The sequence below is a fragment of the Triticum aestivum genome, chromosome 5D (assembly GCF_018294505.1).
Source record: "Triticum aestivum cultivar Chinese Spring chromosome 5D, IWGSC CS RefSeq v2.1, whole genome shotgun sequence".
NCBI lineage: Eukaryota > Viridiplantae > Streptophyta > Magnoliopsida > Poales > Poaceae > Triticum > Triticum aestivum.
This window is the reverse complement of record NC_057808.1, coordinates 440,388,876-440,460,964: the sequence shown is the minus strand read 5'-3', so window position 1 is coordinate 440,460,964 and position 72,089 is coordinate 440,388,876. Positions and strand designations below refer to the sequence as shown.

The 72,089-nt window shown below is 45.9% G+C and overlaps 1 long non-coding RNA gene and 1 pseudogene across 2 annotated transcripts; both read left to right on the top strand.

The window, feature by feature from the left end:
* Window positions 1-32,125: 32,125 nt before the first annotated feature.
* LOC123125371 (uncharacterized) lies at window positions 32,126-34,357 on the top strand. Of its 2 annotated transcripts, none has more exons than XR_006461391.1 (6): window positions 32,126-32,212; window positions 32,389-32,687; window positions 32,863-32,923; window positions 33,024-33,107; window positions 33,438-33,553; window positions 33,922-34,357. It is a non-coding gene; the product is annotated as an uncharacterized lncRNA (long non-coding RNA). The 2 variants fall into 2 exon arrangements; XR_006461390.1 differs by having other exon boundaries at window positions 32,160-32,297.
* Window positions 34,358-37,213: 2,856 nt separating this feature from the next.
* Window positions 37,214-55,935, top strand: LOC123120854 (uncharacterized; annotated as a pseudogene).
* Window positions 55,936-72,089: the final 16,154 nt, after the last annotated feature.

Genomic DNA, 72,089 nt, shown 5'->3' with positions numbered 1-72,089 from the left:
AGGGTCATTTAGCTGAAAAAATCAGTAAATGCATGAAAGAATTTGTTTGCACATCAAATTTCTTCGCGTTTCAAATGCCAAAACACATAACTACCCTAACTATTACAGAGATTCCCTCCTGGGTGTGAAACACAGAAGAAAATGATGATAGTGAAGCCGATCACATCCCAGATCTTTGGGTGTGAAACTTTTTCTTCGCGTATGTCCCTTTGCGCCGTAGCCATGGAAAATCTTCATCATTTAACTGGATGCTCGGGTCAATATTCACTGTGAATGGAGCAATTTCATCAAACTTTTCATAATCTTCTGACATGTCTGTCTTGTCATCCACTCCCATGATGTTTCTCTTCCCAGAAAGAACTATGTCGCGCTTTGGCTCATCGTATGATGCATTCGCTTCCTTATCTTTTCTTTTTCTCGGCAAAGATTCTTCGTCACGTGCATCACGTCGATTGCAGAGTGGACCTCTAGATCTTTCCAATAGGTCAGGTCCCAAAATATAGATTTCTTCTTCCACATGGGTGCGCGTCCGTCAGCGTCATTCGGTACAGGTTGTCCGCCAGGACCCTTTCCAAAGACTACCTTCAAATCCTTGACCATATCATGTACATCAGCACCATTACGGTGGCGAGGCTTCGTCCGGTGATCCGCCTCACCTTTGAAATGCTTGCCTTTCTTTCTTACGGGATGCCTGCTCGGAAGAAATCGACGATGTCCCAGGTACACATTCTTCCTACAATTGTCCAAATATATGCTGTCGGTATCATCCAAACAGTGCGTGCATGCGCGGTATCCCTTGTTTGTCTGACCTGAAAGGTTACTGAGAGCAGGCCAATCATTGATGGTCACGAACAGCAAGGCCTTTAGGTCAAATTCTTCCGCCATGTGCTCATCCCACGCACGTACACCTGTTCCATTCCACAGCTGTAAGAGTTCTTCAACTAATGGCCTTAGGTACACATCAATGTCGTTGCCAGGTTGCTTAGGGCCTTGGATGAGCACTGACATCATAATGAACTTCCGCTTCATGCACAACCAAGGAGGAAGGTTATACAAACATAGAGTCACAGGCCAGGTGCTATGGTTGCTGCTCTGCTCCCCAAAAGGATTAATGCCATCTGCGCTTAGACCAAACCATACATTCCTTGCGTCATCTGCAAACTCCTTCCCGTAATTTCTCTCAATTTTTCTCCACTGCGACCCGTCAGCGGGTACTCTCAACTTTCCGTCTTTCTTACGGTCTTCTCTGTGCCATCGCATTGCCTTGTCATGCTCTTTGTTTTGGAACAAATGTTTCAACCGTGGTATTATAGGAGCATACCACATCACCTTGGCAGGAATCTTCTTCCTGGGGCGCTCGCCCTCGACATCACCAGGGTCATCACGCCTGATCTTATAGCGCAATGCACCACATACCGGGCAAGCGTTCAAATCCTCGTACTCACCGCGGTAGAGGATGCAGTCATTAGGGCATGCATGTATCTTCTGCACCTCTAACCCTAGAGGGCAGACAGCCTTCTTTGCTTCGTACGTACTCTCGGGCAATTCGTTGTCCTTTGGAAGCATATTCTTTATCATTACCAACAACTTTCCAAATCCCTTGTCAGATACACCATTCTCTGCCTTCCATTGCAGCAATTCCAATGTGGTGCCCAACTTTTTCTTGTCAGCTTCGCAATTCGGGTACAACAATTTCTTGTGATCCTCTAACATGCGCTGCAACTTCTTCTTCTTCAAATCACTTGCGCAGTTTCTCTTTGCATCGGCAATGGCCCAACCTAGATCATCAGCGGGCTCATCTGATGCCTCTTCTTCAACTTCTTCCCGCATTGCCAGCTCAGCTTCTTCCCCCATTGTTGTATCATCGTATTCAGGGAACCCATGGTCAGGATAGCTGTCGTCGTCCTCTTCTTCTTCATTGTCTTCCATCATAACCCCTCTTTCTCCGTGCTTGGTCCAAACATTATAGTGGGGCATGAAACCGGACTTAAACAGGTGGACGTGAATGGTTCTTGACGTAGAGTAATTGTGATCATTCTTACAGACTAAACATGGACAAGGCATAAAACCATCCGCCCGCTTGTTTGCCTCAGCCGCAAGCAGGAAAGTTTGCACGCCATTAATGAACTCGGGAGAGCATCGGTCATCGTACATCCATTGTCGGCTCATCTTCATTACACAACACAGAATAGACCAAATTAATACAAGTTCATACATAAAGTTCATACAAGAATTAAATGCAACAAACAAATAACTCTCTAACTAAAGAATTTAAATGCAACAACAAATGCGATCAAGATCGCAACTAAGGTAACAATTGATCCAACAGCATAATGATACCAAGCCTCACTATCAATGGCATATTTTCTAATCTTTCTAATCTTCAAGCGCATTTTCTCCATCTTGATCTTGTGATCATCGACGACATCGGAAACATGCAACTCCAATTCCATCTTCTCCCCCTCAATTCTTTTCAATTTTTCTTTCAAATACTCGTTTTCTCTTTCAACTAAACTTAACCTCTCGACAATAGGGTCGGTCGGAATTTCCGGTTCACAAACCTCCTAGAAAAAAATTGTTGGAATATGCCCTAGAGGCAATAATAAAATGGTTATTATTGTATTTCCTTGTTCATGATAATTGTTTGTTGTTCATGCTATAATTGTATTAACTGGAAACCGTAATACATGTGTGAATACATAGACCACAACATGTCCCTAGTAAGCCTCTAGTTGACTAGCTCGTTGATCAGTAGATGGTTCTGGTTTCCTGACCATGGACATTGGATGTCATTGATAACGGGATCACATCATTAGGAGAATGATGTGATGGACAAGACCCAATCCTAAGCATAGCACAAGATCGTGTAGTTCGTTTGCTAGAGCTTTTCTAATGTCAAGTATCATTTCCTTAGACCATGAGATTGTGCAACTCCCGGATACCGTAGGAATGCTTTGGGTGTACCAAACGTCACAACGTAACTGGGTGGCTATAAAGGTGCACTACAGGTATCTCCGAAAGTGTCTGTTGGGTTGGCACGAATCGAGACTGGGATTTGTCACTCCGTATGACGGAGAGGTATCTCTGGGCCCACTCGGTAATGCATCATCATAATGAGCTCAATGTGACCAAGTGTTTGGTCACGGGATCATGCATTACGGTACGAGTAAAGTGACTTGCCGGTAACGAGATTGAACAAGGTATTGGGATACCGATGATCGAATCTCGGGCAAGTAACGTACCGATTGACAAAGGGAATTGTATACGGGATTGATTGAATCCTCGACATCGTGGTTCATCCGATGAGATCATCGTGGAACATGTGGGAGCCAACATGGGTATCCAGATCCCGCTGTTGGTTATTGACCGGAGAGTCGTCTCGGTCATGTCTGCATGTCTCCCGAACCCGTAGGGTCCACACACTTAAGGTTCGGTGACGCTAGGGTTGTAGAGATATTAGTATGCGGAAATCCGAAAGTCGTTCGGAGTCCCGGATGAGATCCCGGACGTCACGAGGAGTTCCGGAATGGTCCGGAGGTAAAGATTTATATATGGGAAGTACTATTTTGGCCACCGGAAAATGTTCGGGATTTTTCGGTATTGTACCGGGAAGGTTCTAGAAGGTTCCGAAGTGGGGCCCACCTGCATGGGGGACCCACATGAACGTGGGTAGTGGGGGCAAGGCCCCACACCCCTGGTCAAGGCGCACCAAGATCCCACCTTAGAAGGAATAAGATCATATCCCGAAGGGATAAGATCAAGATCCCTTAAAAAGGGGGATAACAATCGGTGGGGAAGGGAAATGATGGGATTTCTTTCCCCCACCTTTGCCAACGCCCCAATGGACTTGGAGGGAAAGAAACCATCCCCCTCCACCCCTATATATAGTGGGGAGGCGCATGGGAGCAGCACCCCAAGCCCCTGGCGCCTCCCTCCCTCCCGTGACACCTCTTTCTCCCCGCTTGCGCTTGGCGAAGCCCTGCCGGGATCCCGCTACTTCCACCACCACGCCGTCGTGCTGCTGGATCTCCATCAACCTCTCCCTCCCCTTTCTGGATCATGAAGGAGGAGACGTCTTCCCAACCGTACGTGTGTTGAACGCGGAGGTGCCGTCCGTTCGGCGCTCGGGCATCGGTGATTTGGATCACGACGAGTACGACTCCATCAACCCCGTTCACTTGAACGCTTCCGCTCGCGATCTACAAGGGTATGTAGATGCACTCTTTTCCCTCTCGTTGCTAGAAGACTCCATAGATTGTTCTTGGTGATGCGTAGAATTTTTTTAATTATTGCTACGTTCCCCAACAGTGGCATCATGAGCCAGGTCTATCCGTAGATTCTATGCACGGGTAGAACACAAAGTAGTTGTGGGCGATGATTTGTTCAATTTGCTTACCGTTACTAGTCTTATCTTGATTCGGCGGCATTGTGGGATGAAGCGGCCCGGACCGACCTTACACGTACTCTTACATGAGACAGGTTCCACCGACTGACATGCACTTGATGCATAAGGTGGCTAGCGGGTGTCCGTCTCTCCCACTTTGGTTGGATCAGATTCGATGAAAAGGGTCCTTATGAAGGGTAAATAGCAATTGGCATATCACCGTTGTGGCTTTTGCGTAGGTAAGAAACGTTCTTGCTAGAAACCCATAGCAGCCACGTAAAACATGCAACAACAATTAGAAGACGTCTAACTTGTTTTTGCAGGGTATGCTATGTGATGTGATATGGCCAAAAGGATGTGATGAATTATATATGTGATGTATGAGATTGACATGGTCTTGTAATAGGAATCACGACTTGCATGTCGATGAGTATGACAACCGGCAGGAGCCATAGGAGTTGTCTTAATTTATTGTATGACCTGCGTGTCAATGAAAACGCCATGTAATTACTTTAATTTATTGCTAACCGTTAGCCATAGTAGTAGAAGTAATAGTTGGCGAGACAACTTCATGAAGACACGATGATGGAGATCATGATGATGGAGATCATGGTGTCATGCCGGTGATGAAGGTGATCATGCCACGCCTCGAAGATGGAGATCAAAGGCGCAAGATGATATTGGCCATATCATGTCACTTTATGATTTGCATGTGATGTTTGTCATGTTTACATCTTATTTGCTTAGAACGACGGTAGCATAAATAAGATGATCCCTCACTAAAATTTCAAGAGATGTGTTCCCCCTAACTGTGCACCGTTGCGAAGGTTCGTTGTTTCGAAGCACCACGTGATGATCGGGTGTGATAGATTCTAACGTTCGCATACAACGGGTGTTGACGAGCCTAGCATGTACAGACATGGCCTCGGAACACAAGCAAAACACTTAGGTTGACTTGACGAGCCTAGCATGTACAGACATGGCCTCGGAACACAAGCAAAACACTTAGGTTGACTTGACGAGCCTAGCATGTACAGACATGGCCTCGGAACACAAGAGACCGAAAGGTCGAACATGAGTCGTATAGTAGATACGATCAACATGGAGATGTTCACCGATGATGACTAGTCCGTCTCACGTGATGATCGGACACGGCCTAGTCGATTCGGATCATGTATCACTTAGATGACTAGAGGGATGTCTATCTAAATGGGAGTTCATTAAATAATCAGATGAACTTAATTATCATGAACATAGTCAAAAGGTCTTTGCAAATAATGTCGTAGCTTACGCTTTAGTTCTACTAAGATATGTTCCTAGAGAAAATTTAGTTGAAAGTTGATAGTAGCAATTATGCGGACTGGGTCCGTAAATGAGGATTGTCCTCATTGCTGCACAGAAGGCTTATGTCCTTAATGCACCGCTCGGTGTGCTGAACCTCGAGCGTCATCTGTAGATGTTGCGAAACATCTGAGATACATGTTTTGATGACTACGTGATAGTTCCGTGTGTGATGCTAACGGTTTAAAATTATGGCACCAAAGACGGTTTTGAAACGTCGCAGAACATATGAGATGTTCCAAAGACTGAAATTGGGATTTCAGACTAGTGCCCACGTCAAGAGGTATGATACCTCTGACAAGTTTCTTAAGCCTGCAAACTAAGGGAGAAAAGCTCAATCGTTGAGCATGTGCTCAGATTGTCTGAGTACTACAATCACTTGAATCGAGTGGGAGTTAATCTTCCAGATGAGATAGTGATGGTTCTCCATAGTCACTGCCACCAAGCTATTAGAGCTTCGTGATGAACTATAACATATCAGGGATAGACATGATGATCCTTGAGCAACTCGCGATGTTTGACACCGCGAAAGTAGAAATCAAGTAGGAGCATCAATTGTTGATGGTTAGTAAAACCACTAGTTTCTAGAAGGGCAAGGGCAAGAAGGGATACTTCATGAAACGGCAAATCAGTTGCTGCTCTAGTGAAGAAACCCAAGGTTGAACCCAAACCCGAGACTAAGTGCTTTTGAAATGAGGGGAACGGTCACTGAAGCAGAACTACCCTAGATACTTCGTAGATGAGAAGGCTGGCAAGGTCGACAGAAGTATATTGGATATACATTATATTAATGTGTACTTTACTAGTACTCCTAGTAGCACCAAGGTATTAGATACCGGTTCGGTTGCTAAGTGTTAGTAACTCGAAATAAAAGCTGCGGAATAAACGGAGACTAGCTAAAGGTGAGATGACGATATGTGTTTCCAAGGTTGATGTGATCAAGCATCGCATGCTCCCTCTACCATCGAGATTGGGGTTAACCTGAATAATTGTGATTTGGTGTTTGCGTTAAGCATAGACATGATTGGATTATGTTTATCGCAATACGATTATTCATTAAAGGAGAATAATGGTTACTCTTTCTATTTGAATAATACCTTCAATGGTCTTGCACCTAAAATGAATGGTTTATTGAATCTCGATCGTAGTGATACACATGTTCATGCCAAAAGATATAAGATAGTAATGATAGTACCACATACTTGTGGCACTGCCACTTGAGTCATATTGGTATAAAACGCATGAAGAAGCTCCATGTTGATGGATCTTTGGACTCACTCGTTTTTGAAAAGATTGAGACATGCGAACCATGTCTATTAGTATATATGCGTGAAGAAAGTCCATACAGATGGATCATTTGGACTCACTTGATTTTGAATCACTTGAGACATGCAAATCATACCACATGGGCAAGATGACTGAAAGGCCTCGTTTTCAGTAAGATGGAACAAGAGAGCAACTTGTTGGAAGTAATACATTTGATGTGTGCAGTCCAATGAGTGCTGAGGCACGCAGTGGATATCGTTATGTTCTTACTTCACAGATGATTTGAGTAGATGCTGAGAATATTTACTTGATGAAACACAAGTCTGAATTATTGAAAGGTTCAAGTAATTTCAGAGTGAAGTTGAAGATCGTCGTGACAAGAGGATAAAATGTCTGTGATATGATCATAGAGATGAATATCTGAGTTACAAGTTTGGCACACAATTAAGAAATTGTGGAAATTGTTTCACGACTAATACCGCCTGGAACACCATATTGTGATGGTGTGTCCGAACATCATAACTGCACCCTATTGGATATGGTGCATACCATGATGTCTCTTATCGAATTACAACTATCGTTTATGGGTTAGGCATTAGAGACAACCGCATTCACTTTAAATAGGGCACCACGCAATTCCGTTGAGACGACACCGTATGAACTATGGTTTAGAGAAACCTAAGCTGTCGTCTCTTGAAAGTTTGGGGCTGTGACGCTTATGTGAAAAAGTTTCAGGCTGATAAGCTCGAACCCAAAGCGGATAAATGCATCTTCATATAATACCCAAAACAGTTGGGTATACCTCCTATTTCAGATCTGGAAGCAAAAGTGATTGTTTCTAGAAACGGGTCCTTTCTCGAGGAAAAGTTTCTCTCGAAAGAATTGAGTGGAGGATGGTGGAGACTTGATGAGGTCATTGAACCGTCACTTCAACTAATGTGTAGCAGGGCACAGGAAGTTGTTCCTGTGGCACCTACACCAATTGAAGTGGAAGCTTATGATAGTGATCATGAAACTTCAGATCAAGTCACTACCAAACCTCATAGGACGACTAGGATGCGTACTACTTCAGAGTGGTACATAATCCTGTCTTGGAAGTCATGTTGCAAGAAAATAATGAACCTACGAGCTATGGAGAAGCGATGGTGGGCCCGGATTCCGACGAATGGCTCGAGGCCATAAAATCTGAGAGGATCCATGTATGAAAACAAAGTATAGACTTTGAAAGAACTACTTGATGGTCATAAGGCTGTTGGGTACAGATGGATTTTAAAGGGAAGACAGACAATGATGGTAAGTGTCACCGTTAAGAAAGCTCGACTTGTCGTTAAGATGTTTTCCGGCAAGTTCAAGGAGTTGACTGCGATGAGACTTTCTCACTCGTAGCGATGCTAAGAGTCTGTTAGAATTATATTAGCAGTTACTGCATTATTTATGAAATCTTGCAGATAGGATGTCAAAACATTGTTTCCTCGACGATTTTCTTCAGGAAAGGTTGTATGTGATACAACCAGAAGGTTTTGTCAATCCTGAAAGATGCTAACAAGTATGCAAAGCTCCAGCAATCCTTCTAAGGATTGGAGTAAGCATCTCGGAGTTGGAATGAACGCTTTGATGAGATGATCAAAGATTTTGGGTTTATACAAGGTTCATGAGAAACTTGTATTTCCAAAGAAGTGAGTGGGAGCACTATAGAATTTTTGATGAGTATATGTTGTTAACATATTGTTGATCAGAAATGATGTAGAATTTCTGGAAAGCATCCAGGGTTATTTGAAAAGTGTTTTTTAATGGAAAACCTGGATTAAGCTACTTGAACATTGAGCATCAAGATCTATAAGGATAGATCAAAAACGCTTAATAGTACTTTCAAATGAATACATACCGTGACAAGATTTTGAAGGAGTTCAAAATAGATCAGCAAAGAAGGATTTCTTGGTTGTGTTACAAGGTGTGAGTATTGAGTAAGACTCAAGACCTGACCACGGCAGAAGAGAGAGAAAGGACGAAGGTCGTCCCCTATGCTTTAGACGTAGGCTCTATAGTATGCTATGCTGTGTACCGCACCTGAAGTGTGCCTTGCCATGAGTTAGTCAAGGGGTACAATAGTGATCCGGGAATGGATCACATGACAGCGGTCGAACTTATCCTTAGTATCTAGTGGACTAAGGAATTTTCTCGATTATGGAGGTGGTAAAACAGTTCGTCGTAAAGGGTTACGTCGACGCAAACTTTGACACTAATCCGGATGACTCTGAGTAGTAAACCGGATTCGTATAGTAGAGCAGTTATTTGGAATAGCTCCAAGTAGCGCGTGGTAGCTACATCTACAAGATGACATAGAGATTTGTAAAGCACACACGGATCTGAATGTTGCAGACCCGTTGACTAAAACCTCTCTCGTAAGCATAACATGATCAAACCCTAGAACTCATTGAGTGTTAATCACATGGTGATGTGGACTAGATTATTGACTCTAGTGAACTTTGAGTGTTAATCACATGGTGATGTGAACTAGATTATTGACTCTAGTGCAAGTGGGAGACTGTTGGAAATATGCCCTAGAGGCAATAATAAAATGGTTATTATTGTATTTCCTTGTTCATGATAATTGTCTGTTGTTCATGCTATAATTGTATTAACTGGAAACCGTAATACATGTGTGAATACATAGACCACAACATCCCTAGTAAGCCTCTAGTTGACTAGCTCGTTGATCAGTAGATGGTTCTGGTTTCCTGACCATGCACATTGGATGTCATTGATAACGGGATCACATCATTAGGAGAATGATGTGATGGACAAGACCCAATCCTAAGCATAGCACAAGATCGTGCAGTTCGTTTGCTAGAGCTTTTCTAATGTCAAGTATCATTTCCTTAGACCATGAGATTGTGCAACTCCCGGATACCGTAGGAATGCTTTGGGTGTACCAAATGTCACAACGTAACTGGGTGGCTATAAAGGTGCACTACAGGTATCTCCGAAAGTGTCTGTTGGGTTGGCACGAATCGAGACTGGGATTTGTCACTCCGTATGACGGAGAGGTCACTACTAGAAAAAGGCTTACTAGTGGCGCACCAGTTTTGCCTACTAATGGCGCACTACTGGTGCGCCACTAGCACCACGCCACTAGAATATTTTAGTAATGGCGCACCACAGGTGCGCCATTAGTATCTGGTATACTAATGGCGCACCACGGGTGCGCCATTAGTATCCCACAGGTGCGCCATTAGTAACTGGTATACTAATGGCGCACCAGATGGAAGTGCGCCATTAGTAGCATTTTAAAAAAAAATCGTTTTTTTCTTAATCTCAGGTCACTATTTCACATATGAGATATCCAACACATATATATACAACAAGCATCCATATAACAATCATATCCAACACACAAGTTTCATCATATATACATACATAGCCAACACATAGTTCCATCGTTACATATTACAAAAGTTTCACATTGTTCATCCAACATCGTTATCCATCCAACACCATATTACAAAAGTTTCACATAGTTCAGTTCTCATTGTTCTTCTCCTTCTCCTTCCTCAGCCTGATGCGCCAAGAGCGGCGAGGCGGTGGAGGCAGCTGTGGGATGTAGTCTTCTACCACAATTGGCGTGGTCATGTCGCCCAGCTGTGGGATCGCCGGCGCCACCACCGGTGCGTGGTCATTGTCAGGCACCACCACCATCGCGAGGCCACCTTCAGGCAGGACGGGCACGACCATCACTAGGTCATCCTCAGCCACCACCATCTCTTGCACATGGTCAGCCACCACCATCTCTTGCCCATGGTCAGCCACCACCATCTCTTGCCCTTGGTCAGCCACCACCAGCGCTAGGTCATCCTCAGCCTGATGCCCATCGTCATCCTGCAGTGGCCCACTCTGCTCCTCTTCTCCCCCACTCCAGTCCGGATCATCCTTCTTGCTGTCTTTGCTGCTGCCAGAATCGCTGCTGCTTTCGCTAAAGCCAGAATCGCTGTTGCTTTTGCTACAACCATAATCGCTGCTGCTTTGGCTATAGGCAGTGTCGCTGCTGCTGCTCCCATTGCCTGTCCAAATGCAACAATGGCCGTTAACAATCGATGTGAGACAAAGCCAAATGTAGAGGAATAAGAAGAGGCAGAACGCACTGGCATCTTCGTCGTCAGTGTAGCGCATGCGACACATAGTCGTGTTGAAAACCTTCACGATGAGCATTGTGGCGTCATCGTCGTACCTGAAGAGAAGAAAGTACCTGGTCCGTAGGTCGTAGGCACTGTAGAACTTCTCCCAGCCACGACACAGGTACATGTGGCCCTCCTCGATCACCAACTCCACGTCCCACAGCCTGCGAACCCCGCCGCCGGCCTGTCGGAGCTTCACATTATGTGGCGGATCTTCACCCAGCATGTTCATAAAAGTGTCAGGCAGCCTCTACAATTTGGGACAAGGAGTGATGTAGCAAACAACAGAGTTATCATAATGAGATGGGTGAAGGGGAGATCTCTCGTTTTATATACCTGCCTCGTGGCTGATACTGAAGTCCCAAGTATGATACTGAAGAACTCGAAAGCATCCAACTCGTACTCCGGTGAGGCAGAGCGGCGGTGGCTGCTTCCCCCCATCTCTGATAAGCAGCAGAAGAGACCAATTAGTACCAGGATTATACATCGACTAATTATACATCTGACCCAATTTATAAAACATGCGATGTATTCCACAATACAAAGAACAACTACCATTAATAGGTTGTTGTTTAGAAGGTTTCCCACATGTGTATCAGAGAACAAACATATGATCTAAGGTGAAACATTAGTGCCATGGTTAGTGGTAATTGGTAAATGCTATTTCTTTCTTTAGTCGATTTCATTTGCCTTGGTCTGAGAAAAAAATGCTACAGTTAGGAAATGCAAACATCAGATTAGAAATTATGTAGAATAGATAATCAACTTTGCTGATTCCTAATAATAGACTTATTGATTGACATTTAGGATCAAAATGCAACCAATGAAAAAAGAAAACAGAGGATCAGAGACAAGCCATGTCTTGCATTGTTTCTATTTTTGTGTTTAGGGAAGTACCTAATGGTATTTTTATGATGTTTTGCAGCTAGTGAAAACGTATGAAATTGCATTGTTTTGCAGCTGGTGAAAGAAGCACCTAATTGCATTAACACATGTCCAGTTCCAATAGAAATCTTGGGGTACATTCATGCTTGAGACCCATAACAGGAGCTTACTAGCATTAACACATGCATTAACACATGCATCAAGCACCAGCTGCATTGTTTTGCAGCTGGTGAAAGAAGCACCTAAACTACAATACCTTACATGTAAGCAGTGCAAAAGGAGATGAAGAAGATATCAGTTGCTAAACCCGACAGCAATTGTTACACCGCTTTAATATCTCTCAACACTTTCTAGTAGCAACTAACAACCTGTATCATCACATAAGGTTTGCCCTATTGAAGTTTTGCACGATTTGGAATATATAACAGTTAATGATGTAATATGGCAATGAAGCAATTGCATTAAAAAAACTAAGACATGTGGAAGAGTGGACATTGTACCTGTCAAGGGAGAGGATTGCTCTGCGACACCACCACTTCTCAAACTTGGCCTTCACAACACACTACATAGACAGATGTAAACTAAAATATGAATTCCTTTGCGCTGGGATCATAAAACAAAATATTTAGAACTGAATCATATAGTAATTAATCACAATCTACAGGGCTGCTGCACTCTAATCTTTGCAAAAGAACAAAAAATAACATTGTTTTAACCTAAACAGAAGTGCCAAATACTAAACAATTACCATTGTTGTTATACTAGTGAACTATCTGCTACGAGCTGCCACCTTTTTGGCGCACCAGGGAGCTGGAGTGGCTGGAGGTCGAGCTGGGCTGCTAGACGTCGACGGGGCGGATCTCGACTGCGAGGGAGTCAGTCGATGGTGATGGAGTCAGCGCTGGACAGGTGGGAGGGAATGGGGAATGGTGGAGAGAGGGAGGAAGGAGGAAGGAGGAGAGGTACCTGCTCGCCGGAGGGGTCGGGGTCGGGGTCGGCGAAGGGGTCGCGGTCGGGATCCGAGCTCTTCCGGGTCCTCGCTCGCCGCGGTCGAAGGAGAGCAGGGGCCGGTGGCGGAGGATGGCAGGGGCAGGCGGGATGGGCGCGTCGGGGCGGACGGAGGGGGCGGAGCAAGGGGGCGGCGGCGGCGGCGTGCAGGCGCGGCGGACGGAGGGGGCGGAGCAAGGGGGCGGCGGCGTACGGTTGGGGTCGAGTGGGGGATCTGGCGAGGGAGGGAGGGAGAGGCCACGCACAGTGCGAGGGGAACAAGTGGAGTGGGTTAGCAATGGCGCACCTCCCCCTAGTGCGCCATAAGTACGTCGATTCTAATGGCGCACCGCCCCCTGGTGCGCCATTAGAATTTTGTTTTAATTACTAGCCCGACTGCTCAGGTTATATTTCCACCTAACCCTATCTCCATCAGAACATGCCCACTAGCCCGACTGGTCAGCATGCAGCACACACACTAGGAGGTCCTGGGTTCAATTCCCAGGCCCCCAAATTTTTGTTTTTATGCATTTAAAATGCTGTTTGATATTTATTTGTGTTTAAATATGTTCAAACTTGTTTAAATCATAACAGTAATATTTTTTATAAAAACAGTAATAATTTTTATAAAAAAAATGCATTTAAAATGCTGTTTGATATTTATTTGTGTTTAAATATGTTGAAACTTGTTTAAATCATAACAGTAATATTTTTTTATAAAAACAGTAATAATTTTTATAAAAACAGGGTGCGGGGGAGAGGGTGCGGGGGGTGCTCGGCGGCGGTGGAGCGGGGGAGGGTGCGGTGGGTCGTCGGGGGTTGCGGGGGGTGCTCTGTCCTTGTCGTTACCGGTGTAGGATTCCATCGTTACCCCGGAGTTCTGATAACCATCGCTCTTCATGTCCTTGTACTCGGTGTAGAATGTGTAGCTGTTGAATGCGAGGCGGAGGTTGCGGCGCGCGCGGGCGAGGGCGAGGTTGGTGTCGGCCCTGCGGCGCTGCTCCGGCGAGAATGGGGTGGGGTCGGAGGGGAGGATGGGGAGAGGGAGGCGGCGGGGGCGCGGATTGGGAGCGGACGGAGAGGAACTGGCGCGGGGGAGAGGGACGAAGGGGAACTAGCGAGGGAGAGGGAGGAATTAGCTATAGCATTCATTTGTGACGGTGGAGCAGGCCGGAGAGGGTGCAGGGGGTCGTCGGCGACGGTGGAGCGGGCCGGGGAGGGTGCATGCGGTGGGTCATCGGCGGCGGTGGAGCAGGGGAGCTAGGGTGCGGTGGGTCGTCGGCGGCGGTGGAGCGGGGAAGGGTGCGGTGGGTCGTCGGTGGCGGTGGAGCAGGGAAGGGTGCGGTGGGTCGTCAGCGGCGGTGGAGCGGGGGAGGGTGCGGTGGGTCGTCGGTGGCGGTGGAGCAGGGAAGGGTGCGGTGGGTCGTCGGCGGCGGTGGAGCGGGGGAGGGTGCGGGGGGTCGGCGGCGGCGCCCGGTGGAGCGGGGTAGAGGGTGCGGGGGGTGCTCGGCGGCGAGGGGGGCCGGATCTGGCGAGGTGGGATAGCGATCGAGATGGAGGGGGATCGCTAGTAATGGTGCACTGTTCCCTGGTGTGCCATTAGTAGTTTTGCAAAAAAATAAAAAATAAAAAAATATAGTAGTGGCGCACTATGTCACTAGTGCGCCATTACTAGTTAGAACTAGTAATGGCGCACTGTGTCCTGGTGCGCCATTAGTATGTTTGGAAAAAAAATAAAAATTGTTACTAATGGCGCACCGTTTGTCTGGTGCGCCATTAGTGTCTTTCACACTAATGGCGCACCAGCACATGGTGCGCCATTGCTATATAGCAATGGCGCACCACATGTCTGGTGCGCCATTAGTGGCCATTCTATCTATAGCCCTTTTCCTAGTAGTGGGTATCTCTGGGCCCACTCGGTAATGCATCATCATAATGAGCTCAATGTGACCAAGTGTTTGGTCACGGGATCATGCATTACGGTACGAGTAAAGTGACTTGCCGGTAACGAGATTGAACAAGGTATTGGGATACCGATGATCGAATCTCGGGCAAGTAACGTACTGATTGACAAAGGGAATTGTATACGGGATTGATTGAATCCTCGACATCGTGGTTCATCCGATGAGATCATCGTGGAACATGTGGGAGCCAACATGGGTATCCAGATCCCGCTGTTGGTTATTGACCGGAGAGTCGTCTCGGTCATGTCTGCATGTCTCCCGAACCCGTAGGGTCTACACACTTAAGGTTCGGTGACGTTAGGGTTGTAGAGATATTAGTATGCGGAAATCCGAAAGTCGTTCAGAGTCCCGGATGAGATCCCGGACGTCACGAGGAGTTTCGGAATGGTCCGGAGGTAAAGATTTATATATGGGAAGTCCTATTTTGGCCACCGAAAAATGTTCGGGATTTTTCGGTATTATACCGGGAAGGTTCTAGAAGGTTCCGAAGTGGGGCCCACCTGCATGGGGGACCCACATGAATGTGGGTAGTGGGGGCAAGGCCCCACACCCCTGGTCAAGGCGCACCAAGATCCCACCTTAGAAGGAATAAGATCATATCCCGAAGGGATAAGATCAAGATCCCTAAAAAAGGGGGATAACAATCGGTGGGGAAGGGAAATGATGGGATTTCCTTCCCCCACCTTTGCCAACGCCCCAATGGACTTGGAGGGAAAGAAACCAGCCCCCTCCACCCCTATATATAGTGGGGAGGCGCATGGGAGCAGCACCCCAAGCCCCTGGCGCCTCCCTCCCTCCCGTGACACCTCTTTCTCCCCGCTTGCGCTTGGCGAAGCCCTGCCGGGATCCCGCTACTTCCACCACCACGCCGTCGTGCTGCTGGATCTCCATCAACCTCTCCCTCCCCTTGCTGGATCATGAAGGAGGAGACGTCTTCCCAACCGTACGTGTGTTGAACGCGGAGGTGCCGTCCGTTCGGCGCTCGGTCATCGGTGATTTGGATCACGACGAGTACGACTCCATCAACCCCGTTCACTTGAACGCTTCCGCTCGCGATCTACAAGGGTATGTAGATGCACTCTTTTCCCTCTCGTTGCTAGAAGACTCCATAGATTGTTCTTGGTGATGCGTAGAAATTTTTTAATTATTGCTACGTTCCCCAACAAAAATATCTATGTCAACTTGATGGGCATAATTTGTCATCAACACAAAATGCAACAACTAGTTTTAAAAGAGAATATACCACATCCGAATCATAACAAGGACGAGGGCCGACGGGGACGGATATCAAAACCATGGCACTATGTATAACAAACAACGTACGGGTAAGATAATTATACGAGTAACTATATATCCAAATCACACAAACATCAATTTGGTAATGTAGAACATTCATGAACAAGAGGCTCACCACAAGGTGATGCCGGCGACGGAACGGTGCGGGCGATCGACTGTGGTTACGACGGAGATTTAGAAGGCACTAAGTAAACCACACCTACTTATGCAAACTAAGTGTTAGTTTTGGCCACAAATTGCATATAAATCAAATACTGGCACATATATTTTCTACCAAATTACTAAACTCCTAAATTAATCACTATACAAAGCATTGCAAGAGCTAATCTAGCAATGAGAGATGAAAGGACAAAGTTGCTAACCTTTGTAATCATTTGAATGGATGGGGGCCTTCAAATCTTGACAAATTTTGGGCAAAATGTGTGATGAGCTCGAGAGGAAGAGGGGAAGAACAGAGAGGAGAGGGGAAAGGGGAAGAACAGAGCGAGCGCGGGTGGACGAAGGGTTTATGTAGGACGACCTTTAGCACCGGTTCGTGCCATGAACCGGTACTAAAGGTGCTGGAGGGGCCCCGGACTGACAACATCCTTCCACCACTCACTTTAGTACCGGTCCGTGGCACGAACCGGTGCTAAAGGTCGGCCACGAACCGGTACTAATTAAAGCGGCTGGCTAGCCGTTGGAATCGGCACTAATGCACACATTAGTGCCGGCTCAAAAGCAAACCGGCACTAATGTGCTTGACATTTGACCCTTTTTCTACTAGTGAATGTTTAAGTGAAAATAACTGAACTATGTGAAAACTAGAGATGAATGTTCACAGAGATCCTAACTGACAGGATAACTTCCCTAAAACCTAGAAACTCCTTTATTTAAAAAAGAAGACATACCGTTCTTTATTTAACTTCAACAAGAGGCGGTGAATAACATCCCTCGGCAGGAATGGAGGTTGTTCCTCATCATAGAAATTCATTCCAGCAAAATTCCCATCATTATATGTGGCCAAGTTCCCAGGAAAAATAACAAACTTGTAATACGACAATTATTTTAAAAAAAGTGTTCTCAGAAACGAACTATCACGTGTGGAGATCAATGGCTTTCAAGCCAAATGATCAATCTTATGGCCACATTCACGGCATAGTTTGTTAAAATGATCTCACATTGTGCACAAGGGTGCATATTGGAATGGCAAACAATGTTGCCTAAGGAAGTTTTCATTTTCTTTGGACGAAAAAACCATTTTCCATTTTTCGAGTGCCCAAAAGGAGGTTTTTTTGTGAAGGACCTCCTAAATAATTGATGCAAAATTGGACCAAATCAATTTTCTAAAATACTAGGACATATTTAATGCATAATTGACAAAATGGTTGGGTGTAAAAAGTTTTGATCCACCTCTCATGAAAAAGACAAATTTCCGCCGATTCAGCTGGAAGCGGGTCAAATTTGAACTACAGCTGCCTCATAGTTTGCTATTTATTTTTTCCAAAAATAATTTCTAGGTACATAAGTATATATTTAATCAGAGAAACACCAAAAAAATTCCAAGATTCAACCACTAGCTAGGAACGGTCATTGCCGCCGTTTTGACCGCATTTTGAAACGGGCATAAAAAAATCAAAAAAATCAAAAAAATTGGGAAACTTTAGCATTGTGTCATTATATGTGGCCAAGTTCCCAGGAAAAATAACAAACTTGTAATACGACAATTATTTTAAAAAAGTGTTTTTAGAAACGAGCTATCACGTGTGGAGATCAATGGCTTTCAAGCCAAATGATCAATCTTATGGCCACATTCATGGCATAGTTTGTTCAAATGATCTCATATTGTGCACAAGGGTGCATATTGGAATGGCAAACGATGTTGCCTAAGGAAGTTTTCATTTTCTTTGGACGAAAAAACTATTTTCCATTTTTCGAGTGCCCAAAAGTAGGTTTTTTTGTGAAGGACCTCCCAAATAATTGTTGCAAAATTGGACCAAATCAATTTTCTAAAATACTAGGACAGATTTAATGCACAATTGACAAAATGGTTGGGTGTAAAAAGTTTTGATCCACCTCTCGTGAAAAAGACAAATTTCCGCCAATTCAGTTGGAAGCGGGTCAAATTTGAACTGCAGCTGCCTCATAGTTTGCTATTTTTTTCCAAAAATCATTTCTAGTTACATAATTACCTATTTAATCATAAATACATGGTTTGGTGGTGATACGTCGAGGTTTGGGCGGTGGCCGAGGGCCCCAACTCTAGAGCGCGTAAACTCGCATGCCCGGCGTGGTCACCGCGTGACCGTTGCGTTGCCATGTGTTCTGGGCGGCCTAGGCATGTCTAGTGGGTTGGGCACTCCCCAGATAGTTGCTAGGAAGAAAATTACAACATAAGATTCTCACGAGAAGACCGATCGATGCTCAAACATGAATTAGCAGCCAAGTGTTTGATTAGCGGTACGGGAAATGTACATGGCTAATGGGCGTGAGTTTTGGCTGAGGATGATCAGTTACTAAGAAGACCGTCTTCACAAATTTTCAGCTCAAAAGGAGGAGCCTAGGTGGTACTTGCTTTGCAAAGTACCACACTGGACATAAATACGAATGTTGAAGCTGGGCTCAAAATAATGAATGGATTGAGCTGGCATTTGGTGGAGGATGGTTATTTGGGCATAGGAAAGCACTGTAGAAAATGGATACTATTTGGACATGCCAAAGTGGTACCTCCTTCACAAAGTGTTGCTCTGAACAGAATAGGAAAATGAATATTGTTGAATTATTTTTGAACTAGGCAAGGAAGGTTTTTGACATATTTGATGAATATATGATCCAAACAATTTATGAGAATTTTTTGGAAATTTTTGGAATAACAGAAATATAGGTTGCTTCAGAACTTAGGGCAAAAATTGACACATGGACATGACACATAGGCAAAACTGATGAGATGGCGCCTAGTCATCGCAACCCACCACAATTTACAAGGCTATGACCATCTATATTGGTCGTTAACAACTAGAAATAAGGCAGCGGACTAGCGTTGTTTGCTTTATGACCATTTCGTGTAAGGAAATTACGACCTTTCTGGCCAAAATGGTCGCAATGGTTTAGGGTTTGGAGCCCCCCGAACAGCTTTTGACCAATTGGTCTCAAATGGTCATAGATCTATGACCAATTCTTCCAGGGTCACTGACAGAAGGTCACTAGTTGACATATTTCTTGTAGTGTATAAGAGGGCCCCCAATCCCAGCTTAGCAAAACAAAAGTAACATCATACAAGGTTTACACACAGATGTCGTTTAATAGATGTAGTGATAGCCTTACTATTGCAATGCTAATAATTTTGGCATGTTCAAGGTACTGGGGAACTCCACAAGAAATACCTTGGTGATTTTACAGGTGGAGACGCAAAGTTCTGTACAGTCGAGTTTGCTTTGTTTGCCAATTAACACCTTCCCCTCAACAGCCATTAGTTTGCGATACGCAAAAAGACAACCCACAGCTATCACATCCATAGATGAGGTAACTGGATGCTCACTGATTTGTATTGCATGAGGATCCCAGTATCCGATGATGTCAATAAGAGCAATGTTGTGATGTAAATTATAATAGCTCAATATCCCTACAACTCGAAATTTATTTGGAAGGCAAACTTCAATCTGCAATGAAAAGGTTATGTTAACTAGTATCCAAAATGAGAAGGAAATAATAATAATAATAACAATTAGCAGTAACAACCCTCAAGGTCTCATCAATCCTGTGTGCATCACCCGGAACTCTAACCAAACTTGCTAAAGTCAGAATTGTTGTAGAGCAATCATTGCACTTTATAAATACACCTATGCAAGCAAACTTTTTTGCAAATCCTACAGAGATAGTCATTTCAGTTATCAATCATTGATCAACTAAAACATGAAAAAGTAAGAAATTTATAACAGAGTCGTCGCCATTGAATGAAGCAAGTGAGACAACACTCTTATTCATTTCTGAAGCAAGACTTTTGCTTGATTCTGAAGCAAGTTCGACAGCAGTTTTCTTCAAAAGAGAGCCATCACTTCGCTTCATTTGTGAAGCGACAACTTTGAATGGTTTATGCAAGATATCCTCGTTGAATGTATCTTCGAGACGATTAATGATACGTTTGACTAGCATGAAACACAAGTTAAAAATGCTTGATAAAGTTTTAAGTGTGCATGTGCAACATAAGGAACTACTCAGCAAAATAGGTACAATGTACATTGGCAGCCAAGGGGTCATGGTATGATATTGTAGTTTCAATCTGTAATCCTAGAAAATATTGGAGTAGATGGTGATGATCTATCATCATTCGTCCTCCAAGAAACCTACCCTCCACCAAAAGTACCTTCATGACCTGGGGGGGTCATAAATTCACCATTTCCGCATCTTGTTTTAGGGTTTGCCAAATATGTAATATATGAGTTCATCGCAGTTTTGATGTTACTAAGTTATCTGGTTTTGCTAACTCCAAAAGTCAACTCCTCTGGCCATGGATTTGCAGAGACTGACACTGATGAGCCACTTGCATGATTAGATTTATTTTTGAGTTCCATAGCAGCAAGTGGGAAATCACCTAGTTTATATCGAAAAACATATATGTTGCCTGTTGCAAGAAGGTGAAGACATAAGTGACCATACATGTTAGTACTAGTTTGTCAGTATGTTTTTGCCATGTACGAACAACTAGGTCGTTTATCTCAGAAAATTATGAAGATGTCGTTCATCTTGGCCATGTAGCCAGGTAGAGCTGTGACCTTCGATTGGTTATTTGTTTGGACTGTTAGACCTCTACATAAGGAGGACCCACTATGAGGACCAATGTAAGCTGACTTTGAGACTTGACGTCTGTCAAAGGCACAGCCGCGCCTCTTTGGTCCACGGCTGTGTCACACCCTACGGGGTTCAGGGGTTGGTCGGCGGCTAGCCGAAGCAGAGGTAAGAGATGGAGGGGAATCGGAGATAAGGGGAGCGAGCAAGAGAGATAGCGTGTGGAGGGGATAAGCCAGAAGGAGAGGACAGAATGAGCTCAATTTCAAATTTCATACCTCACAGCGTTCCACGCTCTCGCTTATATACCGCGAGTTACAACCCAACTCCGGCCCAACGGCCCACACCCAACACCTACTCAACAGCCCAACACCTATTCAAACTTCTCGTGCCTTCCTCGCTCCTTGGTCGCCGTGATCGCGTGTGTGGTGGTCTCCTCTGCACTTACAGTTTCCGCCCCTGAAGATCTAGCGTGTCCCCACGCTGGTGCTACCGGAAAACGCTCTTTGATTACCTCGTAATCTTCCCAAGTAGCTGAGGCCGCGGGCATTTTCGACCACTTGACCAAGATTTGAAGGTGGGATGCGTTCCCTTTCTTGACCAGACACCGATCCAGGATTTCTTCAGGTAAAACCCCAGGGACAGATAGATCGATCGGAACTGGCAGAGTGGTGAACACCGGAGTGTGGTCTGGCACATGACTCTTGAGCTGAGATACATGGAAAACCGGATGTACCTGGCTTCCTCTGGGCAGCTCCAGCCTGTATGCAGCATTGCCCACCTTGTCTAATATCTTGTAAGGTCCAAAATACTTCAGAGCTAATTTCCTGCAAGGACGATTTACCACTGTGGACTGAGCATAAGGTTGTAGTCTCAAATACACCATTTCTCCTTGTGTAAACACTCTGTCAGATCGTTTTCTGTCAGCAAAGTGTTTATACTTGCACTGGGCCCGTGCTAAGTGATCTTTCAGAGCTGCTGTATGTTGATTGTGTGTGGACAACCATTCACTGACATCAGGGTGACTCGAAGGTGTGTGTCCCAGAAGCTGGCCCATATTGGGTGTATAACCATAAAGAGCTTTGTATGGAGTACATCCCAGTGATGAATGATAGGTGGAGTTATACCAAAATTCAGCTTGGGGCAGCCAGGATACCCATTTGGTTGGAAATTCGTGTACAGCACACCTCAGGTACATTTCCAAACACTGATTGACCCGTTCTGTTTGCCCATCAGTCTGGGGATGGTAAGGTGTGCTCATTTGCAATTCAGTGCCCCATATCCTGAACAATTCTTTCCAAAAGGAGCTAGTGAAAATCTTATCTCTGTCTGAAACAATTGCCAGGGGTAGTCCATGCAGTTTCACAATGTTTTTGAGAAATATCTTTGCAACAGAGGCTGCTGTGAAAGGATGTTTCAATGGTAGGAAGTGGCTGACCTTTGTGAAACGATCCACTACTACCAGAATTGCTGAATATCCCTCTGACTTGGGCAATCCCTCGATGAAATCCATACTGATGGCTTGCCAAGGACTGTCAGGAATGGGTAGTGGTTGTAACAGTCCTGGTGATTTGCACAACTCATGTTTTGCTTGCTGACATACACCACATTGATTGACGAAATTTTCCACATCTGTTCTCATCCCTCTCCAACTAAACAGCTGTTTAACTCTGTGATATGTTGGTAGAATGCCTGAGTGGCCTCCCACTGGAGTGGAGTGAAATGCCTGAATCAGTTTTGTTTTTAGTCCCTCATTTGCTCCAATCCAAATCTTGCTATCCTGTTTCAGAAGTTCTTCCTGTAGTTGAAAACCAGGACAGGTTGTAGAATCTACAGGTAACTTTTGTAACATTGCAAGGGCCTCTGGGTCCACAGAATATGAGTTGAGAACTTCCTGTACCCACACAGGTTTGCTGGTGGACACACTTTGCACAACAAACAAATGAGCTACTCTGGACAAAGCATCTGCAGCAGTGTTTTCCACCCCCTTTTTGTACTGTATGGAGAATTGCAGTCCTACAATTTTTGTCATTGCCGTTCTTTGCAAATCAGATGTGAGGTTTTGATCTCCCAAGTGACATAGACTTTGATGGTCTGTTTTGATCACAAATGGTGCTCTGCTTAAGTAAGATCTCCATCTATCAATGGCCAACATCATTGCCAGAAACTCCTTCTCATATATTGATTTCTTCTGATTTTGTATGCCTAGTGCCTTGCTATAGTATGCCATAGGGTGCCCTTCTTGAGACAGTACAGCTCCCACCCCAGTGTTACATGCATCAGTTTCCACAGTGAAAGTCTTGTCAAAATTTGGCAAAGCTAACACAGGTGTACTGACCATGGCCTGCTTTAGCAATTCAAAAGCTTGCTATGCTGCCTCAGACCACACAAATGCTTGCTTCTTTAGGAGGGCAGTCAACGGTTTTGCCAGCAAGCCATAGTTCCTCACAAATTTTCTGTAATATTCAGTAAGGCCTAGGAAACCCCTCAATTCAGTGACAAATGTTGGTACTGGCCACTGTAGCATGGCTTCAGTCTTAGCAGGATTAGTAGACACACCTTTGTCAGAAATGATCTGTCCCAAATATTCCAGGAACTGTTGAGCAAAAGCACATTTACTCTCCTTCACAAACAGCTGATTTTCCTTCAGTATATCAAATACCGACTGCAGATGTTCAATGTGCTCCTCCAAAGTTCCACTGAACACCAGTATGTCATCCATAAAGACCAGTACATTTTTTCTGTTGGCCCCTGCAAAAGCAAAGTTCATAACACACTGAAAAGTTCCTGGAGCAGTGGCTAATCCAACTGGCATAACTCTGAATTGGAACTGCCCATGATGAGTTTTGAATGCTGTTTTATACTCATCTTCTTCTTTCATCCTTATCTGGTGATATCCAGCTCTGAGATCCAATTTAGAGAACCACTTTGCTCCTCCTAACTCATCCAAAATCTCATCTATTACTGGCATTGGAAACTTGTTTTTCACAGTAATTGCATTCAGTTTTCTGTAATCCACAAAGAACCTCCATGTCCCATCTTTCTTTTTGACCAACAACACTGGTGCAGCAAAAGGACTGATGCTGGGTGTAATCACACCAGTACCCAACATCTCCTTACCTGTTTCTCAATCTCATCTTTTTGTAAAGGAGAGTATCGGTATGGTCTACAGTTTATAGGAGCAGCATCTGGTACTAGATTTATTTTATGATCAAAAGCCCTATGTGGGGGAAGGGTTGTAGGTTCCTGAAACACCTGCTTGTTTCTGTCCAATACTTGTTTCACTTCTTGAGGAATTTCTATAACAGGAGCCATTACTATGCGATTTAACAGATCAGTAGCCCACACTTCATTCCCTTTCTCCCACTTCAGTAACTGATCAGCAGATATCTCTTTAATATTTTCTTGTTTAACAGGCAGCACACCTTGTAATCTGACTTCCTTGCCCTGATACTGAAATTGTATCCATTTGTCAGCCCAGTGACACTGCATTACACCCCATTGCTCCAGCCAATCCATTCCCAAAATAATGTCATGGCCTCCCAGGGGAAGAACCTGCATAGAATTACTGAAACTGTGCCCTTGCATCCACCAGGTCAGTTGAGATACTTTCTCAGTGCAAGAGATCACACTGCCATTTGCCACTTTCACTTGTAAAGGAGTCAACAGAGGTTCAGCAGTAACTGAGATTTTTTCCAGAAAAGCCTTGTCCACAAAAGTATGTGTGCTACCAGAGTCCACTAATATCAACACCACCTTGTTCTGCACTAGAGCTCTCAATTGGATGGTTTTAGGATTTTGTGCCCAGACAGAGCATTGACTGAAATAGTGGCACATTCTGCTTGTGCTCCTGCTACTAATGCATCCAACACTGTATCTGAAATAATTTCTTGTGTAGTTAGGACTTCAGCTGCTTTCAACTGAGCACCCCCTGCTGCATTCTGGTTACACACATGCCCTGGCACAAATTTCTCTCCACACTTGTAGCATAGTCCATTTGCTCTGCGATATTCCTTCAGTTGCTTTGCCTTCCACAATTCTCCAGCTGCTAGAACAGAACGACTGTCAGACTTGGTGTATAAAGTTTTTGGAGCACTGGGTTTGTGGGTTTTCTGCTGAAGAAGCAATCCTTCTTGAACTGATGCATAGAGAGCTGCCAATTGTACAGTGCCTGGTATCTGAAACTCCACAACAGATCAAAGCTCCTCCTTGAGACCCAACACAAATCTCGTGACCAGAAACGTATCACTGACGGTGGGTTCATACAGCTTCACTGTGTATACCAATTGCAGAAACTGTTGCTTATACTCTTCAACAGTATCCACCTGTTTCAGCAACATCAGTTCCTTCATCTTCTGCCTGTACACATCAACATCAAACTCCAGCAGAATTGCCTGACGAAATTGCTCCCATGTATGAAATTCCCCCGACTGTTTGAACGCCTGGTACCAACGGGCAGCGTTATCTGACAGATACAGAGATGCCGATGTGACTTTGAAACTGTCAGGAATGTGATACAGCCTGAAAAATGCTTCGCACTTGTCCAACCAGATGCGCACCTCTGTGCCATCAAACCTAGGAAAATCCATCTTCGGCATCCACTGTCATTTGCCCAGGTTCTCATCTATTTCAGGCATATGAGGAATGTGCGGACCGTGTTGAACTTCAGGTACCTGAATAGGGGGTGGCGGAGGACGCCCCACCGATCGAGGTCCCGCTCCAAGAATGCCATCAGATACCTCGGACGCCGTCGGCGACGCCATCTCAGGTGCACCCTGCTGTTTGTGCAGCTATACCGCATGCGCCTGACTCTGCTGCACCTGACCGAGCGTGCTGCAGGACAAATCCACCTTGACCTGCACCTGATCGAGCCGCGCGCCTTGCTCGGTCAGCTTGGCGTCGAGGGCTTCGAGCTGTGCGCTGAGGCCGTCGACTGCGAGCAGCTTGCTCTGCGCGGCGCGGATCTCCGCAAACTCCTTCAGCATCCTTTCCTGGAACGCCTCCATCTCGTCGACGATGAAGCGCGACTGCGGACTTGGTTTGAATGTCGTCGTGGTCGCCAATTTCTCTGAATCAACCCACCTCAGGTCAGGGATTACGCGGATCGAACCCTAGGGTGATCCGCTACCGTCACCTCGGATTTGCTGGGTATGAATCGGAAAAAAAAAATCCGGCGAAACACGGCGGAGAGGAGCGACGGCTCTGATACCAGCTGTCACACCCTACGGGGTTCAGGGGTTGGTCGGCAGCTAGCCGGAGCAGAGGTAATAGACGGAGGTAAGAGACGGAGGGGAATCAGAGATAAGGGGAGCGAGCAAGAGAGATAGCGTGTGGAGGGGATAAGCCAGAAGGAGAGGACAAAAGGAGCTCAATTTCAAATTTCATACCTCACAGCGTTCCACGCTCTCGCTTATATACCGCGAGTTACAACCCAACTCCGGCCCAACGGCCCACACCCAACACCTACTCAACGGCCCAACACCTATTCAAACTTCTCGCGCCTTCCTCGCGCCTTGGTCGCCGTGATCGCGTGTGTGGTGGTCTCCTCTGCACTTACAGGCTGCCCCATGCTGTCCTTACACCCAATATCCTGTGAAATAATTTTGCTCACCTCCTTGAATGTTGTAACATGGTTCTCCCGCCAGACTTTTGAGGAATGCTCTTGTAGCATCATCAACCACTTCCTTAACACTGCAGCACAATGTAGAAAACTCACTGTGATAAATCCAAAAGGACAAGATATCGCAAACCATACACAAAATGAGCTAGACAAGGGAGCAAAATAGTTGCAAATATTTCACAGCAGAGAAATTTGAGATAATCCAAAACAATTTCTCCATGGGTCTTCTTAAATGTAAGTTTAGAGTGTAGCAGAAACATGTTTTAGCGCCAGGATTGAAATGACAAGCTTTGATCTAGTAGAGTGCAATGGGACAGTTTTTGGGACAAATTCGTAAACCACGGAAGCTTCTGTTTGGTTTTCAGAATGATACACCCTACACAAACTTCAACAGAAATAGCCAAATAGGGGAGGGAGATGTACATGATGCAGTAAGAGAGAAGCATGGTAAGCCAAACAGAGTGTGTGGTTCATCAATACTTAAAGTGTGCATATTTGACCATCCCATGAACCCCTAAGAATCGAAGAATTGCAGACCACCGTACATAGCGGGTCTTTCTTTCTTTGGTACAAGAGCAGTTCATCCCAATGAAGTTGCCATCAAAATCAACAAGGGGACCTCCAACCGACACCTAGCACAAAAGTGAGGATGAAGTTATGCATGAAAAATGAAAGTTACAATGCCTGAAACTAAGAATACGCATCATTTCATACCATGATAGAATATAGATTAAGCAATTCATGCCATCATATAGTTATTTATTTGAACTGTACAAACTAAAGCAGCTAGCTCACCTTGTGGATCAGGCATGTGCTGAACATTGTCTCATCAGTTCGAGCGCTTGGAGAGGCAAGATCTACTCCGCTTGTGTCCGTTAATAGTCCTGAATTGAAATTGCGACATACAGCTGCTACCTTCCTATAAGGCTCAAACTGCATCTCATGATCAAGACTTACATGTGGGGCATTAACACCAGCGACGTTGATGATGAAAAAATCAACATATATCTCAGGATCAGCTATCCACCCAGTGACAATCTGATCATTTGGAAGGCGTAATTTAATCTGAAATGAGCACAAGGTAATGGCTCTACCGAATTAATGATTACAGGTGCAGTATATATATTACAGGAAAGGAGTAGAGAAGAAGTTACCGTCAAATGTTTAGTGATCTTGCTTGCATGCCAAGTAAGTGGAATCAAATTTATCGATGTAAGGAAACTTGTAGCATTGGGACATGAGCTTTTGATGCACATGCCTGTGCATTCGCGTAACTTAGTATCACCTGGAGAGGTAGAGAGTCATACGTGCAAGCTGAATACTAGCTAATTATAAAGAATAAGGTAAAATGAGGAATTATTAGCAGTATATATAATCACCAATCATGGAATGAGGCCAGCGCCACAACACTCATACTTAATCTGGAAAGTACTTGCTCACTCAAGGCGCCTTCTCTGGATTCACTCAGTTTCGCTATGGAGGTAGCATCCAAACCTAGTTGATTGAGATAAAATCGTGTGTGATGCAGTTAATAGAACGGTCAATTATGAATAGTCAGGAGAAGGGAAGCAAACGTGGACTCACTTGGCATAATTGCTTTCATCTCACTGTTGATTCTTGCTCTTGTAACACCATCAACCCTTTGGTCCTTAACTCCAACACTGCAGCGCAACGTAGAAAACTCACCGTGATAAATCCACAAAGGCAACACATATTGCAGAACACATGCGCAAGATTTTGCAATATTAAACAAGGGAAACATAGAACAAGGGAGCTAAATAGTTACTGATAATTCACAGCATGGAAATTTAAGAAAATCTTACACAATTTCCCCATTGGTCTTCTTCTTAAATGTAAGTTCGAGTGTAGCAGACATATGTATTAGTGCTGGCACTGAAATAACAACCTTAATCTAGTACAGTGCAGATCTAAACAATTTAAGGGAAAAAAACACATGAGAACAAAAATAGCTAATGGGACAGTGTTTGGGATAAGCTCGTAAAGAAGCTGCTGATTAGCATTGAGAATGATACACACCTTGCACACAAACTCAAATAAAAATAGGAGGCATTTGTAGAATAAGATGTAGTAAGAGACGCATGGGTAAGCCAAAGATAGAAGGGCAGTTCATCAATACTGAAAGTGTACATACCTGACCAGCCTGTGAAACACCAAGAATCGAAGAATTCGCTTCCTTCGCTGGTAGGCAGTCCTTTTCATTTTGGTACGAGAGGAGTTCATCCCAACAAAGTTGCCATCAAAATCAACAAGGGGGGCTCCAATCCCAGCCTAGCGCAAAAGTGACAATGAAGGTACACAGAAAAAAATGCAATTCATAATGCCTGAAACTAAGGATACAATGATAGAATATAGGAGTACTATTAAGCCACTGACAGTACCATCATACAGTTATTTAATTTGAACTGTACAAAAGCAGCTAGCTCACCTTCTGGACCCGGCATGTGCTTACGATTGTCTCACTGGTAAGAGGGTTTGAAGGGGCAGGATCCACTCCGCTTGTCACCGTTAAAAATCCTGAACTGAAACAGCGAGATACAGCCGCTACCTTCGTATGAGGCTCAAACTCCATGTCACCATCAAGACTCGCGGCATCGAATCCAGACACGTTCTTGATGATGACAATGCAAGAATCAACACATGAAGCATGTATCCACCCAGTGACAATCCGATCATTAGGAAGGCGCACTTTAATCTGAAATGGGCACAGGTGCAGCATGTATATATTAGCAATTTAGCATGCATAATTGATAATCCAGGAGAGGAGTAGAGAAAAAGTCACCTTCAAACTTGCAGGCCAAGTAGGTGGAACCAACCGTGCCGATGTCAGGATCGTAGCTTCGGAACCAGAACACGAGGTTTCGATGCATATGCCTGTGCATTCACGTAACTTGGTATCACCTACGTACAGAGGGAAAGTCACTCGTGCAGACTGAACAACTGGTCATTTGAAAACAGGCAATATATGAGAAAGTAGTATAATCACCAACCATCGAATGAAGCGAGCGACACGACAGTCCTACGCAATCTTGAAACTGCTTGCTCTCTGAGTTCACTCAAGGCGTCTGGTAATAAGGAGATACCATCCAAAGCTAGTTAATGGGAACAAAATCATATGTGGTATATAACTATATATACAGCTGACCGAATCTTCAGTTTTATTATTATGAGTATGTAATTACATGAAAAGGGAAACAGCATGGACTCACTTGGCCTAGTAGCTCTTTTGCGAGGGCGTTGTTCCTCTTCGTCGCCTCTCATCAGCCGGCGCTTGTTTTTCGTCATCGTTCTTTAATTTCAAGCCAGCCTGAACAGCAAGGAACAAAATTCAGCAAACATTGATCAATCTGATGACACAAAACAACTAGTGGATCGGCATGGTTGCCAAATAGATATACAAATAGATCGGACGAAGAAACTACGATAACAACAACAAAAAACCTAGAAACGGATCTGGATTATTGTGGCGGAGTCGCTCTACGAAACTGCTGGGTTGGTTGAGGAACCCATACACAACCAAGAAAGAATGATTTTCAATAAGATCTAGGACAATCCAAGCAACAAAAAATTCCCCCGTCGGTGGAGAAGGATATATACCTCTGAGAAACAAGCTCAATGGCCGCCGCTGGGTTCGTCGACGGAACGACCTCTAGATCTGCTCCAACTAGTCCAGCCGCCTTCTAAAAAAAAACAATTGTCCAGCCACGAGAGGATGGCTCTCGCCAAAGGGGCGTTTTATCTGGACCGTCCTCAAAAATAAACTTCTATTGGTTTTGGGCGGTTTGTGGAAGCTAAAAAATGGGAAATGTTATTGTTCAGCCCGCCGAAAACAGACTCCGCGTCGGCCGCTTCCTCTTTGCTACACGTGGCATTGTGGGCGCACCAAGGTAATCACTTCCTCTTTCTCAACCTTTTTTCTCCTTCCCCGATCTCCAGCCCCTCCTCAACTCTCTCTCTCTCTCATCCTTTGCAAATTCCATCCACCATCCCTTCTTGAGCAAGAACACAAGCTACGTCTGTCATCCCATGGGAGCACCGGCGTCCGAGTCCGTCGCAGGGAGCCGCGTCCGTTGTCTTCCCGGCTTCTCGTTGTCCCGGCAGCAGCGCTCTCCTCCCTCGTCCATGGCCGCGCTATCCTTCTTGTTGCAGAAAAGATTCCGCAACAAGACCCCTATTGCAGAAGGCTCTCTGCAACAAAGCTCTTGTTACAGAGATCGAACGAAAAAAACGGTTCAGAAAACTTCTACAATAAGGTTGTTGTTGCAGAAGGTTGAGTGCAACAAGGCTCATGTTGCGAGAAAAATCGGTCTAGATTTTTTTTCCAACAAGGTCCTTGTTGCAGAAGCCCAAGCGCAACAAGGCTCCTGTTGCAGAAATAAAAAAAATAGTCCGAGGAAGATCGCAATAAGACTGTTGTTGCAGAAAGATGAGCGTAACATCGAGCTTGTTGCAGAGATCAGATGGCTACTCTGACACTCCATCCAACAGCTGCTGAGGCGGCGGATCTTCTCAGATTATCCGATGGAATAATTTCTTAGATGTATTACCCTATCCCCAGGGGTTGGGACCCCTTTTGACGGGTCAATGGAATCTTTATGTAGAGTAAATGTACAGAAATGGCTATAACAGAGTTTCTGTTATTCGTATTAACAGCTACTGGCTGACGCGTAGCGTTGCCCAAAAAAAACCTAATTCACGAGTGCTCGTTTAGGAGCTTTCCGCCTTCAGCCGCCGCCACAGTGTCGCGCTCTGCGCACTCCCTTCGGATTTTATTTCTTTTTTTCCGCATGCATTTTCGGTTTTTTAGATGATTTTTTCTTTTTTTTCGTTTTTCGCCGGTATTTCTTAGATTTTCAGCCAAAAAAATTCAGAAAAAAAATTGGCGCGAAAAATGGTGTCTTTTTTGCTTTCGTGAGAGACACGGTTTTCCTTGCGCGAGTGTGCCTCTTAGCAATTTTACCAAATGTTTGCTAGAATAGTAAGATAAAAAAAAGAACCGCAATTAGGCATTTTAGAAGATATTCAACTTCCATAACTGCTCCCACTAATTGGACTAACATCTTCACTATGCATTTATTGTTAATCTGCAGATTCTTGATCTTGCATTCGTTATTCTTCTTCTTTGATTCTAAAGTAGATGCTGCTTCCCTTCTAGTTTCTTCTCTAATCTATCATTCTTAAGAAGTTGCTCCCCACTACTCCCTATTCTTTCAACATGCACACTGTCCACGTCACCGATATGCCATGTCATTTTTCAGTTTCCAAAAGCAGCCAATCAATCTTATTCCACTGGAAAAAAACCTGCTTTTTTCCTTCTTCACCTGCAGCCGCTCATCTCGCGTCCCGCACGGCCGCCGGCCCTCCCGCAAGATCGGATCCCACTTAGCCTCTCACCGCTGGAGCGCCGCCCATCCCTCGCCCTTCCTCCTTTCCTTCCTCGGCCCCATGCATGCGTCTTCTTCCCTCACGGGCCGACCCTCACAAATTCTCAGTGGCTCAGATCTACATCGCAAGGGTTGGCCTCTCCAGTGCTCCACACCCTTTCCTGTTGGGTCCTCCTTCCTTGGCTCCTCGCCTCCCAATAATTCTAGCATCGATAGGTTTTCCAACATTTCTACCGTCCTATCATCTCTCCAATTAACTTCCCCACAATTGATTTCCCATTATTCTCTTTATTATCTTCTGCGACAGATGATCTTCATCTTCACTAAGATAAAGGGAACGGATCATGTGTGAGGACATCGGCACCGTCGAGGGGAAAGGTGCTCCCGGACGACACCAAGGTGCGTGCTCGTGGTATGGTGTCGTACCAGCCCAGTCCACACAGGGAAGACGGAGTACAACCCCGCTGTCGCTAGCTTCTGGTTAGATCGATGGATCGGCGGCGACGGCGCTCGGCAAAACATCACTGTTCAAGGAAGGGCTGCGATCTACATGAGCAAATACATGGTGTACCTGCAGATGAAGATGGCGCTAGCCATCCTATTCAGGTTCTAACTTGTGAAGGGCCACCCCGTCAAATACTGCATGTTGACCATCTTCTCCATGGCGCACAATCTCGAGCTCCCGATGCAAATTGGCTATTGACTATTTAAATTTTCTCTAGCATATTGTATCAATATAGTGTTACTTAAGGTAACTCCAGATCCTCAATTTTGTTAGCAGGATTGCACTGATTTTTCTGAAGACATGTGAAGAAATTATCTCGCACCAATCTCCTTTGATGGTATGGCTTCAATAATCTTCTTCGTGTTCAACACATCTTCTATTTGTGATTACTGATGTATTCTGGGTGTATCTCTAGATAATCAAAATCGTTTTTGCAGGTTACTTTTGTTGTTACATTCTTCTTAATGATGGACAACTCTAACCTGCTAGCCACGTTATGGTGATACAAATCTCCTTTGATGGTATGGCTTCCACAGATCTCCTTTTATCGTTCAACGTATAATCTGCCAACCTGTGAAGAAATTAGCTTGCACAAATCTCCTTTGATGGACTGGCTTTCATAATCTTATTGCCGTTCATCACATCATCTATTTGTGACTACTGATGTATGCTGGATGTATCTCTAGATAATCAAAATATCAGTTGTTTGCAGTTTGCTTTTTTTGTTAAATTTCTTAATGACGGGCAATTCTAACCCGCTAGACATGTTATGGTGATAAAACTTATTTTCCATGTCTTTGCATCTCTTTTTGTATTTCTCAACAATTTAATCGAACATTATCTCAATTCAGGCCATGGCTAATACTGCTCGATGGTGACATTTACCACATATCGCGGATGCGTTAGCTAGAGATGGTTGTCACTGTTTCCATGCTCAAGGCGATCAACTTGGAGACTATTTAATTAAGTATCCTTCCTTTGGCTATTTAATCAATTGGGGCATGTTTTTCTCGGTTCATACATTATGATCAAGTTACTGAACCTAATTGTTTTGGCATATAATTCATCTTGGTATCATATCATGCAACTAAATATAGGAAAAAAAAGTTGCCTTAAAATAATTTATTATTATTAGGCACACTATACCAATATAAACATTAAATTACCTACTTCCAGGGGCATAAGTTATGCCGCTATTATGGGACTGTACCACATGATATATGGTTCTACATTGATATGTTAGAAGTCTCTCATTACTTTTCTGAACTCTGCTTAGTTGTACACCAGTATTTTTAGTGATCTATTTTCTTCTCTGTCCTTCTTTAGCAAACAAAGTGATTTATATTTGCAGAAGCTGGATGACACCATACATTACAACCTTTCTCCCATATTTGAAACTTGGAAAAGTCCGAAGTGGTTCCAGAGCGCGGAGATACATTTTAGTCGTCTTGGTATGTTAGAAGAGGTACCATGTTTAGATCAATGTTTTGGTTTATCGCTTACGAGAGATTTTGAAATGCATACACACAAATGATGCAATTTCTAAGCCATGTGCTCATACTGATATGATAATAAGATTCTTCCTTTAGTTATGTTTTTGCTATGTTGTCATTCCTTTTGCTGATTTGAGTAGTTTGGTTGACATGTGATTCTCGGGTGGTGTTGCCTGGGATTATGATGTTAGTTCCTCAACTCAGCATCAAGAGAATTGATTGTAACATGTTGGTTTCAAAGTATGTTCTGACCAAAAATTTGAGTTGCTCTTCCAGAATGGGTGAAGTATAATGCATGAGTCTGCAATTTAGTTGGTTAGCAAAGTGAAGGATTCAAGCAACCATTTATGTTTTTGTTAGTAAACTAATGAATTCAGAGCAACCATTTATGTGTGATCCATCTTTTAGCATGAGAGACAACATGCTTAACAAGTGTTTCAACTTATTTACATTTCCTTTGTCTACTATATCCAGTTTTTTCGGCCACAATTTCCGCAGCAACGCGCGGGGTATCATCTAGTTGCACATACAGCCGCATCATTAGCCTCAATTCTACCAACGAGTGCACAAAATATCTATTAAGTTTTTTTCTATCAATAAATCAATGTATTCTTCTTCCCAAAACCAAAATGAGCATCCATTTTCCTACAAACATGACCATCTCAATAAGCTATCGAAATTGAACCGAATAGGTTGACAAAGCCGAATGAAAACAAGAATATACCCCGTCAATTTTGCATCTGAAGAAGACCCATCCCGGGTGTTTCGGCGTGCTAGATGTTAGCAGCAGCACTGTCTGCGTGCAGTCCTCGCAATGTATGAGCGGCATCGACGGGCCGGCGAGCACCCAGCCCCAGCGACGGTTGGCTGAGTACTTGTCGGCAAACCAATGACGGCGGCTAGAGGACGAACCAGTACCTGCATGAGGCGCTGGCGCTTTGCCGGGGCTATGCAGGGTGCTCCCCGACCAATCCATGGCTTGGCCCAGCCACCGGTGGCCGGAAACGCCAAATCCGGTGGTCGCGACAAACAGCCGCCGATCTGCAACTATCCGGCGGGCAGATCTCGGGCAGGTGGCGGCCCGTCGGCATGATCTCAACGGCTTGTGTATCCGGAATCGTAGGTGGCGGTGTGGGGAAAAGCGCGGGCTGAAATCTCCCCCCCCCCCACCAACCGCTACCGCTATATACAGGGCACCGACGGGGCGAGGAGGAGAACCCGCGTTTTCGCGGGTTGGGGTGGGACTTTTGCCGCGCCCCGTGATAATCCCCAAGTGCAAGGAATCATCGTAGCAATTTCCAAAGGTGGAAGTGATAAGTATGGAGTGTCAAACCCACAAGGAGCTAAAGGTAAGATCAATATTCTCTCAAGCCATATCTGCCACTGATACGACTCTACGTACACCGAATGTTTGCTTTCAACTGGCAATGAGAAATAAAACTATGTTGTGGGTATGAAGTGGATAACTTTGTATGATATCGGAGAGCTAAAATATAAAAGTAGGTGTTGTTATCATGAAGTTAGAATATATTACTAAATATTATAAATAGCGAGTGTGGAATAATGGTGGATCGGTGTGCGGAATTGTCCTAGGCAATCGTTAACAAGACCGGTATTCACTATTGCAGTTTCATATGAGGGAGAGGCATAAGCTAACATATTTTCTCTACTTGGATCATATGCACTTATGATTGGAACTCTAGCAAGCATCCGCAACTACTAAAGATCATTAAGGTAAAACCAACCATAGCATTAAAGCATCAAGTCCTCTTTATTCCCATACGCAACAACCCCCTTACTCGGGTTTGTGCTTCAGTCACTCACCAACCCACTATAAGCGAATCATGAACGTATTGCAACACCCTACAACGGGAATCCCTCATGCTTGCGCGACACGGAGGGCACAATAGGACAGCACCAAATTAAAACATACAACTCATATCAATCTCGATCATCAATCAACCCAAGGACAAAGGATATCTACTCAAAACATCATAGGATGGCAACACATCATTGGATCATAATATGTGGCATAAAGCACCATGTTCAAGTAGGGATTACAGCGGGGTGCGGGAGAGTGGACCGCGTAAAAGAGATGAGGATGGTGATGATGATGGTGATGTTGATGAAGACGATCACCGCGGCGATGATTCCCCTCTCAATGGCACTCTGGTGCCACCGAGAGAGAGGAGGAGAGGTTCTCCCCCTTGTGCTTCCTCCTCCATGGCCTCCCCCCTAGATGGGGAAAGGTTCTCCCTCTGATCCTTGGCCTTCATGGCGATGACAGCCTCTCCGGGATACTCCTCCATGGCCACCGGTGATGATGGCCCCCTCCGGCAGGGTGCCGGAGAGGGCCTAGATTGATTTCTTGTGGGTGCAGAGGCTTGCGGCGGCGGAACTTCCGATCTAGGTTTCTTTCTGGAAGTTTGGGGTTATATAAGAGGTGTCGGAGTCGGGAACAAGTCAGGGGGTCCCCGAGGCGGCCACGAGGCAGGGGGGCGCGCCCAGTGGGTAGGGCGCGCCCCCCACCCTCGTGGTGGCCTCGGGGCTCTTCTGGCCTACTTCCGGTACTCCGTCGGCTTCTTCTGGTCCAAAAATGATCTCCGTCAAATTTCAGCTCAATTGGGCTCCGTTTGATATTCCTTTTCTGCGAAACACTGAAACAAGAGAAAAAATAGAAACTGACACTGGACTCTGGGTTAATAGGTTAGTCCCAAAAATAATATAGAAGTGTTTAATAAAGCCCATAAACATCCAAATCAGACAATATAATAGCATGAATACTTCATAAATTATAGATACGTTGGAGACGTATTACCCCGCACAATTTTTTACGGGTCCAACGCGTTTACGGGTCTGATCGGGCAACATTTTTCATGCTGACCCGTATTTTGACAGTTATTTTGCAGGTTAAGGCATTATACGGGTTCTGCTAGAGATGCTCTTAACAGATGGTCTACAGCCCATAAATATGGCTGCTTATCGATAGCCTTTTGCCGTTGTACGCGGGCGTCGTTAATTTGCGGTTTTCCGCTGAACCATCGTATCACGTTCTCCACCAACCCAATTCAGTGAAAATATCTTCATTGCTCCAGCGAGACCTCCACGGCTGGGCATGGCGTTACCGACGATCCATGGCGTTATCGCCGCTGCCGGGCAAGGGTGACGACCAGCTGCCCGGACGCGTCGGCAACGGCGACTGCACGTTCTACCGCGCCGAGCAGTACGTGCCAGGACCTCGTCCAGAGTGGTGCCCTGGTTACCGGGCGGGTGCTCCTTCCCGCAAATAAAAAAGTTCCTTGCTATGCTATTCAGGCTGGCTTGCAATTAAAGATCGATGCCGAAAAAGAAGCGCCGTCTGATGAGAGGCGATCAAGAGCAAAAATGCCCTTACGAAAGAGCAACTAGGCCAAGTGAGTCCATGTCTGTTCCCCTTTTTCTGCAACGCACACATTCATAATGATAAGTTGCCGCTTCTGTTAACTGTATCGCGCATGATTTTATTTTGAACTATAACTAGGTTTGGATGCTACCTCCGTAGCGACATCCGTCAGCTGGAGTGAATCCGGCCCAGGTGCCTCGAGTGAACTCACTGAGGCAAGCTCCTTAGCGATATCCGGCAGCTCGAGTGAATCCAGTCCAGGGGTCCTGAGTGAACTCAGCGAGCAGGTAGTTTCAAGGTTGCGTAGGAGTGTTGTGTCGCTTGCTTCATTCGATGGTTGGTGATTATACTGTTAATAATTTCTCATATTACCTTGTTTTAAGATCAGCTATTCAGTTTGCACGTATGACTCTCTCTCCCTCTCCAGGTGATACCAAGTTACGTGAATGCACAGGCACATGCATGGGAAGCTCATGTCCTGATGCCACGTGTTTACTGGCATCGATAAATTTGATTCCTTATACCTGGCGTCTAAGGAAGATCACCGAAAGTTTGATGGTAACCTTTTCTGGATTATTAATTATGCTAATGTATATGCTGCACCTGTTATGATTAATTCAGTACAGCGATTGCCCTGTGCTCATTTCAGATTAAAGTACGCCTTCCCGATGATCAGATTGTCACTGGGTGGATAGAGAATCCTGAGTTATATGTTCATTTTTTCATAGTCAAAATCAAGAAAGTTGATGTTATTGATCCCACCCATCTATATCATCTAAGTCTTGATCGTGCCATGCAGTTTGAGCCTTATAGGAAGGTAGTAGCTGTATGGCGCTATTATGATTCAGGAGAATTAAAGACGAGAAGCGGAGTAGATCTTGCCTCTGTATTTTCTCATACCGATGAGAGGATGTTAAGCACATGCCGAATCCATGAGGTGAGCTAGCTGCTTTAGTTCGTATATAGTTCAAATAAATAAGTGTTTGATGGTATGAATGGCTTAATCTATATTCTATCATTGTATGCGCTGATGCATATCCTTAGTTTCAGGCATTATGAATCGCATTTTTCATGCATAACTTCATCCTCGTGTTTGTGGTAGGTGGGGATTGGAGGTCCCCTTGTTGATTTTGATGGCAACTTTGTCGGGATGAACTACTCTGGTACCAAGGAACGAAAGACCCCCTATGTACGAAGGCCTTCAATTCGTGAATTCATGTGGTTTCGCGGGATGGTCAGGTATGCGCACTTTCAGTATTGATGAACCACACTCTGTTTCTTCTCTCTGACTGCATCCTACAGTACATCTCCCTGCCCTATTTCTATTTGAGTTTGTGTAAGGTGTATCATTCTGTGCGCCAAAGAGCAGCTTTCGAGGTTTACAAATTTATCCCCAAAACTGCTCATTAGCATTTCTGTACTTGTGTTTTTTTTTGACATCTCCTGTTGCTCTGCATCTTTGACCATCTCTTTTCCTGTACCCAATAAGCTGCATTTGCAATGTACTAGATTACGGTTGTTATATTAATCTGGCGCTAATAAATATTTCTGCTACACTCTAAACTTGCATTTAAACAGACCCATGGAGAAATTGTTCTAAATTTTATTAAATTTATCTGCTGTAAAATATATGCAACTATTTGGTGCTCCCTTCTTTTTCTATATTTCCCTTGTTTAATACTCTCATTTTGTGCATGGTCTGTGTCTCTTGATATATTATCCTTTTGGATTTATCACAGTGAGTTTTCTACATTGTGCTGCAGTGTTAAGGAAGAGGTTGATGAAGCTGTATGTGCAAGAATTTGTCACGACCGGTTTTTCAATAAAATAATTATTGAGAGACCAATCCCTTTTACGGACCAGCGAGGAAGAATTCCTTCTCACTGGTAGACAATATCTTGGTCACAGAAGGAAATACCAGGAGTACTAAATATAATACAAGGTTGAGCACAGACTGCCCAACAGTTTATTACATGCACGCCGATAGAACAATACGGCGGATAGGGTGGCAAACTACTAACTCACGATGATAACGGTGGTGGAAATATCACCGCGAAGCGAGTGATATGATTCCAGAAGACTACAGCTCTTCGAGCGTCGGGGTGAGGCTCGAGGAGACTTATTGCGGGTGGCGGAAGCGTATACAATACAAGTGACCAATATCCGGGATCGCGTAGGACTGACTGGGACTCCTCTAGGCATCGGACGCGCTATCAAACTCTTCATCCAAGAGATCGCCTTCGTCAACATCTGGCCAAAACAACAAGCCAGGTGAGTACTATGAAAGTACTCGCAAGACAGTTCGGACATAAGGTATAACAAATGTAAACATGAAGCACATGAACAAGTTAACCAGTGCGATCAGACATAGAGGTAATAAATACTGGGTGCCAAGCGAGGGTCCGAATGACGCCTCGAGCGGAAACTGCAGAATAGTAGTACTGGTGCCAAACGAGTGTCTGAATGACTCCTCGAGCGAAAAATGCGGAATAATAATGCTGGTGCCAAACGAGTGTCGGAAAGACTCCTCGAGCGAAAAATGCGGATTAATAATGCTGGTGCCAAACGAGTGTCTGAAAGATTCCTCGAGCGGAAAATGCGGAATAATAATGCTGGTGCCAAACGAGTTTCTGAAAGACTCCTCGAGAGGAAAAAGTAGTATAATATTGCCACAGTCGGGCGTCGGGGCGACACCACATAAAGGGCTTATAACAGAAAATAAAGGCAGTACATGCCACAGTCGGATGTCTGAGCGACATCACATAAAGGGCTTATAATTGAAGTAAGAAAAACAAAGACACGCCACAGTCGGACGTCTGCGCGACGTCACCTAAAGGGCTTATATTACAGCTCAATAATCCAATAGTTCGGAAACATAAATTATCACAAGCATGAGATAATTATAAAGTTAGTCCATCCACAGGAATAACAATAAATCTGAATTTACCACTTGAGCTTGATCACCGGGGGCAAGTTCTCTACACGGATAGATATGGATATAAATGTTTTCACTATTTGATCATGGATACGATGATTTGGAAGGAATTGACTCTGCAGAGTTTGTACTTAACCACAGCCAACGGATTTCAGTAGTCACGGGGACTAGTTCCGTCTACGGTGTTTTGGAAGAAACACGTCTAACCAGTACACACCCAATTCAACCTTCCGGAGCCAGGGATCACCCTCGGCAACGTTCAAGAAAAACCTTGAGACGGGGAGGCTACAACCTCGCATAGCATGGGATCAAATTTCTATACGCGCGCTATAAGGGGGTGCCCCCCCTCTCGGTCCCAACCGGAAACACCCATGCCCCCTGACCGGATGACTGGCTTTAATCCTGGGCCAAGGTACCATCATCCCGGCCTCTCTGTTTGGTGTGTACATGGAAAGAGGTTACCAACTTACTAAACCGCATCCTGGCAAATGAAACATGTGGTAGCACGGAAGGGGGAAAGAACGGTAATGTGACTCCGTCCATGTTAACGTCAGAAATAGTCGGATGACGCAAGACTGGTATGCTACAACAGTACCACCTTGCTGCCCTTCATGTCACCACATGATTAGGCCATCTCTCATCAGAGATCATCGCAACTATGGAACATGCCGGAAAAGAACGATAACGAGGCTCCAACCACGTTAACGTCGGAGAAAGTCGGATGACGCAAGGCTGGTATGCTACAACAGTACCACCTTGCTGCCCTTCATGTCACCACATGATTAGGCCATCCCTCCTCAGAGATCATCGCAACTTTGGGACAACCGGGTCGTTGCCTTACAAGCAACGAGGTATTTACCGACACTCATATGCCACGCACGGACTATCATGCAAACGTGCAAACATCTGTCATATCAAATGTTCGAAACATGCTTGCCTGGTTCGGAGAAGTCGGAGTCTAGCTCGGCAAAGTTTGCAGCTCCTTCTCCTCTCCCGGAACCTACGGCAATCACGAAACGGGTACTAACGTGAAAACCAATACATGCACAGAAACTTCTCCAAATATTTTTCAAATAACTCCCATAAAAACATAGACAAAATTTGAAGATTGTCAGAAAAAGAATCACTCAAAAATACCTTTTTGTTAAAAAGTTATAAAGGTTTCTGTCCAGGGACCTTTCTGTAATGAAACAGAAAAGTTCCAGGGTTTTAACTGAGAAAACAGAAAACGGTTCGATTGGAAATGCGCAAGCGCAAGAGAGAAAACGTATTTGCCCGAAGGCGCCAACAGAAAACGGTTCGAGGTGGAATAAAACAGAGGCTGACATGCGGGGTCCACATGTCAGGTTTGAAAAGGCTCGCCGGCGCCCGAAGACGGCGGTGGACGCCGGCGTCGAACCACGACGAGTTAGGAGAAACGGAGGGTACCAAGAGCTTCAGCGTCTTCTTCCGCGTCGGTGGGTGGTGGACTCGTCCAACGGGGAGCACCACGTCGACGGCGACACTATCTCCGGCGGACGGCGGCTCGGGTGAGGATGGGGAACTCCGGTGGAGGGCTGCAAACTACGAATTGAGGCGCGGGTCAGAACGAGGGATGCAAGGTTAAGCTACTGGCAAGAGAATGGAGGCGGAGGAGCACACACGGGGGCGAATCGGGCTGGATCCCGTGGCGGGTCGCGGCGGCCGGAGTCGAGGAAGGAGACCTCCTCGGGGCTCTTCCAGTGGCTAGGCGTGCTCTAGAGGGAGTGCAGGGGTGGTGGGTGTTCGAGTTGAAGCTCGGGGCCTCTATTTATAGGCAGATCGACGGGGTGGCCGTGAACGGAGAATCTCCGGCGAGCAATTACGGCGGAGCAGTGGATTGGCAGGAGGTTTGAGTGGCCAGGCAGCATCAGTGGAGGTTACTGGAGTCGTTTCACAGCTAAACGGAGTTGGTCTTGGCGTAATGACGTCGGTCCACGGTGAGGTGACCGCACGGGCTCGACGGCGGCAGAGAGCGCGCTCCGCGCCCTGCGGTTCACGACGAGAGCGGCAGCGCATTCGGGGGAGTGGAAGGCCACGCGGCGAGCTCCGGAGGTTTGGGCGGCGCTGGGTGGCGTCGTCGGCGCCGTGTCTCCCGCTGGCGTCCGCAAAGCCGCCGCCGGCGTCGGTCACGGGGCGGCGCACCTTCTGCTGCTCGTCGCCGACGCCCGCAAGATGCCAGGCGTTCGTGCGGTGCAGGAACAATGGGGAGGGGACGAGGGGCAAGGCGACGCAGTGGCACTGGCGAGATCGACGTCCTTCTCTGAAGAAAACGACAGCAGGCCACGGACTGAAACTCTGAATTTTCTGAACTTGACATAGACAGTGCACTGCAGGTGTTCGACAGAAGGTTTTGGCCATGAGATAAATTTTTCTGGAGCTGTAACTTGGTGAGGTGACCACTCAATGCACCCAGAGGCTGCCAGATTTTACTTGGAATTTTTGGAGAAAGTTTTGAATGAATTTCACCAAATTTGACAAATCTGGTCCAAACTTGCAGCAAGTGTAGTTTGAAAAAATTGAACTGAAGACCAGTGGATCTTCATGGTTCTAGGTTGAGGGTCCAAAGGACTAGGAGGGGAAAAAGGTTTGGGGGCAAAAATCAAGACAGAGAGTGGAGTTCCTTTGTAAATCTCCAAGTGCTAGGAAAGGAGGCAGAAATTTGTTTGAATAAGATTTAAATGGAAATGAATACATGGGGAGGTTCAACTTGCTGGATTTGATGCAAATCATGATCCAAAGGTGAGGGAGAGGTTAGGAGAGAGGATTTGTACTAAGGCCATGGCAAGAAGGGATTGTTGAAAGTGGCAAAGGGTTATTCCAAAAGCCATAGTGCATTTGCAAAAGATTTTCAAAAGTTATTTTCCCCAAATGAAAAACATTTTGTCTTGAGTCCAAATGAAAAGCAAGAACCTCCAAGACCAAAGACAGATCTTGGGTGAATCCAAATAGAACTTTTGCCATAAGAAAAATATTTGAGAGGGAGAGTTTTCTAGAATAGAAATTTAAATCACTCTCCTCAAGTCAAATAAAATCTTTTGAAAAATCCAAATAAAAACTTGGGTGTCACAACACCTACCCCCTTAGGAAAAAGCTCGTCCTCGAGATTTCTGCTGATCCTCAAATAGATATGGATACTCTGCCCGGAGGAAATCTTGCCTTTCCCATGTGGCTTCATCCTCAGTGTGGTTGCTCCACTGAACCCTGAAAAATTTTGTCGTTTTCTGACGGGTCCTCCGTTCAGACTCTTCTAAAATCTTTACTGGCCTTTCTCTGTAGGTGAGATCTGGTTGCATATCAATGTTCTCATGAGGTACATGCTTCTCCGGGTTACTCACACATTTCCTCAACTGTGAGACGTGGAATACGTCATGGACGTCTGACAGCTCCTTGGGTAGGTCTAGTTGGTAGGCTACCGTGCCTCTTCGTGCCTTTATACAAAATGGGCCAATAAATCTTGGGGCTAGCTTCCCCTTAATTTTGAACCGCTGTAGACCCCTTATAGGAGATACTCGGAGGTATACGGAATCACCGGGTTCAAAGCTGACCTCACGATGTTTCTGATCATAGTAGCTCTTTTGTCGGCTTTGTGCTGTCTTGAGTCTGTCCCTGATCTGCTTAACTTTCTCCTCGGCCTCTTTAAGCATGTCTGGGCCGAAGATACGGCTGTCACCTGTTTCTGACCAATTCAGTGGGGTACGACACCTTCGTCCGTACAATGCTTCAAAGGGTGCCATTTGCAAGCTGGCTTGGTAACTGTTGTTGTAAGCAAATTCGGCATACGGCAAACTCTCTTCCCAACTGGATCCATAGGTGAGCACACAGGCTCTTAGCATATCCTCTAGGATTTGGTTTACACGTTCCGTTTGTCCATCAGTCTGAGGGTGGTACGCTGTACTGAAAGCTAGTTGCGTGCCCAGAGCTTGTTGTAGGTGATCCCAAAATTTGGAGACGAATTGGGTGCCTCGGTCTGATATTATAGTCTTTGGGACTCCGTGCAAGCAAACTATACGAGAGAGATAAAGTTTTGCCAGTCTTTGTGTGGAGTAGGTAGTCTTCACGGGGGTGAAATGAGCAACCTTGGTTAGTCGGTCTGTGATGACCCATACGGCGTCATTTCCGCGTTGTGATCGGGGTAGTCCGACGATGAAATCCATTCATATTTCATCCCATTTCCACTCTGGTATCCTGTTAGGATGGAGTAGCCCTACTGGCTTTTGATGCTCGGCCTTGATGCGCTGACATGAATCGCAACAAGCAATAAATGTGGCTATATCTCTTTTCATACCGTGCCACCAAAATCTTTCCTGAATGTCCTTGTACATCTTGGTTCCTCCAGGATGGATCGAGTATGGAGCGGTGTGGCTCTCCGTCAAGATCTGTTGCTTGAGTTCCTCAATGTTAGGTACGCAAAGTCTGTCTCGGTACCATAATGTTCCTTCACTGTCTGTGACGAATTCTGAAGTCTTACTGAGATTCATTTTCTTCTTTATGCCTTCGATGCTGGGATGTCCCTGTTGAGCCTTCTTAATTTGTTCCACCAGGGTGGGCTGTATTTCCAGGTTCGATACCGTGCCCTCGGAGACCAACATCATGTTGAGCCTAGCGAACTCTCGCTGAAAATCAGGCCTCAATTTTTGCCGACTGTCATTGTCCGGGCTGGGGTTTCGACTAAGGGCATCGGCCACTACATTTGCTTTCCCTGGATGGTAGTGAATACCAACGTCATAGTCCTTGACCAGTTCCAACCAGCGTCGTTGGCGTAAATTCAGCTCTGGCTGTGTGAAAATATATTTGAGGCTCTTATGGTCCGTATATATTTCACAGCGATTTCCCCACAGAAAGTGCCTCCACTCCTTGAGTGCATGTATGACTTCTGCTAGCTCTAAGTCATGTGTTGGGTAATTTTCCTCATGTTTTCGCAGCTGCCGTGAGGCATATTCGACAACTTTGCCATCCTGCATTAGCACACATCCGAGACCTTTTCGGGACGCGTCACAATACACCTCAAAGCTTTTGTGTATATCTGGCACAGTTAAAACCGATGCGGTTGTCAGCTTTTTCTTGAGTTCTTGGAAGCTCTGCTCGCATGCTTCCGTCCGTACAAATTTCTTGTCCTTCTTGAGCAACTGGGTCATAGGTTTCGCCACAGTGGAGAATCCTTCAATAAATCTCCTGTAATATCCGGCCATTCCTAGGAAACTCCGCACATCAGTAACGTTGGCGGGTGGCTTCTAGTCCAGTATGGCCTTGACTTTTTCTGGGTCTACGGCCACGCCTTCTTGGTTCAGTATATGGCCTAAGAAACTAGCTTGTCTTAGCCAAAATTCGCACTTGCTAAATTTGGCGTACAACTGATGCTTCCTCAATTCTCCCAAAACAATTCTGAGGTGCTCAGCATGCTCTTCTGGTGTCCTCGAGTAAACCAGAATATCGTCAATGAATACCACCACAAATTTGTCCATGAATTTCATGAATACTTTGTTCATGAGGTGAACGAAATATGCGGGGGCGTTCGTTAGTCCAAAAGGCATCACTGTGAACTCGTATAACCCATATCTGGAAGTGAAAGCTGTCTTGGGAATATCCTCCATCCGTACCTTCAATTGGTGATATCCCGATCTCAAATCAATTTTTGAGAATACCTTGGCTTGTGCGAGCTGGTCAAACAAATCATTTATCCGTGGCATCGGATATTTGTTTTTGATGGTGACCATATTGAGGGCTCGATAGTCTATACACAGTCTCAGTGTCCCATCCTTCTTCTTGGCGAACAACACTGGCGAACCCCATGGTGAGGAGCTGGCTCGAATGAATCCTTTGTCCAACAACTCCTTTATCTGCTTCTTTAACTCCACCAATTCTGAGGGTGCCATTCTATACGGCTTCTTATAGATGGGAGCGGTGCCAGGTGCTAGTTCAATGCTGAATTCTATCTCTCGGTCTGGTGGCATGCCTGGTAGTTCTTCAGGGAACACATCGGGAAACTCGCATACCACTGGAACTTTTCTCAGTTCTGCAATGTCCATTTTGTTCAGTTTTGGTTTTTGTGATCGTGGCCTTTCTTGAGCGGAAACTCTTATAGTCTTGCTGTGATGGTGAGTGAGAATCACTGTCCGATTGAAACAGTCGATGAATCCTTTGTTGGTGGTCAACCAGTCCATCCCTAAAATGACATCCAGTCCTTTACTTTCCAACACGATGAGATTCGCGTGGAATTGTAGTCCTTCGAACTCAATGACCACTCCTTGGCAGTAACCCTGAGCGATTTGCTTATTTCCGGGGGACTTGATGATCATAGATTTTTCCAAGGGAAGTATCGGAAAACCATGTTGCGAAACAAAACTCTTCGAAACGAACGAATGGGAAGCTCCAGAATCAAACAAAACCGTGGCAGGTACTGTGTTGACAGGGAACGTACCGAGCACGATGTCTGGGGCATTCTGCGCTTCTTCCCTGGTCACATGGTTCAGGTGACCCTTCCTGTGGTTGTTGTTGGGGTTGAAGTTGTTGCGCTTGGGGGCTGGATTGTTTCCACCATTGTTCGGCTTGGGTGCCGAGTCTCTTGGCTTTGGGCACTGTTTAGCATAATGTCCTTGTAGACCACAAGCATAGCAGGTGACCCCTGGACGGTATGTGAACTCCTTGTCCCTGGCATGAAATTGTCCGACGGGCCTTGGTTCAGTGGTCGTGGATCTCCTTGCGTCTGTCCTTGGGACCTCAGTCTTGCCTCGGTTGCTGCGGGCAAGAGTCGTCTTGTCCCTCTTTCGCTTGCGGATATCTTCCAGACTACGGCGCTCATTCTCCAAGGTGATGGCCTTGTCCACCAGCGTCTTAAAATCCGGGAAGGTGTGTACAATCAGTTGGCATCTTAGCGCTGGTGCCAGGCCGTCCAGGAATTTTTTCCATCTTCTTGCTTTCTGTCATGTGCTCGTCGTAGGCATAACGAGACAGCTGGGTAAACTGACCATTGTATTCTGTCACTGACATGCCTCTCTGCTTCAGGTCATCAAACTCTCTCTTCTTGATCTTTAGGATGCTCCTGGGGATGTGTGCCCCACGGAAGCCTTCCTTGAACTCTTCCCAGGTGATGTTGCGTTCCCTGGGATGCATGTGTAGGAAGTTTTCCCACCATGCTGCGGCTGCTCCAGTAAGGTAGTGTGGTGCATAAAGCACCTTCTCATGATCTGAGCACTGAGCAATAATCAGTTTCCTTTCAATCTCACGAAGCCAATCATCGGCTTCCAGCGGTCTATCGGTGTGAGCAAAAGTTGAGGGGCGAGTCTTCTGTAACTCAGATAACTTGGAATGTGGTTGATAGGGTTCACGGTGGTTTCCCATATTGATGACATGGTTCATCATCTCTTGGTGCTGTTGCTGGCTTTGCTTGAAGAGGCGGCATACTTGAGACAGTGCTGCTTCGCTGTCTTGTTGGCTGGACTGACCCTGAGTGAAATTGTTGCTGGTCTGTGTCCCGTAAACCTCTTCTGGCTGATTGGGCATGGAGCGAGTCCACGGGCGAGACATTTTTCCAGTCTGGGGTATTATTTGCAAAACCCATGAGAAAAAAACTGTGTAGCACAAGAAAAATCTTGCAAAGGCAACAATTAAAAGGCTTCAAGGTTTTCAAAGAAACACAAACGATTTTTCATGGAGAAGGACTGCTTAACATAAATCTTACATGCGAAAAGCAAACACATGATACAGCACTCAGGATGTGCGTACACAATCCTGACATGTTATTTAAACTAGCGCACTACTCCGGAAGGCAGCAAACACACCAGTACAAACTAGCGTACAGATAAAACAACACATCATACAAGCAGGCATAACATGCGGCTACTCGGTGCTCTCAGTCGGAGATGGTGAAGATCTCCTTCCCCTTGCCGATGGCAAGGCTCAGCGGTCCAGGAGAATCAACCTCACCTCCTCTCTAGCTGGCTCCTGGCGCGTGACGCTGCGCTGCGGTGATGGTGCGGGGGCGACTGGTGGTAGAGCGTGTGCGGCGGGCGGTGCGGCTCTGACTGGAGTAGGAGCGATGACTCGGTCGAACTCCTCAGTGGTAGGCAGATGGCGAGCAGTGGCCAAAATGGCCGGGGCATACGAGGCTGAAGACGAGACGAATGTCAGAGGCGGCGCTGTGTTGAGAAGCTCCTTCCTGCTGGCAGGACCGCCCCGGACTAAGTCCATGCGGGCAGCCACAAGATCATCTACGAGGTTGTCGAAAGACTCCTCCAGAGCCTTGAGATACTCCACAACCATCTCGATGGCTTCATCTCGTTCTCCCCGATGGCAGGCGAACGCATAGTGGCTGGTGTATGGCACATGGCATGGGAGGTAGCGGTAGCGACGAGTCTTCATCGTAGGAAGGATGTCCCGAAGGCGAGCTATCGCCTCACGGGCAGCCATCTGCATGGCATGCCTCTCCGTAGGCATGGCCCTTCCCACAAAACGGAAGTGGCGAGCAGCAGAACGTCCTCCCTTGAACTGCACCACAGCTTGGTGCATAGACACGTCGTCACTGAGCTTGTGCTGATAGAGTGTGAACTCCGGGCGAGCTGCTGGCCCGATCGCGAGCTTGGTGATGGAGACGAGGAGCTTGACAAACCCCTCGGGCACGTTGGTGAACACTCGATTCTCACAGCTGCTGCCAGCCATCTACAAAAGTAGGCAAAAATTCTGAGTAGTCATGTCATAAATTTATGATGACCAACAGAAAATAGCTACAATTGCAAAATGCTGAAAAAGCACAAAAACGCTAATAACCGATTAGCGATCGCACCTAGTGGCTTCCTACAGTCAGCCTGGCTCTGATACCAAGCTTGTCACGACCGGTTTTTCAATAAAATAATTATTGAGAGACCAATCCCTTTTACGGACCAGCGAGGAAGAATTCCTTCTCACTGGTAGACAATATCTTGGTCACAGAAGAAAATACCAGGAGTACTAAATATAATACAAGGTTGAGCAGAGACTGCCCAACAATTTATTACATGCACGCCGATAAACAATACGGCGGATAGGGTGGCAAACTACTAACTCACGATAATAACGGTGGTGGAAATATCACCGCGAAGCGAGTGATATGATTCCAGAAGACTACAGCTCTTCGAGCGTCGGAGTGAGGCTCGAGGAGACTTATTGCGGGTGGCGGAAGCGTATACAATACAAGTGACCAATATCCGGGATCGCGCAGGACTGACTGGGACTCCTCTAGGCGTCGGACGCGCTATCAAACTCTTCATCCAAGAGATCGCCTTCGTCAACATCTGGCCAAAACAACAAGCCAGGTGAGTACTATGAAAGTACTCGCAAGACAGTTCGGACATAAGGTATAACAAATGTAAACATGAAGCACATGAACAAGTTAACCAGTGCGATGAGACATAGAGGTAATAAATACTGGGTGCCAAGCGAGGGTCCGAATGACGCCTCGAGCGGAAACTGCAGAATAGTAGTACTGGTGCCAAACAAGTGTCTGAATGACTCCTCGAGCGGAAAATGCGGAATAATAATGCTGGTGCCAAACGAGTGTCTGAATGACTCCTCGAGCGGAAAATGCGGAATAATAATGCTGGTGCCAAACGAGTGTCTGAAAGACTCCTCGAGCGGAAAATGCGGAATAATAATGCTGGTGCCAAACGAGTGTCTGAAAGACTCCTCGAGAGGAAAAAGTAGAATAATATTGCCACAGTCGGGCGTCGGGGCGACACCACATAAAGGGCTTATAACAGAAAATAAAGGCAGTACATGCCACAGTCAGATGTCTGAGCGACATCACATAAAGGGCTTATAATTGAAGTAAGAAAACCAAAGACACGCCACAGTCGGACGTCTGTGCGACGTCACCAAAAGGGCTTATATTACAGCTCAATAATCCAATAGTTCGGAAACATAAATTATCACAAGCATGAGATAATTATAAAGTTAGTCCATCCACAGGAATAACAATAAATCTGAATTTACCACTTGAGCTTGATCACCGGGGGCAAGTTCTCTACACGGATAGATATGGATATAATGTTTTCACTATTTGATCATGGATACGATGATTTGGAAGGAATTGACTCTGCAGAGTTTGTACTTAACCACAGCCAACGGATTTCAGTAGTCACGGGGACTAGTTCCGTCTACGGTGTTTTGGAAGAAACACGTCTAACCAGTACACACCCAATTCAACCTTCCGGAGCCAGGGATCACCCTCGGCAACGTTCAAGAAAAACCTTGAGACGGGGAGGCTACAACCTCGCGTAGCATGGGATCAAATTTCTATACGCGCGCTCTAAGGGGGTGCCCCCCCTCTCGGTCCCAACCGGAAACACCCATGCCCCCTGACCGGATGACTGGCTTTAATCCTGGGCCAAGGTACCATCATCCCGGCCTCTCTGTTTGGTGTGTACACGGAAAGAGGTTACCAACTTACTAAACCGCATCCTGGCAATGAGACATGTGGTAGCACGGAAGGGGGAAAGAACGGTAACGTGCTCCAACCATGTTAACGTCGAGAAAGTCGGATGACGCAAGGCTGGTATGCTACAACAGTACCACCTTGCTGCCCTTCATGTCACCACATGATTAGGCCATCTCTCATCAGAGATCATCGCAACTTTGGAACATGCGGGAAAAGAACGATAACGTGGCTCCAACCACGTTAACGTCGGAGAAAGTCGGATGACGCAAGGCTGGTATGCTACAACAGTACCACCTTGCTGCCCTTCATGTCACCACATGATTAGGCCATCCCTCCTCAGAGATCATCGCAACTTTGGAACAACCGGGTCGTTGCCTTACAAGCAACGAGGTATTTACCGACACTCATATGCCACGCACAGACTTCATGCAAACATGCAAACACCTGTCATATCAAATGTTCAAAACATGCTTGCCTGGTTCGGAGAAGTCGGACTCTAGCTCGGCGAAGTTCGCGGCTCCTTCTCCTCTCCCGGAACCTACGGCAATCACGAAACGGGTACTAACGTGAAAACCAACACATGCACAGAAACTTCTCCAAATATTTTTCAAATAAATCCCATAAAAAACTAGACAAAATTTGAAGATTGTCAGAAAAAGAATCACTCAAAAATAACCTTTTTGTTAAAAAGTTATAAAGGTTTCTGTCCAGGGACCTTTCTGTAATGAAACAGAAAAGTTCCAGGGTTTTAACTGAGAAAACAGAAAACGGTTCGATTGGAAATGCGCAAGCGCAAGAGAGAAAACGTATTTGCCCGAAGGCGCCAACAGAAAACTGTTCGAGGTGGAATAAAACAGAGGCTGACACGCGGGGTCCACATGTCAGGTTTGAAAAGCTCGCCGGCGCCCGAAGACTGCGGTGGACGCCGGCGTCGAACCACGGCGAGTTAGGAGAAACGGAGGGTACCAAGAGCTTCAGCGTCTTCTTCCGCGTCGGTGGGTGGTGGACTCGTCCAACGGGGAGCACCACGTCGACGGCGACACTATCTCCGGCGGACGGCGGCTCGGGTGAGGATGGGGAACTCCGGTGGAGGGCTGCAAACTACGAATTGAGGTGCGGGTCAGAACGAGGGATGCAAGGTGAAGCTACTGGCAAGAGAATGGAGGCGGGGGAGCACACACGGGGGCGAATCGGGCTGGATCCCGTGGCGGGTCGCGGCGGCCGGAGTCGAGGAAGGAGACCTCCTCGGGGCTCTTCCAGTGGCTAGGCGTGCTCTAGGGGGAGTGCAGGGTGGTGGGTGCTCGAGTTGAAGCTCGGGGCCTCTATTTATAGGCAGATCGACGGGGTGGCCGTGAACGGAGAATCTCCGGCGAGCGATTACGGCGGAGCAGTGGATTGGCAGGAGGTTTGAGTGGCCAGGCAGCATCAGTGGAGGTTACTAGAGTCGTTTCACAGCTAAACGGAGTTGGTCTTGGCGTAATGACGTCGGTCCACGGTGAGGTGACCGCACGGGCTCGACGGCGGCAGAGAGCGCGCTCCGCGCCCTGCGGTTCACGATGAGAGCGGCAGCGCGTTCGGGGGAGTGGAAGGCCATGCGGCGAGCTCCGGAGGTTTGGGCGGCGCTGGGTGGCGTCGTCGGCGCCGTGTCTCCCGCTGGCGTCCGCAAAGCCGCCGCCGGCGTCGGTCACGGGGCGGCACACCTTCTGCTGCTCGTCGCCGACGCCCGCAAGATGCCAGGCGTTCGTGCGGTGCAGGAACGAGGGGCAAGGCGACGCAGTGGCACTGGCGAGATCGACGTCCTTCTCTGAAGAAAACGACAGCAGGCCATTGACTGAAACTCTGAATTTTCTAAACTTGACATAGACAGTGCACTACAGGTGTTCGACAGAAGGTTTTGGCCATGAGATAAATTTTTCTGGAGCTGTAACTTGGTGAGGTGACCACTCAATGCACCCAGAGGCTGCCTGATTTTACTTGGAATTTTTGGAGAAAGTTTTGAATGAATTTCACCAAATTTGACAAATCTGGTCCAAACTTGCAGCAAGTGTAGTTTGAAAAATTTGAACTGAAGACCAGTGGATCTTCATGGTTCTAGGTTGAGGGTTCAAAGGACTAGGAGGGGAAAAAGGTTTGGGGGCAAAAATCAAGACAGAAAGTGGAGTTCCTTTGTAAATCTCCAGTGCTAGAAAGGAGGCAGAAATTTGTTTGAATAAGATTTAAATGGAAATAATACATGGGGAGGTTCAACTTGCTGGATTTGATGCAAATCATGATCCAAAGGTGAGGGAAGGGTTAGGAGAGAGGATTTGCACTAAGGCCATGGCAAGAAGGGATTGTTGAAAGTGGCAAAGGGTTATTCCAAAAGCCATAGTGCATTTGCAAAAGATTTTCAAAAGTTATTTTCCCCAAATGAAAAACATTTTTTCTTGAGTCCAAATGAAAAGCAAGAACCTCCAAGACCAAGGACAGATCTTGGGTGAATCCAAATAAAACTTTTGCCATAAGAAAAATATTTGAGAGGGAGAGTTCTCTAGAATAGAAATTTAAATCACTCTCCTCAAGTCAAATAAAATCTTTTGAAAAATCCAAATAAAAACTTGGGTGTCACAGAATTAAAGGTCGTTATGGAGACTCAGGTTTCCTCATGGCAGGAGGTGAGCAAATTTATTTCATAGGATATTGGCTGTAAGGCCAGAATGAGACAGCCCTGGACCCTAGAGGCGCGGCTGTCCCTTTGACAGCTATTGAACCACAGGGAGGAAGAGGAGACGGGAAGTTAGATTGTGTTCCTCAAACTGGGTCCATGGTCATTGGTCAAGCTGAATGGGAGATTATGGGGATCCTATCCACTAACTTGGTGTGTGGTCATATGTTGTTAGTACATAGCAAAAACATACTGACTGATTAGTACTGGCATTATGTCTTCACAATTTTATTTATTTGATAAACCAGGTGAATGCCTGCTTGTTGCTATGGAAATCATAAAAATATATTGAATCATGCATGTGGCACATCAGTCTGCAAATCCACGGTCACAGAAACTGACTTGTAGTTAGGAAAACAAGATAATATGGAAACATCAAAACTCTGAGGAATACTCATATGACATAATTGGCAAACCCTTAAACAAGATGTGGAAATAGTGCGATGGAAGAAGGAAGATGGATCATCACCATCACACTCCAATTTTCTTGGATTACATATTGAAACTACAATGGCCTAGGGTGACCCCTTGGCAGCCAATCCATTTTTACTTACTTTGTTGAGTACCTTATGTTGCACACGCACACTATGAAAACTTTATCAAACATTTTTAACTTGTGTATCATGCTAGGCGGGCAATACATAAATCGTCTTGACGATATGTTCAAGAAGGATATCCTGAGGAAACCATTAGAAGGTTTTGGTTCAGAAATGGATCGAAGTGCCTACTCACTTGCTTCAGAATCAAGCAAACGTCTTGCTTCAGAAATGGATCGTAGTGTTGTCTCACTTGCCTCATTCAATGGTGATGACTCTGTTATACAGTCCTTACTTTTCCTTTTTTTAATTTGCTCAATGATTGATAACTGAAATGACTATCTCTGTAGGATTTGCAAAGAAGTTTTCTTGCACAGGTGTATTTATAAAGGGCAAAAAATGCTCTGCAACAATTCTGACTTCAGCAAGTTTGGTTAGAGTTCCTGGCAGTGCCACACATGATTGATGATAACTTATGGGTTGTTACTGCTAATTCCTAGTATCATTTTTTTCGCCTTTTCATTTCAGATACTGGTTATTAACATTACCTTGTTAGTGTAGATTGAAGTTTGCCTTCCAGGCGGATTTCGAGTTGTAGGGATATTGAACTGTTATAATTTACACTACAATGTTGCTCTTGTTGACATCATGGGATCTGGCGTCCTCGTACAATAAAAATCCATGGGCATCCAGTTACCTCATCTTGGACGTAATAGCTGTGGGTAGTCTTTTTGCGCGTCGCAAACTAATGGCTGTTGAGGGGAAGGTGTTGATTGGCAAACAAAGCAAACTTGATTGCAAAGAGCTTTGTGTCTCCACCTGTGAAATCACCAAGGTATTTCTTGTGGACTTCCCCAGTACCTCTAACATGCCAAAAAGTTATTAGCGTTGGAGTACTAACATAGCTATCACTACATCTATCAAACCATATATGTGTGTAACTCTTGTATGTTGTTCCTTTTGTTTTGCTAGGCTGGGATTGGAGGGCCTCTTATTGACAATGATGGGAATTTTGTTGGAATGAACTTTTATGACGAGGAAGAAACTCCGTTCCTGCCGAGGGATGTTATTCACCGCCTCTTATTGAACTTCAATAAAACACGGTATGTCTTGTTTTTAATAAAAGAAGCTTGTAGGTTTTAGGGAAGTTGTCCTGTGTATATTCATCTCTAGTTTTCACATCGTTTAATCATTTTCACTTCAACATAATTTTGGCCCAATTGTGTTTGGCTGATATGACAACTTGTGCGTGCCCCAAAGTGTAATACTGTGCACTGATGTAGTGATGTAATTGTACATTATTCCGGTAACTTAATTCATTTGCGTGTTCTGTTGTTATCTACCACTATCATACTCGATACCATACTTACCCGTACACTCTCACCGTGCTCTTATATCCTTGCCTATTTTTTAACGCATTAAGCTGGTATGTCATTGGTTTAAACTAACTCGTTTCCTTGTGGTAAAATTGATTTTGGGTGTACTTGCAGGACTAGTGCAGATGGTACTATTGCCGAGAGTGTTGAAAACAGGTATTCTTTCATAAGTACGGTATCTACGTATTGTTTGAAATAATTTATTCAGTAACTCTTATGCCTTTTGAAATGACTGTCAACAACAGATGGTTGTTGCCTGGTGGGACACACGGAAACACTGAATCTATTGCAGCAATTGATGGAAACAAGTACTCTTTCTTAGACATGTTAATATCTATCTTTAACATTTGTTTGAAATAGATCTCTTCATTGACTTGTACTTTCTTGCTCATGACAGATGGCCGTTGCCCGAGCCACGCTTCCTTCGTTGTAGAGACATCCGTTTGCCACTTCAGAAATGGCCTCTGCGTCGCCGAAGGCCTCTGCCTGTGTGATGTCACGTTGGTTGTAGAGCTGACGATCGCTGCTAGTATTTGACGATGTTTTCTTATCCGTTGGTGCTAGAGTACTAGTAGTATTAATATTGCTTCCTCTATGAGAGACTCCTGCTAGTACTACTAGTAGTATGAGTATAGTGTTCTGTTGGTGGTTGGCTGTCAATTTCCGCATTCTGAAGCGTTCGCTTTGTGTCGCTAGAGTTCTGTTACTGTTATCATCGGAACCAATTAATGTTATGGTCTGTATGTGTAAATGGGTAAACCCCGTCACAAGCCCATGTGCTCTAAACATAGTGGTGACAAGTGATTTATGTTTTTGACTCGTCTCCCGGGTAGGAACAGCAGTAGCAAGAGGTATCTCCAGGAGCCATCGGTAACGCCAGAATCTAACGAGCTTGCCATCGCTAATACGTATTCTCTCCGTCCGAAAAGCTTGTCCCTCAAATGGATGTATCTAGTATCAAGTTAGTGCTAAATACATCCATTTGAAAGACAAACTTGGGACAAGTTTTTCTAGACGGGACGGAATATGAGTGATTGTGTCCAGAGGCATTGAAAATGCTCAAGTTGCCGCACCGGCAACAGAAAGATGCCGGCCGTGCCATGGCATTTCCGCCTCCATCCGGTGCTGCCACCGCAGTCGGAGCTTTAGTGTGTCGATCTCTGCTTTGATGCAAGGGATTGCAAGCCCACACAACTCTTCGGATATTCATTGCACAAGGCACTTAGAGCAACTCTAACGCGCCAACTCAAACTGTCCGTGTGTGCATTTTTTGGGTTGAACGGACACAAAAGTCGGCACAACGCACCGACCCAAATGCACCAGCATCCGCCTTTTGTTCGTGCGTGACCCATTTCATGCCCTAATTCGAGACGCGTTTGCGTCGGTACGGACACGCAATGGACAGGCACCACGCCTGCCCTTGTCCTTTCCTTGGCCCGCTAGTCGGTGACATTGGCCATTCCATCTTCCTCCCATCGACACCCAGCACACCCGCCAGCCCCATCCAGGTGCCCAGGCCGGCCGCCCGCACCCACTTACCTCCCCCGCAGTACGCCACCTCCCGAAGGCCACATACTTTGGCGTCTGGTAAACCGTTTTCGTCGTCGTCGCAGCACCTCGACGTCAACGCCACCACCCCCTCGCCTCCCACTGCCGGTAGCACACAAGTGCGGCTACCTTGCTCGCCAGATGCCACCATGTACGTCTCCACGCCGACAGACCTGCTACCTGGTCTTGGAGAGGCCCGAGCCTCTTCACCGGTCATCTTCTTCCACGATCCCCGCAAGGTGTTCGAAGGTTTACCTGCAAGGTACAAGTGGACTCCAGCGACAAGTACTTTTTCCACAATTTCATTTGTGATTCAGATGATTCTTCATCCGATGATGAGGAGATTGTGGCTGTTGCTTTAGTCGTCCATGACCACATTAGTAGGCAGCAACCGATGTTCAGGGGCTCGATCCTGGGGCATATACCCCGGCGTTGAATCGCAACCAAGAGAGCCGCCATTGCCTACTCTGCTAGGACTACTTAGAGACCCCTAATCTGCTCTTCAAACACCACCTATTCCGGCGCCGTTTCCAGATGGCTAGACATGTGTTCAACCGTACCCGGGAAGGGGTGGCGGCGTACGATAACTATTTCGAGTGCAAGGAGGATGCCCTGGGAAACACTAGTAGGAAAAGGGGCTTTTACCCCGGTTCATAAGGGCCTTTAGTCCCGGTTCTGGAACCGGGACTAAAGGGTCGTTACAAATGACCTAGCCCTTTAGTCCCGGTTCTTACACGAATCGGGACTAAAGGCCGTCCACGTGGCCGGTGCGGGGAGCCCAGGCAGGAGGGCCTTTGGTCCCGGTTGGTGCCACCAACCGGGACCAATAGGCATCCACGCGTCAGCACCTGGCAGGAGCTGAGCTTTTTGTTTTTTTTGAAAGGGGGTGGTTTAGGGGTTTTGGGGGTTAATTTAGGTGTTTCATATATTGTGTTAGCTAGCTAATTAATAGAGAGAAGTGTCCTCTCTTATCTCCGTGCTTGGTCGACGCTATGTAGTATATACGTATGGAGAGGAGTAGACACGCTAGCTAGTAATCAAATGAAGGAAACAGAAGATCGTCATGAACATATGCATACAGAGAGAAGTGATATCGACCACCTCTCCTTCTCCGAGATATTGGTCGAACAACAAGTTCTCGTATATCTATCCGACACTACCGGCTACATATATACAGTAATTATCTCTTACAATACAATCTCCTAATTATATTGTAGGAACACAGGGTCCACATAGTATTCTCCATTTTCAGCGATCACGTGGTCAAGGAAGAATGCCGCCAATTCCTCTTGAATTCCTCGCATACGATCTTCTGCTAGGAGTTCATCCCGCTTCCGAAAATCTAATTTGAAGAAGGGGGTCAATACATATATATATGAATAAATGAAACTCAACACAAATGATGGTAATAAAATAAAATTGTGAATATTATTGCTTACGCACTTCATATTGTTCTTCAGTGTAGCCCCGCTCACAGGTCGTGTAGCGGATGGACTCGCAAACGTAGTATCCACAGTAATTATTCCCGGGTTCCTGCCACAACCACTTTACAAGAAATAGAGGTCAATCAAACTGATAAGCAAGCATGCTAAATGGTATTGATGAAACTAGCGCTTGAATCACTAGGAGATGCGCGGAACATGCTACTATAGTACTTACTTTCGGGTGTCTAAATTGCAGCTGGTTCGGCAGTCCCGGGGCTTTTGAGGTGAATTTTCTCCAAACCCTGCCAGACAAAGAAAACAATTACTTGATATCAGGAAATGAACAAAGTTGCTGATATGGTGGATAATGATCGATTTAACTTACTTCTGGAGCATTTGAGTCATGTTCGCATAGTCCTGGGGATCTTTTCGTCTCGAGTCTAAGACGGTTACTACTCCCGGCTCAAGCTTAATCTCTAGGAGAATATAGTGGAAGCTGCGCATGCATGCATAAGTCATCAATTACATTACCATAACCTGGACTAATAAGGGAAACCGAATATGCAGAAGACAGTAACACTCACTTGAAGTTGTAAGGAAAGAGTATTATATCTTTGTTTTGATTTAATACCAACGATTGTAGCAAGTTGGCCTCGGCTTCTTTGGGATGTTTTTCAACCGTATATGCATCTATGAGATTTGTGTTGATGAACCCAATATCACCGATTTGTCTTTTCTTCAATTCGGCGATCTTCAATCTGCATAATATAGTGAGGATAAGTATAAATACATGCAATGAAAGAGCTGACCTATATAGAGAGACTTAATGACAGAAGTAGTACTACTTACAGACAGTAGCAAGTGATCGTTGTTTTATCGAGGGACTTTAGATTGTAAAACTGGAAGAAATCCTCAAATGGAACATTCAGCAGTTCAATTCCAACGAGGTCATGCTCCGGTTTAACTCTCAGCGTCAAAGTACTCATCCCATCAGACTCTCTGCAGGTTTTCATGTACCAATCATGTAGTCTTCGCATCATCGTGCTTAGAGATCTGACATCTTTGACGAGAGGCTTCCCGTAATGGTATTTGTGTTCGTCCACCTCCATGATTTCATAATGTACATCGTCGGGCAGGTAATCTCCAAGATTGCTATAACCGGGCACCATACCCGGATCATTAGCGACGATGTCTTTTGACACCTTGAGCGGGGGGCACGATTGGTTCGCTTGTTCGCCGAGCTGGGCAATTTTTTCCCAGCTCGTCGTTCTTTCATCCTTTTATCACTGACAGTACTTCCCGACCGCTCCGCTTCGGCATATGCCTTTCCAAGAACGCGCTCATAGTTGCCTCTTGGCGGAGACTTTGGTGGTTTTGTCAGGGCAGCCAGAGTGCGCTTTGCTTTCACCGGATCTACCTTCTCCTCCGGAGGTGGATGTTTCTTTGCTTTGACCCCTTCAAAGAAGTTCTTCACTTCGGCTCGCACGATCTTCGCGTTCTCCTCCTCGGTCCTCTCATATGGTAACTTCTCTGGAGTCTTCAGAGAAGGACCGAATCTGTATTGCCTCCCGCCTCTGGCAGCTGTACTGCTAGACGCCGGCAGAGCAGACGGAGCGGCTGCGGCTGTCTTCTTTCCTTGCTTACGAGGCGGAGGAGAAGGACTACGACGCGCCGGAGCAGCCGCAGCGGCGGCGGGTCTCTTCCGCCCTTGCTGACGAGGCGGAGAAGGAGGAGGCTGGCTGCTCTGGCGCGCCGGCGCTGGCGGAGAAGGAGGCGGAGTGCCGCCACGCGCCGGAGAAGGAGGCTGAGTGCCCTGATCACTCGCCGGAGGAGGAGGCGGAGGAGGCGGAGTGCCCTTACTCGCCGGAGCCGTCCAGTTCGGAAGCTTGATGAGCTCCTTCCGCCATAGGCATGGAGTCTTCAGAGCTAAACCCAGCCGAGTCTCCCCTTCACCGGTAGGGTGGTCAAGCTGGAGGTCCTCAAATCCCTCCGTTATTTCATCCACCATCACCCTAGCATATCCTTCTAGAATCGGCCGGCAGTGGTAGGTTGCGCCGGGTTCAGTAGGTAAAACAGAGCCAACAGCCGCCTTGACTTTCAAGTTCTGCCATTCCGCCATAAGGTGGCAATGTTGAGACTCCGTGATAGCATCCATGGGGTAGCTAGCAGTAGCCGCATGCTCCAGCTGAGGCAGCTCGGTGGAAGCCACGTTGCTTCTACGCTGAGATGGCGGTGTAGCTTCGGGGGCAGTTTCGGCATCTCGATTGCCGTCTCGATCCTCTAGCACTTGAACCCTTTCGTGCAGACGCTGAATTTGGATCTGCTCCACTTTTTTCCTCCTCTCCTGGGTTTTGTAACCGCCCGCGTCCGGAAAACCAGCCTTCCACGGAACGGAGCCTGGCGTGCCTCGTGTCCGTCCAGGGTGCTCAGGATTCCCGAGGGCCATTGTGAGCTCGTCGTTCTCTCTGTCTGGAACGAACGTCCCTTGCTGCGCTGCATCGATATAGTGCTTAAGCTTCTTGACGGGTATTGCAAGTTCCTCGTCCGTCCAACGACACCTCCCTGATACAGGGTCCAAGGTTCCGCCAGCCCCGAAGAACCAAGTCCGGCAACGGTCTGGCCAGTTCATTGTCTCTGGTTCGATCCCTTTATCAAGCAGATCCCTCTCAGACTTGGCCCACTTAGGCCGGGCTTTGAGGTAGCCACCTGACCCCGTGCGATGGTGAAGCTTCTTCTTCGCAGCATTCTTCTTGTTTGTCGCTGACATCTTCTTACTCTTTTCCGATGTCTTGTGGGCCACAAATGCGGGCCAGTGATCTCTGATCTTCTCATACCGGCCGACGAATTCTGGTGTCTCTTCTTTGTCGACAAAAGTTTTCAGCTCATTCTTCCACCTCCTGAATAGGTCTGCCATCTTCTTAAGAGCATGAGACTTGATTAATTGCTCTATAACTGGCTTCTCCGGATCCTCCTCTGGCGGTAGGGTGAAATTTGCCTTCAGCTCAGTCCAAAGATCATCTTTCTGCATATCATTGACATAAGACACCTCAGGGTCTTCCTTCTTAGGCTTATACCATTGGTGGATGCTGATCGGGATCTTGTCCCTAACTAGAACCCCGCACTGAGCAGCAAAAGCATCCTTTGTCCGGAGGGGTTCAATCGGTTGGCCGTCGCGCGCGATTGCTGTGATCTCAAACCTTTCATCCGAGCGCAACTTTCTCTTCGGGCCTCGTCTCTTTACCGCAGTTGTGCTCGATCCGGAGGGCTAGAAAAAAGAAGAAAGACGAGTGTTAATTAATATGTGTACATACCAAAACAATGAATGCATCAATTAGCTAGTCAGCACAGGCTTAACTAATATATTTACCTGGCCGGACTCTGTTCGGTCACCGGAGCCGTCACCACGGGCTCCTTCTTGCACCAGCATTGGGTCACCGGAGCCATCATAATCATGTCTTTCCTCCTCCACTCTTCGATCACCGCAGCCTGCTTCTTCACCCTGTTCTTCCAGACCATCATTGTCGTTAAGATACGACAAGATATCACCTCCGGCTAAGATTATGTCCCCCAACACATCTTCTGCTTGCTCATCTCGTCCGTGCTCCATTGTTTCTGCAAATATTACAACATGGCAATTATTACACAAACATGACAGCAGGTGGATATATTAGTGCAAACGTAGACCTAGCTTATTCCGGGTTTGGGGTGGCCTAGGCAACGCTTCAAGGGTAGGGGCGCGGCGGGAGGGGGTAGGAGACCGACATCGTTTTTTTCTAGGGTTTGGGTGTCCTCGAGAGTTTTGGTCGAGCGAGAGGGCCGGGGGGTGCTCCCGTGGTATAAGTTATCACGGTCGAGAGGGGGTATACATATCGACCGTCCATCATGTCGAAGTTATCTGGGAGGGAGTTATATATATCGACAACGACGACATACATACACGGGAAAATAATGTTATCGGGAGGGGGTATATATCGACCCCCCCCACGTGTTGAAGTTATCGGGAGGGGGTTTTATATCGACAACGACGACATACATACACGGGAAAATAATGTTATCGAGGAGGGGGTATATCGACCCCCCTCGTGTTGAAGTTATCCCCCCTCGTGTTGAAGTTATCGGGAGGGGGTAATATCGACAACGACAACATACATACACGGGAAAATAATGTTATCGGGGAGGGGGTATATCGACCCCCCCCACGTGTTGAAGTTATCAGGAGGGGGTTATATCGACAACGACGACATATATACACGGGAAAATAATGTTATCGGGGGGGGTATATCGACCCCCCTCGTGTTGAAGTTATCCCCCTCGTGTTGAAGTTATCGGAGGGGTATATATCGACGACGACAGACCCGATAAAACATAAGAAAACGAAGAAGAAATAAAAAGAGGAGAGAAGAAGAAAGAAATAGAGGAGAGGATTGAAGAAAAAAAAGAAGAAGAAAAAAAGAATATTTTCTATTTTTTCTTCTTCTCCTCTATTCCTTTCTTCTTCTCCTCTTCTTTTTCTTCTTTTTTCCTCTTCTTATTTATATCTCCTCTTCTTCCTCTCCTCTTCTTCTTTCTTTCCTCTTCTTATTTTCTTCTTTCCTATCCTTCTTTTTCTTCTTCTTCCCTTCCTAGCTAGATATATAAAACTTTTCTAAAATTGTAACTTTTGCATATATAAAACTTTTCCATGTGGATCATCATTTCTCATATATATCGAATATATATCCATTGTCATATATAAAAACTTTCTATATATGAACAAAAAACTTTCTATGAACAAAAAAACATTTTTGACATATATATTCATACATTTTGAACATCTACATACATACAATTTTTTTGTTCACATATACATTATAGCCACCATACACATATACATCCATATGAAGCAAAAAATTAAAACTAATTAAAAATAAAAAACATATACCACATATGAAACTAAAACCATTATAGCCACATACATACACATATACATTATAGTATATATATGATCAAAAAAAAATCCCTAATAAAAAAAACAGAGCCGGGGCGGCGGCTCTCACAGCGGGGGGCGGCTAGGGCGATGGCGACGGCGGGGGCCGGCGAGGGCGCCGGAGCGCGGGGGCGGGGGCGGAGAGGGCACCCGGCGAGCACGCGCGGGCCGGGCAGGAGGGCTTGGGGCGGCCGAGGCGACGCGCGCGAGCCAGGGGAGCACGAGGCCGGGGCGGCGCGTGGGGGCAGGGCGACGGCGACGAGCACCGGGCGCGACCCGTCGAGGCAAGGGCGCGGGGCGATGGCGACGAGGAGGCCGGGCGGCGACGGCGAGGCACGGGCAGCCTGGCGGCGTCGGGGGCAACTGGCGAGGTATCTGAAAATTTCCCAATGTTGTTGGCATTATATACGGCCACCTTTGGTCCCTGGTTGGTGGCACCAACTGGGACCAGATGCCACCCTTTAGTCCCGGTTGGTGGCGAAAAGGCCCCTTTTCAGCAGCCCAAAGGGCGGGAAGCGGCGGCCTTTGGTCCCGGTTGGTGGCACCAACCGGGACTAAAGGGGGGGCATTGGTCCCGGTTGGTGCCACCAACCGGGACCAAAGGCCTTGCGCTGCCCGCGGCCAAAAGTTTAGTCCCACCTCGCTAGTTGAGAGGGGCTCGGAGTGGTTTATAAGCCCCACTGCGGCTGCCCTCTCGAGCTCCTCTCAAATGCAGGCTTACGGGCCTAATGTCACACTGTGCTGTCTGTTGTCCTATTGGGCCTTCTGCGGGCCTGAATCCTGGCCCAGGTTGGGTTTCTAGTCGTATTCAGGCCGTGGTGGCCCAATAGGTGGCAGTTTTTTAAAAAAAATCCAGTTTTTTGGTTCTGTTTTTTGCATTATTTATTTTCTTTTGTTTTTTGCTTTATTTTTTAATTCTTTTTGCTTTTAGGTCAGCAAAATTATAAACTGTCTGTTAGTGCCATTAGTTTTAGAAAACATATAAACTTTCTATTAGTGCCACTAGTTCTTTATGAAAATTCTTTTTGCTGTATTTAGTTTTTTTGTTTTCTTTTTTGCTATATTTATTTTGTTTTGTTTCTACTTACAACAAAAAACTTATTTATTTTAATTTATTTTGTTTCTAATTACTTATTTATTTTACTTTATGATAATTCTTTCTGCTATTAAAGTTTCTATCAAAAAAAGTTCTTTATGAAAATTCTTTTTGCTTTTAATGATTAAAAATAAAAAGAGGCGCAATGCGCATTGATTTGCTTCAAGCCTTTCGGAATAGTGTAGACTGCACTGCACATAGCTCGATGCAGTCTACCTTATTCCTCAAGGTTTGAAGGTAAGCAACGTGAGCATTGCGCCTCTTCTTCATCGTCTCTGCACTCAGGGCTTATAAACCGCTCCTAGTGCCTCTCAGCTAGCGAGGTGGGACTAAAAAACTGCTTAGCTAGTAAGAAACTCTAGTACCGGTTCGTGCCACGAACAGGTACTAAAGGTGCTCGTGGGGCCACAACCTCATTAGTACCGGTTCATGGCACCAACAGGGACCAAAGGGTGGAATTGGTCCCGGTTCGTGCCACCAACCGGGACCAATGGCCTTGCACAGCGGCGTGGTGGTGAGTTTAGTCCCACCTCGCGAGCTAAGAGAGAGCCGCACCTGTTTATAAGGTGCGGTGCGCCTGAGCTGTCGAGCTCCTCTCTAAAGCAGGCTTACGGGCCTAACCTCTCTGTACATGCCTGTGGGCCTACTAGGCCTTCTGCGGGCCTGAATCCTGGCCCATGGATGGGTTTCTAATCGTATTCAGGCCGTGGTGGCCCAGTAGGTGGCATAATTTCTACTTTTTGGCCTGTTCTTTTTCATGCATTTACTAATTATTTTGAGCTATAAGACCCTAAAATTGAAAAGCATTTCAAATGAACTCTGAAAAGGTTGAAAGTTGGCATGGTATCATCATTTCATCCACATAGCATGTGCAAGAAAGTTGAGAGGGTTACGGCAAAAACTAGATGCACTTCTTGTACAAAACGGACAATGGTATCATACTCATCTATTACAAAGTTGGCATGGTCGTCATAATAGTTGCGGGAGAAAGTCTTCACTTTTTCTTCGCTTGTGTCATTTGCTTATTGCGCCGTAACCATGGATAATCTTCATCATTTATCAGGATGCTTGGGTCAGGCTTGACTTTGAAGGGAGGAATTTCATGAAACTTTTCATAATCTTCAGACATGTCTGTCTTGCCCTCCACTCCCACAATGTCCCTTTTTCCTGAAAGAACTATGTGCCTCTTTGGCTCATCGTATGATGTATTCTCTTCCTTATCTTTTCTTTTCCTCGGTCTGGTAGACATGTCCTTCACATAGATAACCCGTGCCACATCATTGGCTAGGACGAACGGTTCGTCAGTGTACCCAAGATTGTTCAGATCCACTGTTGTCATTCCGTACTGTGGGTCTACCTGTACCCCGCCTCCTGACAGATTGACCCATTTGCACTTAAACAATGGGACCTTAAAATCATGTCCGTAGTCAAGTTCCCATATGTCCATTATGTAACCATAATATGTGTCCTTTCCCCTCTCGATTGCTGCATCAAAGCGGACACCGCTGTTTTGGTTGGTGCTCTTTTGATCTTGGGCGATCGTGTAAAATGTATTCCCATTTATCTCGTATCCTTTGTAAGTCAATACAGTCGAAGATGGTTCCCTGGACAACGAGTACAACTCATCACAAACAGTGGTGTCACCTCTGGGACGTGTTTCCAACCAACTGCTGAAAGTCCTGATGTGTTCACATGTAATCCAGTCGTCACACTGCCCCGGGTGTTTGGAGCGCAGACTGTTCTTGTGTTCATCGACATACGGGGTCACCAAGGTAGAGTTCTGTAGAACTGTGTAGTGTGCTTCAGACCAAGAATATCCGTCCCTGCATATTATTGAGTCCCCCCTCCAAGCGTGCCTTTTCCAGTCAGTCTCCCCTCATACCGCGATTTAGGGAGACCTATCTTCTTAAGGCCAGGAATGAAGTCAACACAAAACCCAATGACATCCTCTGTTTGATGGCCCATGGAGATGCTTCCTTCTGGCCTAGCGCGGTTACGTACATATTTCTTTAGGACTCCCATGAACCTCTCAAAGGGGAACATATTGTGTAGAAATACGGGCCCCAGAATGACAATCTCGTCGACTAGATGAACTAGGACGTGCGTCATGATATTAAAGAAGGATGGTGGGAACACCAGCTCGAAACTGACAAGACATTGCGCCACATCACTCCTTAGCCTTGGTATGATTTCTGGATCGATCACCTTCTGAGAGATTGCATTGAGGAATGCACATAGCTTCACAATGGCTAATCGGACGTTTTCCAGTAGAAGCCCCCTCAATGCAACCGGAAGCAGTTGCGTCATAATCACGTGGCCGTCATGAGACTTTAGGTTCTGGAACTTTTTCTCTGGCATATTTATTATTCCCTTTATATTCGACGAGAAGCCAGTCGGGACCTTCATACTGAGCAGGCATTCAAAGAAGATTTATTTCTCTTCTTTCGTAAGAGTGTAGCTGGCAGGACCTTCATACTGCTTCGGAGGCATGCCGTCTTTTTCGTGCAAACGTTGCAGGTCCTCCCGTGCCTCAGGTGTATCTTTTGTCTTCCCATACACGCCCAAGAAGCCTAGCAGGTTCACGCAAAGGTTCTTCGTCACGTGCATCACGTCGATTGAAGAGCGGACCTCTAGCTCTTTCCAGTAGGGTAGGTCCCAAAATATAGATTTCTTCTTCCACATGGGTGCGTGTCCCTCAGCATCATTCGGAACAGCTAGTCCGCCGGGACCCTTTCCAAAGATTACGTGTAAATCATTGACCATAGCAAGTACGTGATCACCGGTACGCATGGCGGGCTTCTTCCGGTGATCTGCCTCGCCTTTGAAATGCTTGCCTTTCTTTCGACATTGATGGTTGGTCGGAAGAAATCGACGATGGCCCAGGTACACATTCTTCCTGCTTTTGTCCAGGTATATACTTTCAGTGTCATCTAAACAGTGCGTGCATGCGCGGTATCCCTTGTTTGTCTGTCCTGAAAGGTTACTGAGAGCGGGCCAATCGTTGATGGTTACAAACAGCAACGCGTGCAGGTTAAATTCCTCCTGTTTGTGCTCATCCCACGTACGTACACCGTTTCCATTCCACAGCTGTAAAAGTTCTTCAACTAATGGCCTTAGGTACACATCAATGTCGTTGTCGGGTTGCTTAGGGCCTTGGATGAGAACTGGCATCATAATGAACTTCCGCTTCATGCACATCCAAGGAGGAAGGTTATACATACATAGAGTCACGGGCCAGGTGCTGTGATTGCTGCTCCGCTCCCCGAAAGGATTAATGCCATCCGCGCTTAAACCAAACCATATGTTCCTTGGGTCAGCTGCAAACTCAGCCCAGTACTTTCTCTCGATTTTTCTCCACTGCGACCCGTCAGCGGGTGCTCTCAACTTCCCGTCTTTCTTACGGTCCTCACTGTGCCATCGCATCAACTTGGCATGCTCTTCGTTTCTGAACAGATGTTTCAACCGTGGTATTATAGGAGCATACCACATCACCTTCGCAGGAACCCTCTTCCTGGGGGGCTCGCCGTCAACATCACCAGGGTCATCTCGTCTGATCTCATACCGCAATGCACCGCATACCGGGCATGCATTCAGATCCTTGTACGCACCGCGGTAGAGGATGCAGTCATTAGGGCATGCATGTATCTTCTGCACCTCCAATCCTAGAGGGCATACGACCTTCTTTGCTGCGTATGTACTGTCGGGCAATTCAATAGCTTCTCAAATCCTTTGTCAGGCACAGCATTCTCTGCCTTCCACTGCAGCAATTCCAGTACGGTACCGAGCTTTGTGTTGCCATCTTCGCAATTGGGGTACAACCCTTTTTTGTGATCCTCTAACATGCGATCGAACTTCAGCTTCTCCTTTTGACTTTCGCATTGCGTCCTTGCATCGACTATGACCCGGCGGAGATCATCATCATCGGGCACTGGTTCCTCTTGATCTTCAGCAGCTTCCCCCCTTGCGGCATAATTGGGCACATCGTCTGGTTCCTCTTGATCTTCAGCAGCTTCCCCCGTTGCAGCATCACTGTATTCAGGGGGCACATAGTTGTCATCGTCCTCTTCTTCTTCGCCGTCTTCCATCATAACCCCCATTTCTCCGTGCCTCGTCCAAATATTATAGTGTGGCATGAAACCCTTGTAAAGCAGGTGGGCATGAAGGATTTTCCGGTCAGAGTAAGACTTCGTATTCCCACATATAGGGCATGGACAACACATAAAACCATTCTGCTTGTTTGCCTCAGCCACTTCGAGAAAATCATGCACGCCCTTAATGTACTCGGAGGTGTGTCTATCACCGTACATCCATTGCCGGTTCATCTGCGTGCATTATATATAATTAAGTGTGTCAAAAACCATTACAGAAAATCATGAATAGATAATTAAGTGACCAAATTAATAGAAGTTCATCATCACATTACAACCAAAGTACATACATAGTTCTCATCTAACAACATATATATAGCTCTCCAGAGCATCTAATTAATTAAACCATACATTGAAACTATGTAAACCATTTCAATGCGAAAACAAATGCGACCATAATCGCAACCAAGGTAACAATTGATCCAACGGCATAATGATACCAAGCCTCGGTATGAATGGCATATTTTCTAATCTTTCTAATCTTCAAGCGCATTGCATCCATCTTGATCTTGTGATCATCGATGACATCCGAAAAATGCAACTCCAATATCATCTTCTCCTCCTCAAATTTTTTTATTTTTTCCTTCAAGTAATTGTTTTCTTCTTCAACTAAATTTAACCTCTCGACAATAGGGTCGGTTAGAATTTCCGGTTGAACCACCTCCTAGATAAATAAAATCTATATCACGCTGGTCGGTATATTTGTCATAAACAATAAATGAATCAAATAGTTATAAAAAGATAATATATACCACATCCGAATCATAGACAGGACGAGGGCCGACGGGGGCGGATACCAAAACCATCGCACTATGTAATAAGAAGGAATAAAATAGTAAGAAAATTAGACAAGTATCTATCTAAAGTAAGAATTTTTTTCTTTCAAAAAGAAGATAAGAACAAGAGGCTCACCACGGTGGTGCCGGCCACGAGATCGGCGCGGGCGGTCGACGGCGGTGAAGACGGGAATGGGACGTGACGGGCCGCTAAACCTAGACAAATCTCGAGGAAAATGGAGCTTTGAGGTCGAGCTTCGAGAGGACAAAGCTTAACTAGTGTGGCTCGGGCATTTCATCGAACACCTCATGTGCATAGGAGGTGAGCTAGAGCACCACAAAGCCCTCCCCTCGCCGGCCAGAGAAAAACAGAGCACTGGAGTGCTCTGCTCGTGGGCGGGGGGTATATATAGGCACCTCATTGGTCCCGGTTCGTGGCATGAACCGGTACTAAATCCGGGCCTTCTGTCGCGGTTCATGCCAAGAACCGGGACAAATGGTTGTGGGCCAGGAGCGAGGACCATTAGTCCCGGTTCGTGGCTCGAACCGGGACAAATGGTTCCATACGAACCGGGACCAATGCCCACGAGGCCCCGGCCGGCCCCCCGGGCTCACGAACCGGGACGAATGCCCCCATAGGTCCCGGTTCGTGACTGAACCGGGGCTAATGTGAAAACTGCCCTGTGACCTATGCCCTGTTTTCTACTAGTGAAAGATTGACTTCTTCTCTTATTAGAAATGCACTACGGTTATTTAGATGCTTACTTACAAAGTGCCCGGTGAGCTCATTGATGAGTAAGTCCGAATGAGCGAGTCCACGTGCCTAGACTCCATGTACAAGTTCTGCAAGGTTGTGGTATCAGTGTTTGGCCTAGAGTACTTGATAGAGCCAACTGATGCAGATACAACCCGGTTGTTGGCGATCAATGCGAGTAGGGGCTTTCCAGGGATGCTTGGTAGCATAGATTGTATGCATTGAGAGTGGAAGAACCGCCCTTCTGCTTGGCAGGGGCAGTATATGGGCCATGTTAAAGCTTGCACTGTTATACTCGAGGCTATGGCTTCACTAGATCTCTGGATTTGACACTCTTTCTTCGGCTTGGCTGGATCTCACAACGACATCAACGTGCTTCAGCGCTCTCCGTGGCAAGGCTTGCAGAAGGCAACTGCCCAGCGGTCAGTGTTGAGATCAATGGCCACCACTACAACAAAGGATACTACCTAGCTGACGATATCTATCCTTAGTGGACTACTCTTGGAAAGACAATCCCCAACCCTGTAGGAGAGAAGAGGAAGAGATTTGACCAAGAACAAGAGAATCCTAGGAAGGATGTGGAGTGTGCCTTTGGTGTTCTTCAATCTCGATGGGGCATCGTTCGGTATCCTGCTAGAAATTGGAGAACCAAGAAATTGTGGGAGGTGATTATTGCTTGTGTGATCATGCACAACATGATCATAGAGGATGAGCGTCCGGATGATATCTATGACCAAGGGTTTGAATTTCAAGGTGGCAATGTTGTGCCTGAGCATGAAGGAGTGGCAACGTTTGCACACTTCAGCAAATTTCATCATCAAATGTATGATTAGGAAACTCACATTAAACTGCAAGATGATTTGGTGAGCATATGTGAGCTCATGTTGGCAATCAGTAGATGTGCCGGTTATTTTTTCAATCAAATGTACTTGAGACAATTTAAATCTTATTTGGCTTGTAAACTACTCCCTCCGTCCCATAATGTAAGATGTTTTTTGACTCTAGTGTAGTGTCAAAAAATGTCTTATATTATGAGAAGGAGTGAGTATGAGATATTTGTAGTTTGTTTGAATTATGTGAACTTTGATACAACCCCATGTAATTTAAATACCAATATTGTTGTTTCGCCTGAAGTTGGTGTTGTCCGAAAATACACTGCATATACACTGGAGCAACCACGCCTATGTTCCGGAGATGAACAACCACTTGTAGAAGTTAAGTTAATGCACGATGATGTGTTGCAGTGCATAGGAAAAGATGATAGACATGTTCAAATTGAGACGATAATTGCTACTGGGATGGACGTGCATGCATCTGACGGAAATCAGGAAAAAGAATATTCTAATTATTTTGGTAAGCCACGTTTTGAAGGGGGGTTCAAGGAGTCTAGGTTTGATCTTGTGTGTTTGCTTGCCAAGGTTACTTGCTCCGTCAGGATTATTAAAACAAGAAGATTATTGATGTTTCTTTTCCTGCCCAGCAAGGAAAAGATCAACGTGAGGATTCTGTTTAGGAAACGATTCAGCTCGAAGGATGTTGGGTGGGGCCCACCAGCACTAGTGCAACGCATGCCTCAAACTAGTAGTTTTTGTTTTCCTATAGATAGATCTAGTCGGTTTATCTTATGCCCAGGTGTTACCTTTTATTTAAAGTACGTACCAAGTACTTGCTTTCCAAGCTAGTTATGATGTGTGGCTATTATATAAAGCCAATTGAGTCATTTGTAAAGGGGGTTATATTTTGATAATAAACACGATTTTAGGGTAAATACCCATATCGAGTTTTGGGGGAAGCTGTCTAAAAATCCCTAAGTTTTGGAGGAACCTTTAGAACACCTCTGTGTTGCGATTTCTTTGTGAGGAAATTGTTTTGCGCGTGAGTACTGTCGTTGAGATTGGTTTTCTCGTGCTGGGCCGCAAGGTTCAAACCCTCTACT